The 69,734-nt window shown below is 45.6% G+C and overlaps 5 protein-coding genes and 1 pseudogene across 5 annotated transcripts; 4 read left to right on the forward strand and 2 right to left on the reverse strand.

Annotated features, from left to right (window-relative positions):
• Positions 1 to 695: 695 nt before the first annotated feature.
• Positions 696 to 4,240, reverse strand: LOC137357447 (zona pellucida sperm-binding protein 3-like). The gene is made up of 9 exons (XM_068023791.1): positions 3,839 to 4,240; positions 2,868 to 2,983; positions 2,681 to 2,784; positions 2,412 to 2,589; positions 2,198 to 2,324; positions 2,026 to 2,114; positions 1,841 to 1,949; positions 1,622 to 1,754; positions 696 to 766 (listed from the first exon to the last, which is right to left on the reverse strand). Exons 1-9 carry the CDS (start codon positions 4,238 to 4,240, stop codon positions 696 to 698), a joined length of 1,329 nt encoding a protein of 442 aa, XP_067879892.1.
• A 10,758-nt stretch (positions 4,241 to 14,998) lies between these two features.
• On the forward strand, positions 14,999 to 19,025 carry LOC137357448 (zona pellucida sperm-binding protein 3-like). Its single transcript, XM_068023792.1, has 10 exons — positions 14,999 to 15,034; positions 16,197 to 16,517; positions 17,457 to 17,572; positions 17,659 to 17,762; positions 17,854 to 18,031; positions 18,121 to 18,247; positions 18,328 to 18,416; positions 18,501 to 18,609; positions 18,696 to 18,828; positions 18,907 to 19,025. The coding sequence occupies exons 1-10, from the start codon at positions 14,999 to 15,001 to the stop codon at positions 19,023 to 19,025; spliced, it is 1,332 nt and encodes a 443-aa protein (XP_067879893.1).
• A 5,628-nt stretch (positions 19,026 to 24,653) lies between these two features.
• Positions 24,654 to 31,108, reverse strand: LOC137357449 (zona pellucida sperm-binding protein 3-like). The gene is made up of 11 exons (XM_068023794.1): positions 30,707 to 31,108; positions 29,741 to 29,856; positions 29,549 to 29,652; positions 29,280 to 29,457; positions 29,066 to 29,192; positions 28,894 to 28,982; positions 28,702 to 28,819; positions 28,492 to 28,606; positions 25,622 to 25,729; positions 24,790 to 24,851; positions 24,654 to 24,677 (listed from the first exon to the last, which is right to left on the reverse strand). The coding sequence occupies exons 1-11, from the start codon at positions 31,106 to 31,108 to the stop codon at positions 24,654 to 24,656; spliced, it is 1,443 nt and encodes a 480-aa protein (XP_067879895.1).
• A 1,935-nt stretch (positions 31,109 to 33,043) lies between these two features.
• LOC137357450 (zona pellucida sperm-binding protein 3-like) lies at positions 33,044 to 36,847 on the forward strand. The gene is made up of 9 exons (XM_068023795.1): positions 33,044 to 33,445; positions 34,245 to 34,360; positions 34,434 to 34,537; positions 34,629 to 34,806; positions 34,894 to 35,020; positions 36,151 to 36,239; positions 36,321 to 36,438; positions 36,534 to 36,648; positions 36,729 to 36,847. Exons 1-9 carry the CDS (start codon positions 33,044 to 33,046, stop codon positions 36,845 to 36,847), a joined length of 1,368 nt encoding a protein of 455 aa, XP_067879896.1.
• A 7,797-nt stretch (positions 36,848 to 44,644) lies between these two features.
• LOC137357451 (zona pellucida sperm-binding protein 3-like) lies at positions 44,645 to 48,311 on the forward strand (annotated as a pseudogene).
• A 12,752-nt stretch (positions 48,312 to 61,063) lies between these two features.
• Positions 61,064 to 63,698, forward strand: LOC137357452 (zona pellucida sperm-binding protein 3-like). The gene is made up of 9 exons (XM_068023797.1): positions 61,064 to 61,249; positions 62,134 to 62,249; positions 62,333 to 62,436; positions 62,528 to 62,705; positions 62,793 to 62,919; positions 63,008 to 63,096; positions 63,174 to 63,282; positions 63,369 to 63,501; positions 63,580 to 63,698. Exons 1-9 carry the CDS (start codon positions 61,064 to 61,066, stop codon positions 63,696 to 63,698), a joined length of 1,161 nt encoding a protein of 386 aa, XP_067879898.1.
• The last annotated feature ends 6,036 nt before the right edge of the window (positions 63,699 to 69,734 follow it).

The raw sequence follows: 69,734 nt of genomic DNA on the forward strand, positions 1-69,734 counted from the left end.
TACTTGATTAGTTAAGACTTGGTTTCATAAAATGGTTATTTGTTAAAGAAACCTGGTTGGTGTACCTTACTTTGGGAACAAGGTATCTAACGGACTTGCACTAAGTGGAAAATTTGATATGCTGTGACCTGTGGAGATGTGGGACTGGATTAACAGTCCACTCCTCCCACCTTGGTAACATGACTGACGCAGATGGCATTGCCTTCCATTGAGACCTAAACTCCCACTAGTGCCTGGAGACTCCATTAAAAGGAGCTCACCATGTGAGCAGTCCAAATCCAGGCAAGAGCAGAGGATTCAAGGAGAGAGCAGGAAATGGTATCTTCAGGGGAAGGAGAAACAAAACAAGTTACCAATTATCAGCTCCATCTCTCCAGAAGGAGAATTACAACTAGTTTGCAGTAAAGTTCAGGTCCTACTCTTCACCCAAGGGAAGATGCAGCCAAACGCTGAATTGTGATCGGGCTCTGCATAGTACCAGCTACTGCTCGTTATCAATAACGTTGCAGGGTTAATAAGGGAATATAGAAGCTACAGCAGTATGAAAAAGCAAAGGGTCTCAGTAAGAAATGCTTCAAGTATGCTGTCTGACTCCACACTGCCAACTGAGATACTAAACCCAATGGATCAGTTATAATCCTACTACAAGTAGTCCTGGAAGATGAACTGAAGATCACTGCCAGCTATAACTAGGGTCATTTGTGGTTCAGGTTGCTGTCAAATCCAGCCTGTAATGGGAACAGGTTTATTTCCAGACTGAGTACAGCTGTAAGCATGATTTAGACATGTCATTCCACTAGAATGAGTTACATTTACTGCCCTATTCTCATTAGGATAGCAGCAGGGCATTTGTACACATTAGGGAAAGCAGAGTGCAGTGGATTTGCTTCCTGGTTACCACATTGCACTAAAACAACCTATTACATCAACTCCAACTAGTACAATTCCAACACCCCAATATTCATGGCAGATCCAAGTGAGAATTACTTATCTACTCAAGGTCAGCCTCAGTCTTCAGAGATTAGACAGAGCTCCTCAAACTAGGAATCTTTCTACCCCAATTCTTCACTTTTGGTCAACTAGTCTATGGAATGTGAAAACCTGTCATCACTAGCCATATAAAGCCAATGGAATAGCTTGGAGGAATCAGTTTGCCCTAATTCAGTGAATCAGCATTCACCTAAAAAAAGGTCAGTGAATTGTACTGTGAATGTTGCACAGTTGGCATAGATACATTCATCCCAGTCCTGATGCAAGGCATTGACAGTAATTTTGATACTAGTGACTGGGATCCATTAAACCAACAGGGAACAGAGGGGGGCTGCTGAGAGATACTTATTTAAAAACCCAGTCTGCAGCCACAAAAGATAAAGTGACAAATGAGCTCTTGCACACAAGATACTGCTTTATTGATCATTTCACAATTGATTGAATGGAGTTTGCTTGTGTTTCCTGTACAGGAACAAGGCTATCAATGAAGCAGAGATCAGACAGACAGCTGTCACAGTCAGGGCCACAATCAGGACCACCTCAGACTCCACACCTACAAAGCAATGAGAAACCAATGGTTAGTGAAGGAAACACTGAAGGGAAAATGAAAACTAGCAGTCAGTCAACTCACCACCTGGAGACCTCTCCTGCAGCCTTCGCTCAACCTCATTCAGGGACCCAGTTGCCAGGTCAGTCACCTCAGTATCCAGAATGACCAGGGGTCCAAGTGAGGCCTCACCCTCCCACTTCAATCCAGCTTCACTCTCTGCAATATCAAACATGCCAGTTAGAGGGGGTAAAGGGAGATCTCCCACATCTAGAGGATCAATGTCTTACCAGCTTCAGGTACAAGATCCCTCCTTCCTCTGGAAGGAAATCGGAACTCCCTTGTGGCACCACAGTTACCCACATGGCAACAGGCACAAATGTCATTGTTGGATTCCTCCAATGGGGTCCAGCTAGACAAGAGAAACAGTTGATCAACCAGGTTGTCCATCACCTTTCATACATGCGTGTGAAGAAAAACAAACTTACACATTCTGCATCTTTTGGAAAGTACAAGCTTTGTTCATGGAATCTCTCCGATCCACTGCAGCAACTTTTAGGTGACAGGTGATGAAAATCTGTGGGATAAATTTCAACACAAATTATTTAGTGACTCCCTCCCAACATGAAAAACCCAATGAATGAACCATATTCCTCTTACCAAGGAACGTTCATCTCCAAAGAAGCGGAAAGCATCCAGGTCAAACCGCAGCTTGTCCAGCTCACGCTCGTCTCTTGGCAACACGAAGGTTGAGAAGGAGCCCTCAGCTTTGCTGTCCAGGAGGCAACTGGAGAAAGATTCAAAAAGGGACATGAAGTGAATAAAGTGAAGCCATTGAGATGGGAGCAGCTGGAGAAAGCAGAGAGCTCCTTACCCATTGTAGTCAATGATGCTGTATCTCGGGGTGGAATCCTTGTCTGGGCTCAATGTAGCTACACAGCGGTCAATGTAGAGCTTCAGGGGCATGTGGTTGGTCATTGAAACAGAGGCCTCAATGTGAATGAGGTCACCCAGGTAGTAGACAGTCGAGGTGCGCTCTGTAAGCCAGTCATCTGAAGTACAAGAGGACAAGGGTTGGAGACAGTGGGTACAACTCCCAGTGGGTGAGTACAGGAAATCACTTCCCATCCACCCATCACATACCATTCATTAGGCGCAGTGAGAATGACAGATGCCCTTCTCCAGACTTGGTGGAGCTGAATGGGATCCAGGTGGGCTTGATGGGGTTACTGCTCACATTGCCCTTCCTGGAAGGAGAGGAGAGATATTTTAGGACAACATGATAAAAACCAGCTCTAGATCATATCCACAGTCAAGTAAATATTCTCACCTAAAATAATGACACTCAATGGGAATGACAGCTCCATTTGTTCTCACAATGACAGATCCATGATACTGGGGGGTGTGGTTCAGGTGGGTGGTGTAGACCAGGAAATCTCCAACCATCTGAAAGACAGACATCAGGAAAGAAGAGAATGTTTGGCTAATGAGTTTAGAGGAATGAGGGAGGTTCTCAAACTGAGTTTGCTGGGTAAATACCAAGAGGCTATTCCTTTGACTAGAACAAGGTCAGCTAATCATGCCATCGAATTTTTTGGACTTTCCAATCTCACTGGAAGTTGTGCTCAGTTGAGTACATTCAAAATAGAATAGTTCTTGGGCTAAAGTAAATCAAGCAACATGGGGACTGAGTGGGAAAGTGGAGTTAGTGTAGAATTTCAGCCACAATCTTATTAACTGAGGTCAGTCTCCAAGGCTCTACACACTGTGCTGTAGATTGTCCCACAGTTGGCCATTACCACCACAGATGTTAATGTGAGGAGAACAGGCAAGCATGAAGGACTGACCAAAAGCAAAGTGAATCAATGAAAGGACAGCTTCACTTAACAGCTAAAGGAAACACAAACTGGCAGTAATTTGGAAGTATTAACAGAAGGTTTGCCTTCATTTAATCCAAGCATTCTAATCACCAGGAGGCTCCCTTCAAATCATATTTAATTCTACAGTTTATTCACAAAAAGTCAGTTAGATTGAATTCAATATTCAGATTTTAACATTCATTCAATCTAAAAAAAACCCACAAGACAAAGCATACAGTAGGAAAAGCTTGGAAAAACCAAGTGAAGGATAAGACCAATGGGGTTGATAGTCAACACTGGATTAACCAGGTGACCTGATAAAACAAAGGACAATTGAATCAGGTTTAATGTTTACAAAACAAGCATCTCTTTATCAAGTATTAAAATGAAAAAAGAGGGGAACAATCTACATCAAGTTTATAACACAAGTTAAAGACATTACCTGCAATCTGCTGCCACACTCATGGAGCCCATAGTCAAAGAGGACAGTGTGGTTCTGAGAGTAGATCCTGGTCGGCCGACAACCTGCTGTCCCCAGGGTCAGGTCAGCAGCTTTAATCAGGTGCCTGGTTCCAAATAAATCCATCTGGACCCTGACCAGCAGGTTCTGCTCTCCACACTGCACCGTCACAGTCTGCAGTGGAGACACACTTCGACCCTCAGACACACGGAAATGGGAACCAAAGGGAGACCCAGTTGGAGGGACTCTCTGAGGCACAGGGGTGGCTTTTACTATTGTCCATGGAAACCTCTGGTCTCGAAACTGTTGCCAAGTATCAGAACAACAGACAACTCCAACTAACACCAGCACTGGGAACAAACCCCTCATTACAAAATCCCCCATGATACCAAACAACTCAACCATCCCTTCACCCACCAACCAGCTCCTTTTATACACACAACCTGCAGTCACCTGACACCAATGATCCCAGAAGCAGCAACATTGAGCCAATTAACCAGCCCCAATCTCCACAATTTACACCCAATGACAGAACTCATGGATTTATTGCCAGGAGACTCTTCCACACAGGGGTTTATTAAAGAATTCGCCCTGATCCAATGGGATTGTTGTTCTTGGTGATTGGCTGTCAGAAGTGCTTCACACTCAGAGTGTGGTTCCAAGGGACACTGCACGGATCAGGTGGAGTGGAAATGTCATCGGTCTCCATATAGTTGAAGCAAATTGATCCATCGCTGAACTGGGAAATTTCCTTCTTTTTTCCTGCTGCACAGGACGCAGAGAGGGTTTCCTGTATAGGCCTCTTATACACACTTTCAGACTTCCTCCCCTTTGTCTCCCCTCCCAACACAATCTGCTGTTCTGTCTTGCTACCCTGCGGATACTGGTAGCTCCAGAAGAGGGCTCTTTCTGTGGGACCCGTCCCCTTGCACCATTGGGAATATGGTGTGAACATTACAGGAGTGGTTGCGTGCAACGGGCTTTCAAACATCCTCACAGACCCCCAGGCTGCCTGGGAGAAGTCTGTGGTTCGTGTTTGTTCTGAGTGTGTGAGACTTTCACTGCATTTCAGTCCCAGGTTCCTGAGCATTGGCCACCCTGTGAGGAGGAGAGAAGTGGACATGTCAGAGGATCCCCTTGTGGCGTTGCTCCTGGGCCTGGCCAAGGGGGCCATTAACAGGTCCGTCCAGCGCCCGGTCAAGTGGACCCGTCCCCCCGAGAGCTGCCCTCTTCCACGGCTACGACCATGCCCGAGTGCCCCTGGAGAGGCATGTCGGTACCCCTGAGGCTTTCCGCGACTGCTGGCACTTATAAGTTTCTTGGGGGAAGTGGAGACGATGAATAATTTCAAAAGGAAATTGGGTGGGCACTTTCAGAGCTATGGGGATAGACCAAGGGAATGGGACTGACGGGGTTGCTCTTCAGAGAACAAGCATGCACCCTATGGGCTGAATGGCCTCCTTCAGGGGGAGTTTAGGGAGTCAGGTAGAAAGTTAAAAGACAGGACCTCGAGGGTTGTAATCTCAGGATTACTCCCTGTGCCACGTGCCAGTGAGGCTCCAAATAGGAAGATAGTGCAGCTAAACATGTGGCTGAACAGCTGGTGTAGAAGGGAGGGTTTCAGATATCTGGACCATTGGGACCTCTTCAGGGTACAAGAAGGACGGGTTGCATCTAAACTGGAGGGGCACGAATATCCTGGCTGCGAGGTTTGCTGGCGTTACTCGGGAGGGTTTAAACTAGTGTGGCAGGGGGTTGGGAACCAGAGCAGTAGGACAGCAGGTGAAATAAATGAGGGGGAACTAGTAAATAAGGCCAGTAGGACTAAGAGGAAGAGCAGGCAGGGAGATGTTGCTGAGCACAGCGGGACAGGTGGTCTGAAGTGCATTTGTTTCAATGCGAGAAGTATACAGGTAAGGCAGATGAACTTAGAGCTTGGATAGTACTTGGAACTATGATGTTGTTGCTATTACAGAGACTTGGTTGAGGGAAGGACAGGATTGGCAGCTAAATGTTCCAGGATTTAGAAGCTTCAGGCGGGATAGAGGGGGATGTAAAAGGGGTGGGAGAATATCACAGCTGTACTGCGAGAGGACACCTCGGAGGGGTCATGCAGCGAGGCAATATGGGTGGAGCTCAGGAATAGGAAGGGTGCAGTCACGATGTTGGGGGTTTACTACAGGCCTCCCAACAGCCAGTGGGAAGTAGAGAAGCAGATATGTAGACAGATTTTGGAAAGATGTAAAGGTAACAGGGTTGTAGTGGTGGGTGATTTGAACTTCCCCTATATTGACTGGGACTCACTTAGTGCTAGGGGCTTGGATGGGGCAGAATTTGTAAGGAGCATCCAGGAGGCCTTCTTGAAACAATATGTAGATAGTCCAACTAGGGATGGGGCCATTCTGGACCTGGTATTGGGGAATGAGCCCGGCCAGGTGGTCGAAGTTTCAGTGGGGAAAATTTCGGGAACAGTGATCATAATTCCGTAAGTTTTAAGGTACTTGTGGATAAGGATAAGAGTAGTCCTCGGGTGAAGGTGCTAAATTGGGGGAAGGCTAATTATAACAATATTAGGCAGGAACTGAAGAATTTAGATTGGGGACGGCTGTTTAAGGGTAAATCAACATCTGACATGTGGGAGTCTTTTCAACGCCAATTGATTAGAATCCAGGACCAGCATGTTCCTGTGAGAAAGAAGGATAAGTTTGGCAAGTTTCGGGAACCTTGGATAACGCGGGATATTGTGAGCCTAGTCAAAAAGAAAAAGGAAGCATTCGTAAGGGTTGGAAGGCTGGGAACAGACGAAGCCTTTGAGGAATATAAAGACAGTAAGAAGGAACTTAAGCAAGGAGTTAGGAGGGCTAAAAGGGGTCATGAAAAGTCATTAGCAAACAGAATTAAGGAGAATCCCAAGGCTTTTTATATGTTTCTAAAGAGCAAGAGGGTAACGAGGGAAAGGGTTGGCCCACTCAAGGACAGAGGAGGGAATCTATGTGTGGAGCCAGAGGAAATGGGCGAGGTACTAAATGAGTACTTTGCATCAGTATTCACCAAAGAGAAGGACTTGGTGGATGATGAGTCTGGGGAAGGGAGTGTAGATAGTCTGGGTCATGTCATTATCAAAAAGGAGGAGGTGTTGGGCGTCTTGCAAAGCATTAAGGTAGATAGGTCCCCAGAGCCTGATGGGATCTACCCCAGAATACTGAGGGAGGCAAGGGAAGAAATTGCTGGGTCCTTGACAGAAATCTTGGTATCCTCACTGGCTACAGGTGAGGTCCCAGAGGACTGGAGAATAGCCAATGTTGTTCCTTTGCTTAAGAAGGGTAGCAAGGATAATCCAGGAAATTATAGGCCGGTGAGCCTTACATCAGTGGTAGGGAAATTATTAGAGAGGATTCTTCAGGACAGGATTTACTCCCATTTGGAAACAAATGAACATATTAGCGAGAGGCAGCATGGTTTTGTGAAGGGGAGGTCGTGTCTCACTAATTTGATTGAGTTTTTTGAGGAAGTGACAAAGATGATTGATGAAGGAAGGGCAGTGGATGTTGTCTATATGGACTTCACTACAGCCTTTGACAAGGTCCCTCATGGCAGACTGGTACAAAAGGTGAAGTCACACGGGATAAGAGGTGAGCTGGCAAGATGGATACAGAACTGGCTCAGTCATAGAAGACAGAGGGTAGCAGTGGAAGGGTGTTTTTCTGAATGGAGGGCAGTGACCAGTGGTGTTCCGCAGGGATCAGTGCTGGGACCTTTGCTGTTTGTAGTATATATAAATGATTTGGAGGAAAATGTAGCTGGTCTGATTAGTAAGTTTGCAGACGACACAAAGGTTGGTGGAGTTGCGGATAATGATGAGGATTGTCAGAGGATACAGCAGGATATAGATCAGTTGGAGACTTGGGCGGAGAAATGGCAGATGGAGTTTAATCCGGACAAATGTGAGGTAATGTATTTTGGAAGATCTAATGCAGGTGGGAAGTATACAGTAAATGGCAGAACCCTTAGGAGTATTGACAGGCAGAGAGATCTGGGCGTACAGGTCCACAGGTCACTGAAAGTGGCAACGCAGGTGGATAAGGTAGTCAAGAAGGCATACGGCATGCTTGCCTTCATCGGTCGGGGCATAGAGTATAAAAATTAGCAAGTCATGCTGCAGCTGTACAGGACTTTAGTTAGGCCACACTTAGAATATTACGTGCAATTCTGGTCACCACACTACCAGAAGGACGTGGAGGCTTTAGAGAGGGTACAGAGGAGGTTTACCAGGATGTTGCCTGGTCTGGAGGGCATTAGCTATGAGGAGAGGTTGGATAAACTCGGATTGTTTTCACTGGAACGACGGAGGTGGAGGGTGACATGATAGAGGTTTATAAAGTTATGAGTGGCATGGACAGAGTGGATAGTCAGAAGCTTTTTCCCCAGGGTGGAAGAGTCAGTTACGAGGGGACATAGGTTTTAGGTGCGAGGGGCAAAGTTTACACAGAGGGTGGTGAGTGCCTGGAACTTGGTGCCGGGGGAGGTGGTGGAAGCAGGTACGATAGCGACATTTAAGAGGCATCTTGACAAATACATGAATAGGAAGGGAATAGAGGGATACGGTCCCCGGAAGTGCAGAAGGTTTCAGTTTAGACAGGCAGGCTTGGAGGGCCGAATGGCCTGTTCCTGTGCTGTACTGTTCTTTGTTCTTTGTTCTTCTGTACTTCTCGAGAGACAATGGGTAAGCGCCTGGAGGTGGTCAGTGGTTTGTGAAGCAGTGCCTGGAGTGGCTCTCAAGGCCAATTCTAGAGTGACAGACTCTTCCACAGGTGCTGCAGATAAAATTGGTTGTCGGGGCTGTTACACAGTTGGCTCTCTCCTTGCGCTTCTGTCTTTTTTCCTGCCAACTCTAAGTCTCTTCGACTCGCCACGCTTTAGCCCCGCCTTTATGGTTGCCCGCTAGCTCTGGCGATCGCTGGCAACTGACTCCCACGACTTGTGATCAATGTCACAGGACTTCATGTCGTGTTTGCAGACGTCTTTAAAGCAGAGACATGGACGGCCGGTGGGTCTGATACCAGTGATGAGCTCGCTGTACAATGTGTCCTTGGGGATCCTGCCATCTTCCATGCGGCTCACATGGCCAAGCCATCTCAAGCGCCGCTGGCTCAGTAGGGTGTATATGCTGGGGATGTTGGCCGCCTCGAGGACTTCTGTGTTGGAGATACGGTCCTGCCACCTGATGCCAAAGATTCTCCGGAGGCAGTGAAGATGGAATGAATTGAGACGTCGCTCTTGGCTGACATACGTTGTCCAGGCCTCACTGCCATAGAGCAAGGTACTGAGGACACAGGCTTGATACACTCGGACTTTTGTGTTCCGTGTCAGTGCGCCATTTTCCCACACTTTCTCGGCCAGTCTGGACATAGCAGTGGAAGCCTTTCCCATGCGCTTGTTGATTTCTGCATCGAGAGACAGGTTACTGGTGATAGTTGAGCCTAGGTAGGTGAACTGTTGAACCACTTCCAGAGCGTGGTCGCCGATATTGATGGATGGAGCCTTTCTGACATCCTGTCCCATAATGTTCGTTTTCTTGAGGCTGATGGTTAGGCCAAATTCGGTGCAGGCAGCCGCAAACCTGTCGATGAGTTTCTGCAGACACTCTTCAATGTGAGATGTTAATGCAGCATCGTCAGCAAAGAGGAGTTCCCTGATGAGGACTTTCCGTACTTTGGTCTTCGCTTTTAGACGGGCAAGGTTGAACAACCTGCCACCTGATCTTGTGTGGAGGAAAATTCCTTCTTCTGAAGACTTGAACGCATGTGAGAGCAGCAGGGAGAAGAAGATCCCAAACAGTGTAGGTGCGAGAACACAGCCCTATTTCACAACACTCAGGATAGGAAAGGGGTCTGATGAGGCGCCGCTATGCTGAATTGTGCCTTTCATATTGTCATGGAATGAGGTGATGATACTTAGTAGCTTTGGTGGACATCCGATCTTTTCTAGTAGTCTGAAGAGACCACGTCTGCTGACGAGGTCAAAGGCTTTGGTGAGATCAATGAAAGCCATGTAGAGGGGCATCTGTTGTTCGCGGCATTTCTCCTGTAGCTGTCGAAGGGAGAACAGCATGTCAATGGTGGATCTCTCTGCTTGAAAGCCACACTGTGCCTCAGGGTAGACACACTCAGCCAGCTTCTGGAGCCTGTTTTAAGCGACTCGAGCGAAGACTTTCCCCACTATGCTGAGCAGGGAGATTCCACGGTAGTTGTTGCAGTTCTTCAATGTGAGATTGAAACCAGTCTGCATTCCACTTCACACGTTTGCCATAGGTGGTCATTGTTGAGTCGTAGATGGCGTCTCTGATGTGGGCCCACTTGGTCTCTGCATCCCCTGTGGGAGTGTTTTGAAGGGCTTTTTCAAGTGAATTTCGAAACTTATGTAACAGCTGTGGATGAGAAATTCTGCTAGTGTTGATGCACAGGCGGCCCTTCTGCTTGGTGTAATGCAGTTTCTTTGGTTTGAGGCTAACCTTGCTGCACACGAGGGAGTGGTCAGTGTTGCAGTCCGCACTGTGGAAGCTGCGTGTGATTTGAACACTGTTTAAGGAGGCTCACCTTGTGACGATGAGGTCCAGCTGGTGCCAACGGCGTGATCTTGGGTGCCTCCAAGAAACCTGGTTGACAGGGTTTAGTGTGAAAGAACAAGTTGGTGATGCAGAGGTTATGATAGGTACACAACTCAAGCAGTCTCTGTCCATTCTCATTCATCCTTCCAATGCCATAGCGCCCAAGGCAGGAGGGCCATGAGTCATGGTCGGCCCCAACCCTGGCATTAAAGTCCCCCAGCAGGAATAGGTGTTCGGTATTGGGGATGCTACTAATGATATTATGGAGTTCCTCGTCTTTAGCTTCAGGTGGAGAGCAGAGTGTTGGAGCAGAGATGCTGAGTAGGTGTACTGGACCAGAGGCGGTGAGCAGTCGGATGGACAGTATGCGTTCCGAGCCATTTGAAGGTGGCTCTATCATGCTGAGCAAAGAGTTTCTGATGGCGAAGCCCACTCCATGCTGTCTTGGTTCTTCAGGATCCCTGCCCTGCCAGAAGAAGGCGTAGTCTTGCTCTCTTAGAGATCCGCTCACAGGGAGGCGAGTCTCCTGAAGTGCTGCAATGTCCACATTGAGTCTACTGAGCTCGTTGTTAATGATGGTGGTCTTCCGAGAATCATTGATTTGTGCAAGGTCTTCCGACAGGCCAGGACACATAGTTCTGACGTTCCAGCTTGCAAAACAAAGGGCTGGCACCTTCTTTCCTTTTTTTGCCGTACTGTTTGGTGTGGTGTTTACAGTCCACTCGTCGGGCAATGACCCTGAGCTCCAAGCACCCAAAGAAGCAGGTGGACTGTGGCGGGACAGAACCTTACTGACCGGGGGCTGCCCGGTTTGAGGCGGGCGGTACCTGTCCAGTGAGATGCGATGACCTCTCCCACCGACAAAGGAAACCCATGGCTCCCAATCTCTACGCCAATTGAGCTGGACTTATAACCCGTAAATGCTGCCTTCCGTGTTGTTTTGGTCGCTGTGAGGTGACTATGGAGTGACCTCTCCATGGTGCATGCCTGGGCGGATGTATGGGATTTGTGACTTGCCCAAGCGTCAAAACCCCCCTCTCGGCCTTCCTGGTGGGGTCCAAAGGAGTGCAGAGCACGACGTTTGGCACCGGTATGGCTGCAGGAACTGCCGGAAACATGCCAAAGGTGACACATGACCACCTTCGGGATTCCCCTCCGGATCTTCTGTTAGGGTTTACTCCCTTAGCCTTGATCTCTCCGTGGAAGCCCACAAGGCAGTTTTTAGGGTCCCTGCTCAGGGGTAGGTGGATGCCGGTGGGAGGGGTGCAGTGGGAAGGGGTGGAGGGAAGGGGGTGCGAGGGGGAGCTGAGAAGGCAGTTTCAGGGGTAAGGAGAGGGGGTGCAGGGAATAAAACATTTCATCGGCTCCCACCATTGGGAATTCTGCTCCCAGTACATGATGCTATTTGATAATCTCACTCCTGATATTATTGGCAAAGCCTCTGTAACCAAAAGAGTGATCGAGATGGTCAGACAAAACCAACTAATTGTATTCACACTGAAGATCATCATCACAAATTGACTCTATTCAGATCTGAAGAACATAAACCTTCACAAGACAAGTGTTGGGCACAACCCAGAATGTTTCTTCAAAGTATATCCTGCGGGGAGGGGGGGGGATATAAAAGTTTCTGACTTGATGTGAGTGCAGGTGCATTGATGAATAAACCGTTGCTGTTCTGTGTAATGGTTTTCCAGGGTGGCAGGGCTGAACTGGTGTAACAGTGTCAGCAGAGAATAGGGAAATGGACCCAAAAAGGAGCTCTCCGATTCCACTCAAGCTGTGCTGGACCTCGCTTGGAGATGTTTGATTCTGTCCTGGGAAACAAAGAGCAAATACATATTAGTGATAAATGTGTTGGAGGAGTCATTAAAACAAGTCCACTCAGAGTGAGAGTTTACTGAAACTTATTAGTATAAATTTTATTCACATTGAGGTGAAGGACCACAGTGCTGGAGAATGGGATATGTTCCATGAAACTGGAGTGTCAGAATGAACCACTCCCAGGACAGGTACAGCACGGGGTTAGATACAGAGTAAAGCTCCCTCTACACTGTCCACATCAAACACTCCCAGGACAGGTACAGCACGGGGTTAGATACAGAGTAAAGCTCCCTCTGCACTGTCCCCCATCAAACACGCCCCAGGATAGGTACAGCACGGGGGTTAGAGACAGAGTAAAGCTCCCTCTGCACTGTCCCCATCATAAATGTCTCCTTACTGCAGCAGTGAATGGTCCTGTATCTCAGAGCAGCCAGCTTCATGCTTTCTCTGCGTTCGCTTGTCGATTAGTATATCCTACTAAAGAGGAGTTTTATGCTGTGGATCTGTTGCAGTGAGATTTTCCCAAACTCACTTTACATTGTACCACAACAGCCAACACGGGGGAGAGTTTTATTCCATTATTCTGGAGCTGCACTCAGACCCAGGGTGACAGGATGGCCCTTGAACCATTTCACCGTCATTTCATGAAGAACCAGGTTCTGGGAGATTCTAGACGATGCTAAAAAAAAAAAAACGGGGTTAGATACAGAGTAAAGCTCCCTCTACACTGTCCACATCAAACACTCCCAGGACAGGTACAGCACGGGGTTAGATACAGAGTAAAGCTTCCTCAAAAACAAAGAAAAATACTAGTTAGATATCGACTGTAAATGCTACATTGTGTGAAGCTTCGGTGATCTGTGGGAAATCTGGGGCATATCCAATTGGAATGATCAAGTTGCATCCCGTATATTACTCTTTCAGGGAACTGTTCCTGAACTTTGGCTCAGCTCCAGGCCCAGGCTCCTGATTTTCGGCCTTTCGGTACAGAGAGGGGTTAGACAAACTGGCAGAACGTCTCGTGACTCTGCTCTGGCGGTGCAAAAGCAGCGATCCACATTCTCAGGGACAGCTGGGGTTGGGAAGGGGTTGGTGTCGCTCGGGCTCGTTGGCTCTCCTTTGCGGTCCTGGCTGTGCTTTGGTGTCCCATAGAGAGGGGCAATGCGGTGCCCACCCATACACTCGAGGCCTCCTGCCACCAGTGAACTCCTCAGGGAATGGAGAGTCTAATTGACACTCGTCATACTTATATAATTTAATTTGATGAGTTTCTTTTGTTCAATGTACATTCTGTGTTTGAGTTCCATTATTTGTTAGAAATCAAAGAATTCTTAAGGCACAGAAAGAGGTCACTTGGCCCATCGCGTCTATGCCAGCCAGAAAACGATCCACCCATTCCAATCCCACCTTCCAGCATTTGCTCCGTAGCCCTGCAGCTTACGGCACTTGAGGTGCCTATCCAGACTCCTTTTGAATGAGTTGAGGGTCTCTGCCTCAATTACCCTTTCAGGCAGTGAGTTCCAGACACCCACCACTCTCTGGGTAAAAAAGATTTTCCTCATCTCCCCTCTAATTTTTCTCCCAATCACTTTAAATCTATGCTGCTTTGTCACTGACCTCTCTGCTAAGGTGAATCGGCCCTTCAACCCAGCCCCCCATTCTACCCAGGCCCCTCACAATTTTCTACATTTCAATCAGATCTCCCCTCAGACTTCTCTGTCCCAGGGAGATCAACCCCAGCCTATCCAATCTTTCCTCATAGCTGCATTTTTCCAGTCCTGGCATCATCCTCGTAAATCTCCTCTGTACCTTCTCTAGTGCAATTTCATCCTTTCTGTAATGAGGTGACCAGAACTGCTCACTACAAAAGCAGCGATCCACATTCTCAGGGACAGCTCGGGTTGGGAAGGGGTTGGTGTCGCTCGAGCTCGTTGCCTCTCCTTTGCTGTCCTGGCTGTGCTTTGGTGTCCCATAGAGAGGGGCATTGCAGTGCCCACTTGTACAGTTGAGGCCTCCTGCCACCAGTGAACTCCTCAGGGAATGGAGAGTCTCACTGACACTAGTAATACTGATATACCATCACAGTACTCATGTTGTGGCCTAATCAATGAGTTATACAGTTCCAGCATAACCTCCCTGCTCTTATATTCTATACATCGGCTAATAAAGGAAAGGATTCCATATGCCTTTTTCATCACCTTATCGACCTGTCCTGCTACATTCAGGGATCTGTGGACATTCACTCAAAGGTCCCACATTTCCTCTACACTCCTCAGTATTTTCCCACTATTCGTGTGTTCCTTTGACTTGTTTGACCTCCTCAAATGCATCACCTCACACTTCTCCAAGTTGAATTCCATTTGCCGCTTTTCTGCCCATCTGACCAGACCATCAATATCTTCCTGCAGCCTAAGCTATCCTCCTCGCTATCTAACACATGGCCAATCTTTGTGTCATCTGCAAACTTCTTCATCATGCCCCCTCGAGGCCTGCTACCCGACCCGAAACCGACGGGACCCGGCGACACGTGTCGGATTCTGGTCCGGGTCCATCTTCAAGTCAAGTCCGGGTTGGGTCGTGTCGGGCTGGACACACACGGTAAGTGCTCTGCCCATCAGTATTGAAATTAAAAAAACTTACCTGAGCTGAGAGTCCGGGACAAAGCTGAGTCTGCGTAGTGAGCGAGTGATGTCACAATGACGTCATCGCGCATGCGCTGCAGCTTCGCGGAGATTCCAAGTCTGAAGGTGAGTAAAAGGATAGTCGGGTCGAGTCGAGTCAGGGTGGGTTTGGGTCGGGTCGGGTCGGGCTCGGGGCAAAATCGGAGGGACTTTGGCCAGGTCGGGCTCGAGTCCGCGGTGGTTCGGTCAGGTTCGGGTCGGGTTCTTTTCTCCCAACCTCAGCAGGCCTCTAATACCCCCTACATTTACGTCCAAATCGTTAATATATGCCACAAAAAACAGGGGACCCAGTACTGAGCCCTGCAGAACGCCACAACCCTCCAGTCGCAAAAATACCTGTCAACAATTAACCTTTGTTTCCTGCCACTGAGCCAATTTTGGATCTATCTTGTTATGTTTCGCTCGATCCCAGGGGATTTTATTTTTGTAACCAGTCTGCCATATGGGACCTTGTCAAAAACCTTGCTAAAATCCATGTAGACCACATCAACTGCACGACCCTCATCTATCTTCCTTGTTGCTTCTTCATAAAATTCAAGTAATCTATGCTGACTATCCTTGATTATTCTGTGCCTTTCTAAGTGACAGTTTATCTTGTCTCTCTAAATAGATTCCAATAGTTTTCCCACTACTGAGGTTAGACTGACTGGCCTGTAATTATTCAGTCTGTCCCTCGCTCCCTTTTTAAACAGAGGTACAGTGTAAGAAATTCTCCCATTCTCCGGCACCACACCTGTATCCAGTGAGCACTGGAAAATGTTAGCTGTGTCCTTTGAAGAGGGGGGCAGGTGTACATTCGTTCCTCTGTTGATAAAACTGGGGATAACCCCTGTCATCCTCATAGATCAATGAACAAAGCATATTATAGTATTGTATTAATGGTTCCCTTCAACATGAGCAAGTTTGGAGCTGACATCTGTCAGGTGACACTGGACCAACTCAGAGCCACTCCTATTGGTCCAAATAAAATAGGCCCTCCTGGCAATAAATCCATGAGTTCTGTCATTGGGTGTAAATTGTGGAGATTGGGGCTGGTTAATTGGCTCAATGTTGCTGCTTCTGGGATCATTGGTGTCAGGTGACTGCAGGTTGTGTGTATAAAAGGAGCTGGTTGGTGGGTGAAGGGATGGTTGAGTTGTTTGGTATCATGGGGGATTTTGTAATGAGGGGTTTGTTCCCAGTGCTGGTGTTAGTTGGAGTTGTCTGTTGCTCTGATACTTGGCAACAGTTTCGAGACCAGAGGTTTCCATGGAGAAGAGTAAAAGCCACCCCTGTGCCTCAGAGAGTCCCTCCAACTGGGCCTCCCTTTGGTTCCCATTTCCGTGTGTCTGTGGGTCGAAGTGTGTCTCCACTGCAGACTGTGACGGTGCAGTGTGGAGAGCAGAACCTGCTGGTCAGGGTCCAGATGGATTTATTTGGAACCAGGCACCTGATTAAAGCTGTTGACCTGACCCTGGGGACAGCAGGTTGTTGGCCGACCAGGATCTACTCTCAGAACCACACTGTCCTCTTTGACTATGGGCTCCATGAGTGTGGCAGTAGTTTGCAGGTAATGTTGACTCCTGTTCTAAGCTTGGTGTTGCTTGTTCCTCATTCTTCATTCCAATACTTGTTGAAATCTGTTCAATGCCATTTTCCTACTTTATAAAACCTCAAGCTAGTTTTCAATTCTACACTGGACCTTGCTTCATCTGGTGTTTCCTGCACTCCCCAATGTTGATTGTTAACACTGTTGGTCTTTAACTTTAATTGGTATTCCTCCTGACCTATCTTTCTGTAAACTGTAAATGTTCAGCTTTATTACTCATTTGGGTCATTGAGATTGCATTTTGAGTTTGAAGTTTCAGTTTTACCTAATGAAGTTGGGTTTAAAATGAAATGGGACTAAAAATTGAGCTGTAGTATATGAAAGGGAAACTCTACATTTCCTACTTCCCCTGTGATTGGAACATATGGGGTTGTGGATTAAATGAAATCTGTCTGGCCAAATTACTACCAGCTTGTGGCTTTTTGTTATTGGTTAAATTGTCACATCTCGCTTTCTTGCTGACAATTGCTTTTCTTTCATGAGACTAGACATAAGCCCATGAATGGAGATCTCTGGCCACTGGGGCCTGTTTGGCTGTTCAGTGACACCATGGCTAAATTTCTACAGTTTACTGTCCTTTCTACCCAATCCCTTGTGTTGATTCCTCTTGTACCCAAAATCTTGCCTGTCTTGAATATATCAAGTAGAATATCCCACTTGGTTGGAGAAACACCATTTGTTTACAATGCTGAAGACATTTCTTTGCTCTGACTTAAATGGCTGTCCCTTTGCCTGACTGTGATCCTAAAATCTAGACTCTCCCGCTGCAGGAAATGGTTTCCCAGCATCTAGCTTTTCATTCCCAGTAGAAATGCAATCTCAAAATTCCTTACTGAACTCTTAGCATAATGGTCTCCATTTCAGACCAGCTTGTCATTCCTTTTAGCTGATGTCTTTCAGATGGTTGGAGATTTCCTGGTCTACACCACCCACCTGAACCACACCCCCCAGTATCATGGATCTGTCATTGTGAGAACAAATGGAGCTGTCATTCCCATTGAGTGTCATTATTTTAGGTGAGAATATTTACCTGATTGTAGATATGATCTAGAGCTGTATTTTTTTCTCAATTTGTCCCAAAATGACTCCCCTGTCCTTCCAGGAAGGGCAATGTGAGCAGTAACCCCATCAAGCCCACCTGGATCCCATTCAGCTCCACCAAGTCTGGAGAAGGGCATCTGTCATTCTCACTGCGCCTAATGAATGGTATGTGATGGGTGGATGGGGAGTGATTTCCTGTACTCACCCACTGGGAGTTGTACCCACTGTCTCTAACCCTTGTCCTCTTGTACTTCAGACGACTGGCTTACAGAGCGCACCTCGACTGTCTACTACCTGGGTGACCTCATTCACATTGAGGCCTCTGTTTCAATGACCAACCACATGCCCCTGAAGCTCTACATTGACCGCTGTGTAGCTACATTGAGCCCAGACAAGGATTCCACCCCGAGATACAGCATCATTGACTACAATGGGTAAGGAGCTCTCTGCTTTCTCCAGCTGCTCCCATCTCAATGGCTTCACTTGATTCACTTCATGTCCCTTTTTTAAAATCTTTCTCCAGTTGCCTCCTGGACAGCAAAGCTGAGGACTCCTTTTCAACCTTCGTGTTGCCAAGAGACGAGCGTGAGCTGGACAAGCTCCGGTTTGACCTGGATGCTTTCCGCTTCTTTGGAGATGACCGTTCCTTGGTAAGAGGAAGTTGATCATTGGGGTCTCCATGTTGGGAGGGAGTCACTAAATTGTGTTGCAATGTCTCTCTCTCTCCCAGATTTTCATCACCTGTCACCTGAAAGTTGCTCCAGTGGATCGGAGAGATTCCATGAACAAAGCTTGTACTTTCCAGAAGATGCAGAATGTGTAAGTTCCCTTTCCCTCCTTCAGGGGTGTGTTGTATGGGAATGTGATGGACAACCTGGTTGATCAACTGTTTCTCTTGTTTAGCTGGACCCCATTGGAGGAATCCAACAATGACATTTGTGCCTGTTGCCATGTGGGTAACTGTGGTGCCACAAGGGAGTTCCGATTTCCTTCCAGAGGAAGGAGGGATCTTGTACCTGAAGCTGGTAGGACTTTGATCCTCTAGATGTGGGAGGTCTCCCTTTACCCCCTCTAACTGGCATGTTTGATATTGCAGAGAGTGAAGCTGGATTGAAGTGGGAGGGTGAGGCCTCACTTGGACCCCTGGTCATTCTGGATACTGAGGTAACTGACCTGGCAACGGAGTCCTTGAATGAGGTTGAGCGAAGGCTGCAGGAGAGGTCTCCAGGTGGTGAGTTGGCTGACTGCTAGTTTCCATTTTCCCCTCAGTGTTTCCTTCACTAACCATTGGTTTTTCATTGCTTTGTAGGTGTGGAGTCTGAGGTGGTCCTGATTGTGGCCCTGACTGTGACAGCTGTCTGTCTGATCTCTGCTTCATTGATCGCCTGTTTCCTGTACAGGAAACACAAGCAAACTCTGATCAACTAGTTATCAAATCATCAATAAACAGATTACTTGTATCTTGTCTATGTTAATTCATTGGCCACTGGAGCCTGTTAGTTAAATGGGTCCATAGATCTAATGACTACAATTAACCTAAGCCCAGAACTACACCTCGTGAATCACCTACTGGCAGAGTTTTAAAAAAGTTAACTTGTGTTTGAAGGGGTTGTTCTTCAATTGCTAACTGCATTTCAATGCCAGACTCCTTTATTCCTCCTCCTGTCGAGGAGGGATGTGAACAGGTCTGAATCTTCTTGTGGAACTGCTATTAGATTTGGCCAGTTGGGGTTTACTCTAGTTGCTGCTTTCTGTTCAATGTCTATGCTCACCCCCCTGGAGAGCGCACATTCTTCTTTTGGGTCTTTAAGGTTTGCTGCAACCAATGGGCAGTAGAGGATCTGTCATTATACATATTTGATTTATGTAGGCATACTTTTTAATGTGACTTCATTACCAATTTTCATTTGGCCAGTTAACTAAGTGAAGGTTATTGTGGGAGCAACAAATTTCAGTTTTAATAGCTGTGGGAGCCATCTTGGCTGAAGTATATGGGACTAAACTCTGAACTTTGAGCTCACAAATGCCATTTCTAACGATATGGCCTTCCAGTGGACAGTCTATCTTCAAATAGAGGGTGGGTGGGAGTCACAAGCATATCACCTGACTGGCAGAATCTAATCTGGTGCCTGAGCTTCTGTCTTGTTTGCTAGTTTGCAGGTAGAAGCAGGAAGCTACAAAGGCCCATTGAGGTAATGAACAAAACTATGGCAGATGATCCATGCAGGAAGTGACAGACTTTAGACACAGGCAGGAGCCGAGACAAAAACAAGTAGTTCGTTCTAGTAAAGGAGCAAAGACTTTAGTGATCCGAGATAATGGAATGTTGGTCCCTCTGGGAGGGATGGTAAAGGCCTTCAGTTTTGAAGAATATTGGTCAACTGGATTTGAATTTTTGAGCATGGAACATTAAGTGTAAATTTGATTTGAGGTTCAATCTGATTTAACCACACTGGGGCTTAAATTAAAGTCACATGTCCTCAATGGAGGTTTGAGGGGTAATCTGCTCAAGGTGTTTCATGTCAGAAGGATTTGAACAAAGAAAATTACAGCACAGGAACAGGCCCTTTGGCCCTCCAAGCCTGCACCGATCCATATCCTCTATCTAAACATGTCGCCTATTTTCTAAGGGTCTGTATCTCTTTACTTCCTGCCCATTCATGTATCTGTCTAGATACATCTTAAAAGACGCTATCGTGCCCGCATCTACCACCTCCACTGGCAATGTATTCCAGGCACCTACCACCCTCTGCGTAAAGAACTTTCCACGCATATCCCCCCTAAACCTTTCCCCTCTCACTTTGAAATCGTGACCCCTAGTAACTGAATTCCCCCCACTCCGGGGGGAAAAAGCTTCTTGCTATCCACCCTGTCTATACCTCTCATGATTTTGTACACCTCAATCAGGTTCCCCCCTCAACCTCCGTCTTTCTAATGAAAATAATCCTAATCTCGACCTCTCTGCATAGCTAGCGCCCTCCATACCAGGCAACATCCTGGTGAGCCTCCTCTGCACCCTCTCCAAAGCATCTACATCCTTTTGGTAATGTGGCGACCAGAACTGCATGCAGTATTCCAAATGTGGCCGAACCAAAGTCTTATACAACTGTAACATGACCTGCCAACCCTTGTACTCAATACCCTGTCCGATGAAGGAAAGCATGCCGTATGCCTTCTTGACCACTCTATTGACCTGCGTTGCCACCTTCAGGGAACAATGGACCTGAACACCCAAATCTCTCTGTACATCAATTTTCCCCAGGACATTTCCATTTACTGTGTAATTCACTCTTGAATTGGATCTTCCAAAATGCATCACCTCGCATTTGCCTGGATTGAACTCCATCTGCCATTTCTCTGCCCAACTCTCCAATCTATCTATATTCTGCTGTATTCTCTGACCGTCCCCTTCACTATCTGCTACTCCACCAACCTTAGTGTCGTCTGCAAACTTGCTAATCAGACCACCTATACTTTCCTCCAAATCATTTATGTATATCACAAACAACAGTGGTCCCAGCACGGATCCCTGTGGAACACCACTGGTCACACGTCTCCGTTTTGAGAAACTCCCTTCCACTGCTGCTCTCTGTCTCCTGTTGCCCAGCCAGTTCTTTATCCATCTAGCTAGTACACCCTGGATAAGGGTAGGTATAGGGAATTGAGAACAAGGGGGCCTGAACTTAATTTGAGTGATTCCAGTGAGGGGAGTCTGGAACAGTTAGTCCCAAGGTAGGACAAATCTCAGTCTCTTAACGTATGAGTTAAGAGCAGGAGTAGGTTCCCCTCCAGCCATTCAATACAATCATAACTGATTTGAGTGTAATCTCAATTTCACATGCCTGTCTTTTCCCCCTCGAAAACCGTATGGGTTTTCTGGGATATGAAATTGGGACGCTTAACCTGTTCTTCCTGCTTTGCAACCTTCCCCAGGGTGTTAACTACATGGTGTTAATACTTTTATCACATTGAGTACCATTACCATATCTAACAGATGGCATTAAGGTGCAGATCGTTGCTTGTTGAACTGAATAGGCCGATCGGAGGAGCCGACTCTGGTTCCCAAGTTACTCCATGTGGCCATTGAGTCCCAAAAGGTTTTAGTTGAACTTTCCAGTTGGGGGACAATTGATCAAAAACTAATGGGGTTAAAATTGGGTGGACTTGACAGAAGTTCTCTGACTCTGGTCTGAAGACACTTTGTACAAGGAAGAAATCAATGTTTTCTAGTAGATTTCATTGTAAGTGAAGTTCAGCCTCAGTTGCCAGGGAGCGAGATGGAGTCGTTGTCTAGGTAATGGAGTTTGGGGCCGGGACTGACAATGGCATTGGTTCCTCTGATATTTAGTTGGGGGAACTATCTACTCATGCAGCCCTGTGTGTCAGATAAGCAGTCGGATAATTTAGAGATAGCGGAGGGGCTGAGTGGTAATGAGGTAGAGCTGGGTGTATTCAGCATATGTGTGGAAACGGACTGTTTTCAGATGTCACCAGGGGAGCATACAGATAAGAAATAAAAGGGGCCAAGGATAGATTCTGAGGACACACTAGAGGTAATGGTTCTGGACTGGGGAGAGAAGCTACTGCAGGTGATTCTTGGGCTTGGACTTGATAGATAATAGAATCAGGGAAGATACAGATACAAGTTCAGGGTAAGGGACAAGTGCAGGGATAGATGGTATATCAGTATTACTAGTGTCAGCGAGACTCTCCATTCCCTGAGGAGTTCACTGGTGGCAGGAGGCCTCGAGTGTACGAGTGGGCACCGCATTGTCCCTCTCAATGGGACACCAAAGCACAGCCAGGACCGCAAAGGAGAGGCAACGAGCCCGAGCGACACCACATTCCCAACCCTAGCTGTCCCTGCCCATCCTGAGAATGTGGATCGCTGCTTTTGCATGGCCCAGAGCAGAGTCACGAGACGTTCTGCTGGTTTGTCTGATCCCGCTCTGTACCGAAAGGCCGAAAATCAGGAGCCTGGGCCTGGAGCTGAGCCAAAGTTGAGGAACAGTTCCCTTAAAGAGTAATATACGGGATGCAACTTGATCATTCCAATTGGATATGCCCCAGATTTCCCACAGATCACCGAAGCTTCACACAGTGTAGTATTTACAGTCCATATCTAACCTATGTCGCGCCACCCAAGTACCAGGCAATGAGCATCTCCAACAAGAGAGAATCTAACCATCTCCCCTTGACATTCAATGGCATTACCATCGCTGAATCCCCCACTATCAACATCCTAGGAACTACCATTGACCAGAAACTGAACTAGAGGAGCCATATAAATACCATAGCTACAAGAGCAGGTCAGAGGCATGGAATCCTGAGGCGAGTAACTCACCTCCTGACTCCCCAAAGCCTGTCTACCATCTGCAAGGCACAAGTCAGGAGTGTGATGGAATACTCTCCACTTGCCTGGATGGGTGCAGCTCCAACAACACTCAAGACACCATCCAGGCCAAAGCAGCCCGCTTGACTTTCACCCCATCTACAAGCATTCACTCTCTCCACCACCGACGCACACTGGCAGCAGTGTGTACCATCTACAAGATGCACTGCAGCAATGCACCAAGGCTCCTTCGACAGCACCTTCCAAACCCGCGACCTCTACCAACTAGAAGGACAAGGGCAGAAAATGCATGGGAACTCCACCACCTGCAAGTTCCCCTCCAAGTCACACACCATCCTAACTTGGAACTATATCACCGTTCCCTCACTGTCGCTGGGTCAAAATCCTGGAACTCCCTTCCTAACAACATTGTGGGTATACCTCCCCCACATGGACTGCAGCGGTTCAAGAAGGCAGCTCACCACCGCCTTCTCAAGGGCAATTACGGATGGGCAATAAATGCTGGCCTGGCCAGTGAAGCCCACGTCCCATGAATGAATAAAAAAAAACCTGTATTTGTCTTTGTTTTTGAGGGAGCTTTACTCTGTATCTAACCCCCGTTTTTTCTTTTTCTTTTAGGTGGCCTTTGTTGAATCTAACCTCCATGCTGTAACTGTCCTGGAAGTGTTTGATGGGGACAGTGTAGAGGGAGCTTTACTCTGTATCTAACCCCCGTACTGTACCTGTCCTGGGAGTGTTTGATGGGGACAGCGTAGAGGCAGCTTTACTCTGTATCTAACCCCCTTTATTTTTGTTTGTTTTTTAACTCTGTATCTAACCCCCATTTTTTATTCTTTTAGGTGGCCTTTATTGTACCTAACCCCTGTGCTGTACCTGTCCTGGGAGTGTTTGATGGGGACAGTGTAGAGGGAGCTTTACTCTGTATCTAACCCCCGTTTTTTTTTTGCTGGACCTGTCCTGGGAGTGTTTGATGGGATAGTGTAGAGAGAGTTTTACTCTGTATCTAACACCATTTTTTTCTTTTCTTTTTCTTTTTTTTTGTCGTGGGAGATGGGGAGAGTGAGGGTGGCAGAGATAGATTGACATTTGCTCTGTATCTAATCCCCGTGTCATCCCTGTCCTGGGAGTGTTTGATGGGGACAGTGTAGAGGGAGCTTTACTCTGTATCTAACCCCCGTTTTTGTTTTTTTTTTGTTTTTTTTTGTTTTTTTTGTTTTTTTTTTTGTTTTTTTTTTTAGGGAGCTTTACTCTGTATCTCACCCCGTGCTGTACCTGTCCTGGGAGTGTTTGATGGGGACAGTGTAGAGGGAGCTTTACTCTGTATCTAACCCCCGTACTGTACCTGTCCTGGGAGTGTTTGATGGGGGACAGTGCAGAGGGAGCTTTACTCTGTATCTAACCCTGTGCTGTCCCTGTCCTGGGAGTGGTTCATTCTGACACTCCAGTTTCAAGGAACATATCCCATTCTCCAGCACTGTGGTCCCTCACCTCAATGTGAATAAAATTTATACTAATAAGCTTAAGTAAACTCTCACTCTGAGTGGACATGTTTTAATGACTCCTCCAACACATTTATCACTAATATGTATTTGCTCTTTGTTTCCCAGGACAGAATCAAACATCTCCAAGCGAGGTCCAGCACAGCTTGAGTGGAATCAGAGAGCTCCTTTTTGGGTCCATTTCCCTATTCTCTGCTGACACTGTTACACCAGTTCAGCCCTGCCACCCTGGAAAACCATTACACAGAACAGCAACGGTTTATTCATCAATGCACCTGCACTCACATCAAGTCGGAAACTTTTATTTCTCTCCCCCCTTCCCCCTCCCCTCAGGATATACTTTGAAGAAACATTCTGGGTTGTGCCCAACACTTGTCTTGTGAAGGTTTATGTTCTTCAGATCTGAATAGAGTCAATTTGTGATGATGATCTTCAGTGTGAATACAATTAGTTGGTTTTGTCTGACCATCTCGATCACTCTTTTGGTTACAGAGGCTGTGCCAATAATATCAGGAGTGACATTAGGAGGGTGATAAGTTTTATTTAATTTAAACATTTATATCGAATTTCATTCCACTGCACTGTTGTAACGTACACTAGGACCTCTCGTGAATATTGGGGCCTAGGAATTGTCTGTAACTTGGAGTTGATGACATTATAATGGACGGTTGCTTTTGGGCAATGCAGTAACTAGGGAGACAGCCCATAATGGAGCAATTAATACCCAGAGCAGTGGGAGAAGCAACAAGAGTCTATTAAATGACAACCCTCAGACTGGGATCACTCAGAGAAACAGTTCAAACTTACTTCAACATAACAAATTAGCCTCGCAGCTCAGACCATCGTACAGCTGGAGTCAGGGACAGATGTGATAGGGAGAGTTTGTTCAGTGCTTGGAAAATGCTCTGTCGTCGAACATCACGGGAGGTTTTATCATGGTAACCTATACTCTAGTTACTGTGGAAGCTGGGTTTATTTAGTGGAGCCAGAAAATGACCAGGTTTTGTTTTAGTTATATTTTCATTTGACCATTTCTGGCAGTTATTGCTGCAGCTTGAAAATTAGATTTCCAGATGGCAAACGGCATCTTATCAGGAGACAAAATAAACAGCATTCAGGATGGGCACAGATCACCTGGAGGGGGTTAGGAGGAGGGGTGTGAATCAACCCACCTGCAGGACCCATATCCAGCCAGTGAGCTTCCAACATCACTACTGTCACCAAATATTCATGTTCTTGAGTGATAAGTGCACTGGTGAGGGAGGAACTAAGTTTTAAACCTGGAACATAGTCATTTCAACCCCTATCTTCATACTTAGGGTCTCTAAGGGCTATTTTTAGTCAGTACAAGATTTCCTTTGGAAGTAATGCTTCCGTTGTTTTTTTGCTACTGTTACAAGGATGTTTTTTTGTATTAAAACTTAGGATTCTATGTTTTTAAAAACTGTAAAGGATTTCACTGGACATAGAGACATCTGGAAATATTAAACAAGTCCAACAGAAGCAGAACTTGTAACAAGGACTGGAATGCAGTTAGTTTTAAAGGAAACCATCAGGGGATTTGTCCTCCGCTATCCTTTCAGAAGACAGAATTTCAGACTAGGTCTGTGACTTGCTTCTGGAAAGTTTTTTTTTTGAACGCCAGTGATTTTGGTCAAAAGCAAGCTTTTTGGAATTTGATTTTAACCCGCCTGGAGATCAGAAGATGACCCAGAAAAGTATTATCTATATTAAACAATCCTTGCTATTGTAAAAGAAAAGCTTATATGAAGTGGCACTGTTGCCTCCTGCATTTTTCAAAGGAACCCTGAATGGCCAGAAATATTGCTTTTTTTTTTCAAATAAACACATCAGTGGGTGCCACAGTGGTTAGCACCACAGCCTCACAGTTCTGGGGACCCAGGTTCAATTCTGGGTACTGCCTGTGAGGAGTTTGCAAGTTCTCCCTGTGACTGCATGGGTTCCCTCCCACAGCCAAAGACTTGTGGGTGATAGGTAAATTGGCTGTTGTAAATTGCCCCTAGTGTCGGTAGGTGGTAGGGAATATGGGATTACTCTAGGGTTAGTATAAATGGGTGGTTGTTGGTTGGCACAGACTTGGTGGGCCGAAAGGGCCTGTTTCAATGCTGTATCTCTAAATAAATAAATATGTTACTGCAGTCCTGATACTAGGCCTCTGAAGCCTTCTCCCATTGAAGGCATTTGAACACCTACCCATCAGGCAGTTTTTCAACCTCACCTGCAAAGACTTGAGTGGCATCTAACTATTTGAGTTTGGGAGTCCTTACCAAACCAAAGAACCTCCTTCCAGATCATGACAGTTGAACTTCTTAAATTCCTTTCATATGAAACAAAAATCCTGGTTCACTGCTCTTTGAATGTATGTGCATGAGGATGAGGGAAATAGAGCTTTCACTTCTCAGATTTACTTGATTAGTAAAGACTTGGTTTCAGAATAAAATGCTTATTTGTTAAAGAAACCTGGTCGGTGTGCCATTTTCTGGGGCCGAAGAGTATCTAATTGTCTTGCACTAAGTGGGAAATTTGTTATGTTATGACCGGTGGAACTGGATTTATAGTTCACTCTTCCCCCGTGGGTCATAGTACAACTGACCCAGGTGGCATTGCCTTCCATTGAGGCCTAAACACCCACTAGTGCCTGGAGACTCCATTAAAGGAGGTCACCTTGTGCTCAGTCCAAAACCAGGCAAGAACAGAGGATTCAAGGAGAGAGCAGGAAATGGTATCTTCAGGGGAAGGGGAAACAAAACAAGTCACCAATTATCAGCTCCATCTCTTCCTCTCTCCAGCAGAGAACTGCAACCAGTTTGCAGTAAAGTTTAGGCCCTACTCTCCACCCAAGGGAAGATGCAGCCAAACACTGAATTGTATTAGGGCTCTGCATAGTACCAGCTACCACTAGTCATCAGTAACATTGCAGGGTTAATAAGGCAATATAGAATCTACAGCAGTATGAAAAAGCAAAGGGTCTCAGTAAGAAATGCTTCAAGTATGCTGTCTGACTCCACACTGCCAACTGAGATACTAAACCCAATGGATCAGTTATAATCCTACTACAAGTAGTCCTGGAAGATGAACTGAAGATCACTGCCAGCTATAACTAGGGTCATTTGTGGTTCAGATTGCTGTCAAATCCAGCCTGTAATGGGAACAGGTTTATTTCCAGACTGAGTACAGCTGTAAGCATGATTTAGACATGTCATTCCACTAGAATGAGTTACATTTACTGCCCTATTCTCATTAGGATAGCAGCAGGGCATTTGTACACATGAGGGAAAGCAGAGTGCAGTGGACTGGCTTCCTGGTTACGACGTTGCATTAAAGCAACCTATTACATCAACTCCAACTTGTACAATTCCAAAGCCCCAACATTCATGGCAGATCCGAGTGAAAATTACTTGTCTACTTAAGGTCAACCTCAGTCTTCAGAGGTTAGACAGAGCTCCTCAAACTAGGAATCTTTTAACCCCAATTTTTCACTTTTGGTCAACTAGTCTATGGAATGTGAAAACCTGTCATCACTAGCCATATAAAGCCAATGGAATAGCTTGGAGGAACCAGTTTGCCCTAATTCAGTGAATCAGCATTCACCTAAAAAAGGTCAGTGAGTTGTACTGTGAATGTTGCACAGTTGCCATAGATACATTCATCCCAGTCCTGATGTAAGGCATTGACAGTAATTTTGATACTAGTTACAGGGACCAACAGGGAACAGAGGGGGGCTGCTGAGAGATACTTATTTAAAAACCCAGTCTGCAGCCACAAAAGATAAAGTGACAAATGAGCTCTTGCACACAAGATACTGCTTTATTGATCATTTCACAATTGATTGAATGGAGTTTGCTTGTGTTTCCTGTACAGGAACAAGGCTATCAATGAAGCAGAGATCAGACAGACAGCTGTCACAGTCAGGGCCACAATCAGGACCACCTCAGACTCCACACCTACAAAGCAATGAGAAACCAATGGTTAGTGAAGGAAACACTGAGGGAAAATGGAAACTAGCAGTCAGCCAACTCACCACCTGGAGACCTCTCCTGCAGCCTTCGCTCAACCTCATTCAAGGACTCAGTTGCTAGGTCAGTTACCTCAGTATCCAGAATGACCAGGGGTCCAAGTGAGGCCTCACCCTCCCACTTCAATCCAGCTTCACTCTCTGCAATATCAAACATGCCAGTTAGAGGGGGTAAAGGGAGACCTCCCACATCTAGAGGATCAATGTCCTACCAGCTTCAGGTACAAGATCCCTCCTTCCTCTGGAAGGAAATCGGAACTCCCTTGTGGCACCACAGTTACCCACATGACAACAGGCACAAATGTCATTGTTGGATTCATCCAATGGGGTCCAGCTAAATAAGAAACAGTTGATCAACCAGGTTGTCCATCACCTTTCATACATGCGTGTGAAGTAAAACAAACCTACACATTCTGCATCTTTTGGAAAGTACAAGCTTTGTTCATGGAATCTCTCCGATCCACTGGAGCAACTTTCAGGTGACATGTGATGAAAGTCTGTGGGATAAATTTCAACACAAGTTATTTAGTGACTCCCTCCCAACATGAAAAACCTAATGAATGAACCATATTCCTCTTACCAAGGAACGTTCATCTCCAAAGAAGCGGAAAGCATCCAGGTCAAACCGGATCTTGTCCAGCTCACGCTCGTCTCTTGGCAATACGAAGGTTGAAAAGGAGTCGTCAGCTTTGCTGTCCAGGAGGCAACTGGAGAAAGATTCAAAAAGGGACATGAAGTGAATCAAGTGAAGCCATTGAGATGGGAGCAGCTGGAGAAAGCAGAGAGCTCCTTACCCATTGTAGTCAATGATGCTGTATCTCGGGGTGGAATCCTTGTCTGGGCTCAATGTAGCTACACAGCGGTCAATGTAGAGCTTCAGGGGCATGTGGTTGGTCATTGAAACAGAGGCCTCAATGTGAATGAGGTCACCCAGGTAGTAGACAGTCGAAGTACGCTCTGTAAGCCAGTCATCTGAAGTACAAGAGGACAAGGGTTAGAGACAGTGGGTACAACTCCCAGTGGGTGAGTACAGGAAATCACTCCCCATCCACCCATCACATACCATTCATTAGGCGCAGTGAGAATGACAGATGCCCTTCTCCAGACTTGGTGGAGCTGAATGGGATCCAGGTGGGCTTGATGGGGTTACTGCTCACATTGCCCTTCCTGGAAGGATAGGAGAGTCATTTTAGGACAAGTTCAGAGAACTTGCATTGGACTGAAAATTCATTAATAAAAATCACTCATCTATTACCTAAAATAATGACACTCAATGGGAATGACAGCTCCATTTGTTCTCACAATGACAGATCCATGATACTGGGGGGTGTGGTTCAGGTGGGTGGTGTAGACCAGGAAATCTCCAGCAATCTGAAAGACAAATATCAGGAATGAAGAGAAACTTTGGCTAATGAGTTTAGAGGAATGAGGGAGGTTCTCAAACTGAGTTTGCTGGGTAAATACTGAGGGGCTATTCCTTTGACTAGAACAAGGTCGGCTAATCATGCCATAGATTTTTTTTTGGACTTTCCAATCTCACTGGAAGTTGTGCTCAGTTGAGTACATTCAAAATAGAATAGTTCTTGGGCTAAAGTAAATCAAGAAACATGGGGACTGAGTGGGAAAGTGGAGTTAGTGTAGAATTTCAGCCACAATCTTATTAACAGAGGTCAGTCTCCAAGGCTCTACACACTCTGCTGTAGATTGTCCAACAGTTGGCCATTACCACCACAGAAGTTAATGTGAGGAGAACAGGCAAGCATGAAGGACTGACCAAAAGCAAAGTGAATCAATGAAGGGACAGCTTCACTTAACAGCTCAAGGAAACACAAACTGGCAGTAATTTGAAAGTATTAACAAAAGATTTGCCTTCATTTAATCCAAGCATTCTAATCACCAGGAGGCTCCCTTCAAATCACATTTAATTCTACAACTTATCCACAAAAAGTCAGTTAGATTGAATTCAATATTCAGATTTTAACATTCAATCTAAAAACCCACAAGACAAAGCATACAGTAGGAAAAGCTTGGAAAAACCACGTGAAGGATAAGACCAATGGGGTTGATAGTCAACACTGGATTAACCAGGTGACCTGATAAAACAAAGGACAATTGAATCAGGTTTAATGTTTACAAAACAGGCATCTCTTTAAAAAGTATTAAAGTGAAAAAGCAGGGAAACAATCTACACCAAGTTGATAACACAAGTTAAAGACATTACCTGCAATCTGCTGCCACACTCATGGAGCCCATAGTCAAAGAGGACAGTGTGGTTCTGAGAGTAGATCCTGGTCGGCCGACAACCTGCTGTCCCCAGGGTCAGGTCAGCAGCTTTAATCAGGTGCCTGGTTCCAAATAAATCCATCTGGACCCTGACCAGCAGGTTCTGCTCTCCACACTGCACCGTCACAGTCTGCAGTGGAGACACACTTCGACCCTCAGACACACGGAAATGGGAACCAAAGGGAGGCCCAGTTGGAGGGACTCTCTGAGGCACAGGGGTGGCTTTTACTCTTCTCCATGGAAACCTCTGGTCTCGAAACTGTTGCCAAGTATCAGAGCAACAGACAACTCCAACTAACACCAGCACTGGGAACAAACCCCTCATTACAAAATCCCCCATGATACCAAACAACTCAACCATCCCTTCACCCACCAACCAGCTCCTTTTATACACACAACCTGCAGTCACCTGACACCAATGATCCCAGAAGCAGCAACATTGAACCAATTAACCAGCTCCAATCTCCACAATTTACACCCAATGACAGAACCCATGGATTTATTGGCAGGAGGCTCTTCCACACAGGGGTTTATTAAAGAATTCGCCCTGATCCAATGGGATTGTTGTTCTTGGTGATTGGCTGTGGGAAGTGCTTCACACTCAGAATGTGGTTCCAAGGGACACTGCACGGATCAGGTGGAGTGGAAATGTCATCGGTCTCCATATAGTTGAAGCAAATTGATCCATCGCTGAACTGGGAAATTTCCTTCTTTCTTCCTGCTGCACAGGACGCAGAGAGGGTTTCCTGTGTAGGCCTCTTATACACACTTTCAGACTTCCTCCCCCTTGTCTCCCCTCCCAACACAATCTGCTGTTCTGTCTTGCTACCCTGCGGATACTGGTAGCCCCAGAAGAGGGCTCTTTCTGTGGGACCCGTCCCCTTGCACCATTGGGAATCTGGTGTGAACATTACAGGAGTGGTTGTGTGCAACGGGCTTTCAAACATCCTCACAGACTCCCAGGCTGCCTGGGAGAAGTCTGTGGTTCGTGTTTATTCTGAGTGTGAGATTGCTACTCCTGCACTGTCTCAATTTTTCGCTGCATTTCAGTCCCAGGTTCCTGAGCCTTGGCCACCCTGTGAGGAGGAGAGAAGTGGATATGTCAGAGGATCCCCTTGTGGCGTTGCTCCTGGGCCTGGCCAAGGGGGCCATTAACAGGTCCGTCCAGCGCCCGGTCAAGTGGACCCGTCCCCCAGAGAGCTGCCCTCTTCCACGGTTACGGCCATGCCCGAGTGCCCCTGGAGAGGCATGTCGGTACCCCTGAGGCCTTCCGCGACTGCTGGCACTTATAACTTGGCAGGTTTCTTGGGTGAAGTGGAGACGATGAATAATTTCAAAAGGAAATTGGATGGGCACTTTCAGAGCTATCGGGATAGCCCAGGGAATGGGACTGGGTTGCTCTACAGAGAGCCAGCATGCACCCTATGGGCTGAATGGCCCCCTTCTGTGCCATTATGACTCTTAAAAGTACTTCAACAATGAGTACCAGATTATAAAGGGGTACATGTGATTTCAGTGATTCTGATTGGTGATATCATCCTCTAAAAATTAGTAAAAAGCAGTAGCAGTTGCAACCCCTGAAAAGGGGGGCTCCTTAACATTTAGCTACATTTTAACCCCACTCTGCTAATCTTTCGATGCCTGGATGAGAGGGGTGGGGGTTTGCAAGTTGAAGGATCTTCTTGTCTGCCCTAAAACAGCAATTTGTAGATCCAGGACTGGTGGGCCCCATGGGGGCTAGGCGGGAGAGGGGAGGGAGTCTCCCTGCCTGCCTCTGTTCTGCAGTTTTACCTGTGCTTGGATGTCCCTGGAGAGGGGGAATGCCTCCAATGACTGGTGGGCACTGCAAGGTGTGGAGTGTCTTGCAGACATCAAGAATAACATTCTGATTAAGGTGAGAGGAAATCCTTATGATTTTGCTCAAATGTGATGCTTATTTTGGCAAATTTTCAGTCTGATTGAACCATCTCATATTTGTGCCCGGTGAGGTATACTTGTTGTGATGACCATAGAGTAACCATATAACCAAGAAAATGCCCATTCAGATAATAATCCCATTGGATCAGGGCAAATTCTTTAATGAGTCCCTGTGTGGAGAGGACCCACCCAGCAATAAATCCATGAGTTCTGTCATTGGGTGGAAATTGTGGAGATTGGGGCTGGTTAATTGGCTCAATGTTGCTGCTTCTGGGATCATTGGTGTCAGGTGACTGCAGGTTGTGTGTATAAAAGGAGCTGGTTGGTGGGTGAAGGGATGGTTGAGTTGTTTGGTATCATGGGGGATTTTGTAATGAGGGGTTTGTTCCCAGTGCTGGTGTTAGTTGGAGTTGTCTGTTGCTCTGATACTTGGCAACAGTTTCGAGACCAGAGGTTTCCATGGAGAAGAGTAAAAGCCACCCCTGTGCCTCAGAGAGTCTCTCCAACTGGGTCTCCCTTTGGTTCCCACTTCCGTGTGTCTGAGGGCCGAAGTGTGTCTCCACTGCAGACTGTGACGGTGCAGTGTGGAGAGCAGAACCTGCTGGTCAGGGTCCAGATGGATTTATTTGGAACCAGGCACCTGATTAAAGCTGCTGACCTGACCCTGGGGACAGCAGGTTGTCGGCTGACCAGGATCTACTCTCAGAACCACACTGTCCTCTTTGACTATGGGCTCCATGAGTGTGGCAGCAGATTGCAGGTAATGAGTCCTTGACTCTTGTTCTAAGTCTGGTGTGTAAGTTTTCCACTCTCTCCTTTTCAATACTTAGTGAAATGTTATTATTAAATCTGGTCTTGTCCCTTTATAAAACCTCAAACTTTATTTCAATTAATATATTGTGTATTGATGTAGGTATTGTAACCTTGATATTGGTTTGGTACCTTTTTTTTCCCTGGTTCCTTCAAGCTTTTCATTGTGTATTGTTTTGTGGCTTCTCAACTTGAATTCAAGTTTTAAGTAAGTTAATCTGACTCTTTTATTTGAGCAAAAATTTGGATTAAATGAGATGTGGTGCTCTTGAAGGGAGCTCCATGCTTAATTTCCCTATGATCATACTTGGATTAAATGAAGTGCAAAACTAGCCTGTTCATTGTTCCTAATTTTGAACAAGAGATTTCTTCCTTTATTTAAAGTGAAGCCATTCTTTCATTCAGTCACACTTCTACTCATTATGCTCTCCAGGTTAACTGCTGAAGTAGCACAATTTGGATTTATGAAATCAGTCTGTTAAACTACTGCAGTGTGATTGGCCATTCAATAACATTGTTTGTTCTTTGCGTAAAAATCTCTCGCTTTCATATGCCCAAATAAGCATAATCATCTCCAGTGTAAGATTTTCAACTGAATGAATCTATTTCCTTGGTCCTAAATAGCTGACCCTAGTTCTACATTTTCTAGCCAGATGAAGTTTCTTTTCAACTTACTGTCAAGTCCTGTAAGTTTTTCTCCAACAATCTGAATCATCTGAATGTTAATTTCTTAACTTGATTTCTTTCAGATGGCTGGAGATTTCCTGGTCTACACCACCCACCTCCACCACACCCCCCAGTATCATGGATCTGTCATTGTGAGAACAAATGGAGCTGTCATTCCCATTGAGTGTCATTATTTTAGGTAAGTTGAGTGAATTTAGTTTTCAATCTAATTCAAGTTCTGATATCCTAGCATAACTCTCCTATCCTTCCAGGAAGGGCAATGTGAGCAGTAACCCCATCAAGCCCACCTGGATCCCATTCAGCTCCACCAAGTCTGGAGAAGGGCATCTGTCATTCTCACTGCGCCTAATGAATGGTATGTGATGGGTGGATGGGGAGTGATTTCCTGTACTCACCCACTGGGAGTTGTACCCACTGTCTCCAACCCTTGTCCTCTTGTATTTCAGATGACTGGCTTACAGAGCGCACCTCGACTGTCTACTACCTGGGTGACCTCATTCACATTGAGGCCTCTGTTTCAATGACCAACCACATGCCCCTGAAGCTCTACATTGACCGCTGTGTAGCTACATTGAGCCCAGACAAGGATTCCACCCCGAGATACAGCATCATTGACTACAATGGGTAAGGAGCTCTCTGCTTTCTCCAGCTGCTCCCATCTCCATGGCTTCACTTGATTCCCTTCATGTCCCTCTTTGAATCTTTCTCCAGTTGCCTCCTGGACAGCAAAGCTGAGGACTCCTTTTCAACCTTCGTGTTGCCAAGAGACGAGCGTGAGCTGGACAAGATCCAGTTTGACCTGGATGCTTTCCGCTTCTTTGGAGATGACCGTTCCTTGGTAAGAGGAAGCTGATCATTACGCAGTACTGCACATTCAGGTCAACTTGTCCATGCTGACTACATGTCTCTCAAACTGCCCTCCTCTCTCCTAACATGAGCTCCTATTCCTTCCTTCAAGTGGTTCTTTAGATTCCCTTAAGTAGCATCTGTGATTTTTCCTTAACTACTTTGTGGCATTGAGTTCCACTCTATATAAGGATAAAGCTTTCCTGAATTTGTGATTTGGTATTTAGTGACTTATTAATGACCCCTAGTTCTGGTCTCCAAATGCAGCATCTTGTCTACATCTACCCTTTTTCATTGAAGACTTCTTGGGTCACTGTAGCCTTTTGAGTCCCAGTCTGTTAATTCTTTCCTAATGGATGTAAGCTTGGTTTTGGTCTGATCCTAAGTGGGGTTTTTGGCACTGTCCAGTTCTTCACCCTTTCCCTAATTCAGAACCTGAACTGTTCCTCGTATTCCCTCTATTAAGAAAATGAAGGTTAATGTTGGACAGAGAACAACCCTTCTCTGTAGAGGTGATGTAACAGTCATATTGTAATGTGCTTCAGAAGAAACTAGCAGCACCAAGAATGCTAGCTCGAGAGGCTTGTGTTTAGTTGACCTTATCCAGACACTCAATCTTGATAACCTAACTATGCCACTACAACAATACACAACACTTCATAGTTTAACAAAAGGTTCTAGACCACTTCTTTGCTTACCAATTCTAACTCTTTGACTTTTTTTTTTAATTGGCCTTATTAACTTCCACTAAGTGGTCTGTTCCCAGTCCCTCAGCCACTTGTAACCTGGGAAGATTGGCCTCAGGATAAAATGTATGTCCTTGTGCTTAATGATACTGGAGCAATTGCACATCCATTTTGCAAGTTTTTCATCTTGTACGTTGTTATATTCTCCTCCAACTATAACATAAATTTGTCTGCAAATTTTACAAATGCAGTCTATTCGAAGTTCCAGTCACTTGTACAAAGTCCCAGCATCAGTCCTTGAACCTGCTTTCCTTCATATTTCAATTTAATTTTTTAATTTTGTCCATTCTGCTTAACAAATTAACAGGTTAACAAATTGGCTACTTGCCGCAATGTTGGGAGGGAGTCAATAAATTTGTGTTGAATGTGTCCTCAGATTTTCATCACCTGTCACCTGAAAGTTGCTCCAGTGGATCGGAGAGATTCCATGAACAAAGCTTGTACTTTCCAGAAGATGCAGAATGTGTAAGTTGACTTTCTGACTCCTTCAGGGTGTTGTATGGAGAAGTGATTAACAACCTGGTTGATCAATTGTTTCTTGTTTAGCTGGACCCCATTGGAGCAATCCAACAATGACATTTGTGCCTGTTGCCATGTGGGTAACTGTGGTGCCACAAGGGAGTTCCGATTTCCTTCCAAAGGAAGGAGGGATCTTGTACCTGAAGCTGGTAGGACATTGATCCTCTAGATGTGGGAGGTCTCCCTTTACCCCCTCTAACTGGCATGTTTGATATTGCAGAGAGTGAAGCTGGATTGAAGTGGGAGGGTGAGGCCTCACTTGGACCCCTGGTCATTCTGGATAATGAGGTGACTGACATGGCAACGGAGTCCTTGAATGAGGTTGAGCGAAGGCTGCAGGCGAGGTCTCCAGGTGGTGAGTTGGCTGACTGCTAGTTTCCATTTTTCCCCTCAGTGTTTCCTTCACTAACCATTGGTTTCTCATTGCTTTTGTAGGTGTGGAGTCTGAGGTGGTCCTAATTGTGGCCCTGACTGTGACAGCTCTCTGTCTGATCTCTGCTTCATTGATCGCCTTGTTCCTGTACAGGAAACACAAGCAAACTCTGATCAACTAGTTATCAAATGATCAATAAAGCAGTAATTGTATCCTGTGCCTAGTAACTGATTTGTCACTTTATATTCTGTGGGCTGGACAGTGTAAAATACTGTTTCGCACTTGGTAATGTTCCGTCAGTCATACAACACAGAAACAGGCCCTTTGGCCCATCCTGTCTGTGCCAGCCATCAAGAACTGACCTATCAAGGAAACTAGTGGAAAAATGGCTGCTAATAGTTTACCTAGGAGATGTTTGGATGGTGTCTATGGCAACTGCACAGGCCTCACATGCAGTTCAGTGAAGTCTAGTTGTGTGCAGTTCTCCTGAATTAGTGCAGACTGGATCCAAACTATTCTTTTTAGTTTTGTGTAGCTGCTATACTCGTACTAGAAATTCCCAAACTTCTAGTTTGGGGTCAACTGTTAAAAGCAACTTCTATGACACTCAAATGACCCCAGGTTATCGCAGGAAGTGACTTTCAGCTGACTTTCCAGGAATGCTTCCAATGGAATCCCATCCCCCCCCCCCCCCCCCCCCCCCCTTCAACAGGTAGGATCATTGATTCACTAGGTCTAGTATCTTGGAGCTGGCTGCATGGACTAGGGTAGGAGTGAGCTTGTAGCATTTCACCTGCAGGGTAACTGGGAGCTCAGTGCTTGGATCTCAATTCCCTAGGGTGAAGGGTACAGCTGAACCCTTGTGAATCAAATGATGGCAGAACATAGGATTTGAACTGGTTGGATTCTTAGAGGGAGGAGGAAGGAAAGGAGCTGCTAACTCAGTGCTTTGCAGCCTCCAAGGGAGGGGAAAAATATAGTTTTACCTCCTGCACAGAGTTCTTTACAGCCCTTGCTCGTCTGTCTGGGTTTGGACTCAGAACAAGGTGAGCTTTTAATGGACCCCCTCCCAATCCCACCAGTCCCGAGTGGGGCCTCTATGCTTGGTGGGAGAACAGAAGGATATCTGCATTCTTGTACTGACTAAAATGGCTGAGACCCCCCATAATGAATGAAGACAAAGAATATAATTTGGGATGGGATTTGCAACTTTTTTTCCCCCTCACTCCAGCACACGGTGGTTGAAGCTCAGACAATGTGGCCTACAGGTGGGCTGACTTTTTCTCTCTGGCTTCCTCTTACCCAGTCTGACCACTGTTTACTTTGATACTTTTTTTTTATTATTTTTGATGTTTACAGCTGGCCTCAGTTATACTTTCCAAAGAAAGTAACTTGGAAAGTATGACCTTTTAAAATCTGAAATAAGACTTCCTTTTCTAGGTCCAGTTTAAAAAATAACCCAGATCCATATTACTTTGTACAGCAGTCTTGCTGAAATAAACAGTGATGTCTAACAGCTGTGTTTTCACCCCAAGCACAGAACCAATTGTCTCCTTGTCACATTATTCCTGACTCCATAGTCTCAGCTGAGACTGTCATTTTTAGTAATTTTTAACTGTTTCCCTGTGCCTCCAGTCTGAGGGTTTTCATCAAATGGACTCTTGTTGCTCCTAGCACTGCTCCAGGTGTGAACTGTTCTATTATGGGCTGTTTACTGCATCATGCTAAAGCAATCTCCCAGTGCATGTCACCAACTCCAAGTCACAGGCCATAACTAGGCCCCAAAGTACACATGTAACTTGCACTGGGATCACAATAGCAGACTGGTGTAAAATTGTAAATATTGAATCTCCTGTTTAAATTAAATAAAACCAATCGACACACACCTGGTTTGAGTCATGACTTCACGGAAGGTTACTTTGCCCATGCTGGTTCTCAATCGGATCAGTCTCATTTCTCCACCCTAGCCCTGCGTTTGTTTTCCCTCAAATGCCCAACCGGTTTCATTTTGGAATCATTACTGTTCTCTGCTTCCACTACCTTTTGGCTACATGTTGCAGCTCACTCCAACTCTGTTATCAGAAGAAAGTCTTACTCACAGCCCCTGCATCTCCTGCCAAAAGCCTTTAAATCTGTGACTCCTAGTCCTTCTACCATCAGCTTTTCTTTGTTTACCTTATCTAATCCTGTCATCATCAGCTTGTACACCTCTATCAAATTTCCCTCAACCTCCTTTGCTCTGAGAACAACCCTAGCTTCTCTAACCTAATCTTGTAGCTAAAATTCCTCATTCTTGGAACCATTTTGGTAAATCTCCTTTGTACCCCTCAAGATTCCCTCTCATCTTTCCTAAAGTGTGGTGACCAGACATGAATGCAGTATTCTAGTTGTGGCTTAACCAGAGCTTTATAAAGGCTCAGCATAACTTCCCTGATTTTTGTACTCAATGCCCTGTTAGACAGGTGGTGTGGGTGCCTGCCACTTTCACCATCAACCAATGGCAGTATTTTTAGAAAAGTGTTTAGGATCAAAAACAGACAGATGACAGGTTTTCTTGTAGGTTTTAAAGCAATGTTATCTATTTAACAATACCCAAAAATGTTCACAACCTCACCCACTTGCACATTCACACACAGGCGTGCACACACCAGAAGTTGAGTGGGATGTAATTAAAGTCCAATTATTGTAAAGAGAGTTCACTTTTAAGCCTTGAATTTTCCAGGTGGAATATTTAACAACATTGCAGACCTGGAAATTACTCATCTTGAAATTGAAGAAATGCCGGAGACTCCTTTGGTTAAAATTCAGTCTGAAGTTCATGGTGGAAGTCCTGGTTCAATTTCTCAGATGGGGAGTTTTTAAGGTTACTTTGCAATCTCTTTGCCTCAGTAACTGAAAGATGGTGCTGGCAGGACTCCTTGTTTAGCAAGCTTGACCTTGCAGCAGCACTGGCTGGAATGGCTTTCTGTCTCCTCTCAGAAGTTACTTTTGTAACCTTAAAATAAGTATCAGGTTTTGGTTTCAGTCAGGTGATTCAAGATGGTCTCCCCTGGGGTGTTCATGCAATGTCCCAGGATGTGGGGACCATTGTTACATAATATGTGATCCAATAGGTGTTATTTCACACCTATTATCTTGGCCTTGGCTTTGGAGTCAGTCTGTCTGCAAAAGTCTTTGCTCGCCCAATTTTTGACATTAGGAATCATTAATGTGGAATGGGCTGTTTTACATATCGATGTGCCTCCTCAAGGCGATTCCAGACGTTAATAGTGGTGCCACCTTCAACAGATAAACATGTTTATTGACAGTACAGGAGGGGATCACGTGACTCCTCCCTCCATGTTGCCAGGTAGTAGTGTCCATTTTCCTGTAGCTTAGTTCAACAGTTTACATTTATTTCATTATTCCTCCAGTTCATTTCATATTTCATCACCATTCCCTCTGTGACCATGGCATGTATTAATGAAGCCCAAGCTCCCATACGTTTTGCTAATTATTCACTCAATATGTCCTGCCACCTTCAAAGATCTATACAAATGAAACCCCAGATCCCTCTATCTTTTGAACTCTGCCATTTAGACCATATTATCTCTCTATCGCTTCTGCCAAAATGCATCACCTCACACTTCTCTATCATATTCTATCTGCCACTTATCTGACCATTCCACTAGCCTATCTATGTCCTGTAGCAATCGATTGGCATCGTCCCTCACTGCACCATACCGCCAAGTTTGCTATCATCGGCAAACTTTGAAATTTTACTCTGTATTGTAATCTGAGTCACGTCAACATATATCAAAAATGCAGTGATCCTCACACTGAATGTTAGGGAACACCACTGTCCACCATCCTCCAGTCCGAAAAACAACCGTGTGACTCAACTTGCTGTTTTCTGTTCTAAAGCCAATTTTTATTCAAGCTGACACTAACCCTCCTATGCCATGTTAATCAGCCTTTTATGTGGTACTTTATCAAATGCTTTCTTAAAATCCATCTCGACAACATTCATTGCATTCCCTTCATCAACCTTCTCATTAACCAGTGATCGAGATGGTCAGAAAAGCCAACTAATTGCATTCACACCAACGATTATCTTTCTCTTCGCAAAGTGGCTGCATCCGAGCGGAAGATAACAAACCTTCAGAAGACAACAGTTGGGCAAAACCCAAAAAGTTTCCTCAAATTGTAGAGTGGTGATGGGGAGGGGGGTACTTGGGGGAGTGGGAGCTGGGACAGTGGTGGGGGCAGGATAAACATTTCCGACTTGCTGACTTAATGTGCGTGCAAGAGCATCGATAAATAAAATCAATCGTGTCTGTGTAATGGTTTTCTAGGGTGCACAGCTGAACTGGTGTAACACCGTCGGCAGAGAAAGGGACGTGGACCCAGAAAGAAGGAGCTCTTGGATTCTTTCCCCCCGCACCCCACCTCCCAAGCAGTGCTGGACCTCACTTGGAGATGTGTGGTTCTCTCCTCGGAAATATGGGGCAATTCCCAAATACATATTAGTGATAAATATCTTGCATTATTCATTAAAACATGTCCACTCAGAGCGAGAGTTTATTCATCCTTCTTAATATAAATTTTATTCTTGTCGGCGTGAGGGACCTCAGTGTTGGAGAATGGCACACATTCCAATTGGAGCTGGAGTGTCAAAATGAACCACTCCCAGGACAGGTACAGCACGGGGTTAGATACAGAGTAAAACTCCCTCTACACTGTCCCCCATCAAACACTCCCCAGGACGGGTACAGCGCGGGGGGTTAGATACAGAGTAAAGCTCCCTCTACACTGTTCCACATGAAACACTCCCAGGACAGGTACAGTACGGGGGGTTAGATACAGAGTAAAGCTCCCTCTACACTGTCCCCCATCAAACACTCCCAGGACAGGTACAGTACGGGGGGTTAGATACAGAGTAAAGCTCCCTCTACACTGTCCCACATCAAACACTCCCAGAACAGGTACAGCACGGGGTTAGATACAGAGTAAAGTTCCCTCTACACTGTCCCCATCAAACACTCCCACAACAGGTACAGCACGGGGTTAGATACAGAGTAAAGCTCTCTCTACACTGTCCCCGTCAAACACTAAAAAAAAAACGGGGTTAGATACAGAGTAAAGCTCCCTCTACATTGTCCCCATCAAACACTCCCAAGACAGATACAGCACAGGTTTGACAGAGAGTGTAATTTTTTTTATATTCATTCATGGGATGTGTGTGTCGCTGGCCAGGCCAGCATTTACTGCCCATTCCTAATTGCCCTTGAGAAGGTGGTGGTGAGCTGCCTTCTTGAACCGCTGCAGTCCATGTGAGGTAGGTACACCCACAGTGCTGTTAGGAAGGGAGTTCCAGGATTTTGACCCAACAACAGTGAAGGAACGGCGATATAGTTCCAAGTCAGGATGGTGTGTGGCTTGGAGGGGAACTTGCAGATGCTGGTGTTCCCATCCATATGCTGCCCTTGTCCTTCTCGGTGGTAGAGGTCACGAGTTTGGAAGGTGCTAGTGAAAGAGCCTTAGCAAGTTGCTGCATCTTGTAGATGGTACACACTGCTGTCACTGTCTATCAGTGATGGAGGAATTGCATGTTTATGGTGAGGGATTGGGTGCTGATCAAATGGGCTGCTTTGTCCTGGATGGTGTTGAGTGTTGTTTCAAATGCACTCATCCAGGCAAGTGGAGAGTATTCCATCACACTCCTGACTTATGTCTTGTAGGTGATGGACAGGGTTTGCGGAGTCAGGAGGTGAGCTACTTGCCGCAGAATTCCCAGCCTCTGACCGTCTTTGGTTTCCACAGTATTTATGTGGCTGGTCCAGTTCAGTTTCTGGTCAATGGCGAGCCCCAGGATGTTGATTGTGGGGGATTCAGCAATGGCAATGCCATTGAACATCGAGGGGAGATGGTTAGATTCTCTCTTGTTGAGATGATCATTGTCTGGCACTTGTGTGGCATGGATATTACTTGCCACTTAGCAGCCTAAGCCTGAATGTTGTCCAGTTCTTTCTCCAAGTGGGCACGGACTCTTTCAGTATCAGAGAAGTTATGAATGGGACTGAACACTAAACAATCATCAGCAAACACCCTTACTTCTGACCTTATGTTGGAGGGTAGGTCATTGATGAAGCAGCTGAAGATGGTTGGGCCTAGGACACTACCCTGAGGAACACCTGCAGTGATGTCCTGGGGCTGAGACGATTGGCCTCCAATAAACACAACCATCTTCCTTTCTGCCTGGTGTGACTTTAACCAGTGGAAATTTTTCTTCCTGATTCCCATTGACTTCCATTTTGCTAGGGCCCCTTGATGCCACATACAAATGCTGCCTTGATGTCAAGGGCAGTTATTCTCACCTCACCTCTGGAATTCAGCTCTTTTGTCCATCTCTGGACCAAGGCTTCATTGAGGTCTGGAACTGAATGGCCCTAACTCAGCATCGGTGTGTATGTTGCTGCTGAGTAAGTGCCGCTTAATAGCACTGTCGATGACACCTTCTATCGCTTTGCTGATGGTTGAGAGCAGACCGATGGGGTGGTAATTGGCCGGATTGGATTTGTCCTGCTTTTTGTGAACAGGACATACCTGGACAATTTTCTGCAGTGTCAGGGCCGAATGGCCTACTCCTGCTCCTATTTCTTCTGGTCTCATGATCTATAATGCACTGCCTGAGAGTGAGGTGGAGACAAATTCAATCATGGCTTTCAAAAGGGATTGGATAATTATCTAAATAGAACAAAACTGCAGGGCTACAGCTAACAGGTGGGAGAGTGGACTTGCTGAGTGCTCTTGCAGAGAGCTGGCATTGAGACGATGGGCCAAATGGCCTCCTTCTGTGCTGTAACCATTCTATGGGTAGGCTCCTGTGTTGTAGCTGTACTGGAAGAGCTTGGCTAAGGGTTGTGGCTAGTTCTGGAGCACAAATCTTCAGCACTGCAGCTGGGATGTTGTCAGGGCCCATAGCTTTTGCTGTATCCAGTGCCTTCAGCCATTTCTCGAGATCACGCGGAGGGAATCGATTTTTCTGAAGACTGGCATCTGTGACATCAGGAGGAGGCCGAGATGGATCCTCCACTCTGCATTGCTGGCTGAAGATGGTTGCAAATGCTTTAGACTTTTCTTTTGCATTGGTGTGCTGGGCTCCGCCATCATTGAGGATGGAGATGTTTTTGGAGCCTTCTCCTCCTCTTAGTTGTTTAATTCTCCACCACCATTCACGATTGGATGTGGCAAGGCTGCAGAGCTTAGATCTGATCCGTTGGTTGCGGGATTGCTTCGCTCACTCTGTAGCATGCTGCTTCTGCTGTTTAGCATGTACGTAGCCCTGTGTTGTAGCTTGACCAGGTTGGCACCTCATTTTTAGGTATGTCTGGTGCTGCTCCAACCATCCTAGTTGGTCCCCCAACTAGATGGTAATGTTAGAGTGGGGGATATGCCGGCCCATGAGTTTACAGATTGTGGTTGAATAAAATTCTGCTGCTGATGATGGTCCACAGTATCTCATGGATGCCCAGTTTTGAGGTGCAAGGTCTGTTCTAAATCTATCCCATTTAGCACTGTGGTACTTCCACACAACACGATGGAGGGTATCCTCAGTGTGAAGACAGGACTTCATCTCCACAAGGACTGTGCGGTGGTCACTCCTACCAATACAATCATGGACAGATGCATCTGCAATAGATAGATTGGTGAGGACAAGGTCAAGTAGGTTTTTCCCTCTTATTGCTTCTCACCACCTGCTGCGGGCTTAATCTGGCAGATATGTCCTTCAGGACTCGGCCAGCTTGCTCAGTAGTGATGTTACTGAGCCACTCTTGGTGATGGACAGTGATGTCTCTCGCCCTGAGTATATTCAGTGCTTTTTCCAAGTGGTGTCCAACATGGAGGAGTAGTGATTCATCAGCTGAGGGGAGGGCAGTAGGTGGTAATAAGCAGGACATTTCCTTGCCCATGTTTGGCCTGATGCCATGGACACTTCATGGGGTTTGGTGTCAATGCTGAGGACACCCAAGGTAGGATTCAAAGTCATGTCATAAGGATTAGTCCGGATCTCTGGATTACTAGTTCAGTGATATCAGCACTCTGTTACCATTACCTTACACTGCGTGAAGCTTCGGTGACCTGTGGGGAACCTGAGGAAACCCCTATATTACTCTTTAAGGGAGATGCTCCTCGCCTGTGGCTCGACACCAGGCCCACACCCCTGACCTTTGGCCTCTCGGTACAAAGCAGCGTCAGGCAAGCTCGCAGAACATCTCATAACTCTGCTCCTGGGCCAAACGTAACCATCGATTGACTGTCTCAGGGTTGGTGTTTCTTTGGCTCACTGACTCTCCTCGAGAGGCTAATCGACACCAGTAATAATATTATAATTTAGCATTTTGAGTTTTCTTCTGTCTTGTTTGCGTTCCTTTAAAGAGGGGACCAGATGGAAATTTGTTCCTCTATTGATGACACTGGGGAACTAAGTTATGTCACCTTCATGAATCAATTAACAAAGCCACGTTAGAATTATTAATTGTTCCCTTAAAATGAGAAGTTGTGGAGCTAACATCTGTCAGGTGACACTGGAGAAACTCAGAGTCACTCCTATTGGTCCAAATAAAATAGGCCCTCCAACCAATACATCCATGAGTTCTGTCATTGGGTGTAAATTGTGGAGATTGGGGCTGGTTAATTGGCTCAATGTTGCTGCTTCTGGGATCATTGGTGTCAGGTGACTGCAGGTTGTGTGTATAAAAGGAGCTGGTTGGTGGGTGAAGGGATGGTTGAGTTGTTGGGTATCATGGGGGATTTTGTAATGAGGGGATTGTTCCCAGTGCTGGTGTTAGTTGGAGTTGTCTGTTGCTCTGATACTTGGCAACAGTTTCGAGACCAGAGGTTTCCATGGAGAAGAGTAAAAGCCACCCCTGTGCCTCAGAGAGTCCCTCCAACTGGGCCTCCCTTTGGTTCCCATTTCCGTGTGTCTGAGGGTCGAAGTGTGTCTCCACTGCAGACTGTGACGGTGCAGTGTGGAGAGCAGAACCTGCTGGTCAGGGTCCAGATGGATTTATTTGGAACCAGGCACCTGATTAAAGCTGCTGACCTGACCCTGGGGACAGCAGGTTGTCTGCCGACCAGGATCTACTCTCAGAACCACACTGTCCTCTTTGACTATGGGCTCCATGAGTGTGGCAGCAGATTGCAGGTAATGTTGACTCTTGTTCTAAGCTTGGTGGGGAACAATCTACCCACCCTTTCCAACACTTGGTGAAATGTTATTGATGGAGAGGTGATGTCTGTCTCCTGCTTTTTAAATCCTTAATCTTAATTTCAACTGTGCAGTGTACCTTTGCTTTTTCTGGTATCTTTTCTCTACCAACTTTATTCAAGATGAATGGGGTTGTTTCTACTTGCTATCTCAATGTTTTTCTTTTGTATATGTCTTGTGGATTTTGTTATTGCCCCTCATCTGGTTTATTCAACTTTTGTTAGCATATTCAATTCTAATAGCTGTGTTAAAGATGGGAAATGGAATAAGATTTGAGTTAGTGCATGAAAGGGACACTCTACATTTCCTAATTTCCCTGTCAAAATACAGATGCTTGGATTAAATTATATGAAACTGATTTGTTCATTGTATCAATTGATTTTGACTTAAAATAAAACTGTTCTTTCATCTGAGTCACTCTTAATTTTTGTTTGTAATCTCTTTACTTAAACTGTAAAGACTGTAAGCAGATTGGGGGGAGTTGGTGCTAGGCCCCTGGAGCACGCTTGGCCATTCAATAACATCTGAGCTAATTTTTTGACATTAACTATGCTTTTCCACCCAATCTCCATGTCCCTTGATTCCTTTTGCCCCAAAACCTGCCTGTCTTTAATACATACAACAGTTGAGCATAAAATTCCACAGGGTTGGAAAGATGCCAGAAGTTTTCAACCTGCTGAAGAAATTTCTTTGACCCCTTGCCTGACATTGACTTAGTCTTGACACTCCAACTAGGGAAAATGGAACCCCCAGCATCTACCCTGACATTCCCTGTAGGACTTATTTCCTTTCACTGAGCAGAATGATCTTCAATTCCTTTCCCTGATGTCTTTCAGATGGCTGGAGATTTCCTGGTCTACACTACCCACCTGAACCACACCCCCCAGTATCATGGATCTGTCATTGTGAGAACGAATGGAGCTGTCATTCCCATTGAGTGTCATTATTTTAGGTAAGTTGAGTGAATTTAGTTTTCAATCTAATTCAAGTTCTGATGTTATCCTAGCATAACTCTCCTATCCTTCCAGGAAGGGCAATGTGAGCAGTAATCCCATCAAGCCCACCTGGATCCCATTCAGCTCCACCAAGTCTGGAGAAGGGCATCTGTCATTCTCACTGCGCCTAATGAATGGTATGTGATGGGTGGATGGGGAGTGATTTCCTGTACTCACCCACTGGGAGTTGTACCCACTGTCTCTAACCCTTGTCCTCTTGTACTTCAGATGACTGGCTTACAGAGCGCACCTCGACTGTCTACTACCTGGGTGACCTCATTCACATTGAGGCCTCTGTTTTAACGACCAACCACATGCCCCTGAAGCTCTACGTTGACCGCTGTGTAGCTACATTGAGCCCAGACAAGGATTCCACCCCGAGATACAGCATCATTGACTACAATGGGTAAGGAGCTCTCTGCTTTCTCCAGCTGCTCCCATCTCAGTGGCTTCACTTGATTCACTTCATGTCCCTTTTTTGAATCTTTCTCCAGTTGCCTCCTGGACAGCAAAGCTGAGGACTCCTTTTCAACCTTCGTGTTGCCTAGAGACGAGCGTGAGCTGGACAAGCTCCGGTTTGACCTGGATGCTTTCCGCTTCTTTGGAGATGACCTTTCCTTGGTAAGAGGAAGCTGATCATTGGGGTCTCTACATTGGGAGGGAGTCACTAAATTAATGACTTGTGTTGAATTTATCTGTCAGATTTTCATCACCTGTCACCTGAAAGTTGCTCCAGTGGATCGGAGAGATTCCATGAACAAAGCTTGTACTTTCCAGAAGATGCAGAATGTGTAAGTTCCCACACTAGAATTTTCTAGTGAGGAGAAAAGATGATTCACAACCTGGTTGATCAGCTGTTTCTCTCTCGTTTAGTTGGACCCCATTGGAGCAATCCAACAATGACATTTGTGCCTGTTGCCATGTGGGTAACTGTGGTGCCACAAGGGAGTTCTGATTTTCTTCCAGAGGCAGGAGGGATCTCTTACCTGAAGCTGGTAGGACATTGATCCTCTAGATGTGGGAGATCTCCCTTTATCCCCACTAACTGGCATGTTTGATATTGCAGGGAGTGAAGCTGGATTGAAGTGGGAGGGTGAGGCCTCACTTGGACCCCTGGTCATTCTAGATACTGAGGTGACTGACCTGGCAATGGAGTCCCTGAATGAGGTTGATCGAAGGCTGCAGGAGAGGTCTCCAGGTGGTGAGTTGGCTGACTGCTAGTTTCCATTTTCCCCCTCAGTGTTTCCTTCACTAACCATTGGTTTCTCATTGCTTTTGTAGGTGTGGAGTCTGAGGTGGTCCTGATTGTGGCCCTGACTGTGACAGCTGTCTGTCTGATCTCTGCTTCATTGATCGCCTTGTTTCTGTACAGGAAACACAAGCAAACTCTGATCAACTAGTTATCAAATGATCAATAAAAGTGATTACTTGTATCTTGGAGCTGATTTGTCTGTCTTCCATCTGGAATAGCTCTATATAAGTACAGAACTCTGCTTCCTGAATCTTAGTGGCAGTTGGTCTAATTCACCAGATGTTGCCTGGGCTGGAGCATTTCAGCTATGAAGAGACTGAGGCTAGGGTTGTTTCTCTTGGAGTAGAGAAGGATGAAGGGGACCATGATTGAGGTCTACAACATTGAGGGGCATTGATAGGTTAGATAGGAGGGAACTTATTTTCCCTTGGTGGAGGGGTCAATAACCAGGGGGCCTAGATTTAAGATGAGGGCATTTGAGGTACTATATTTTCAGAGGGTGGTTAGAATCTGGAATACACTGCCTGAAGGGATGGTCGAGGCAGAAACCCTCAACATTGAACTATTTAGATGAGCACTGGAAATGCCATAGCCTACAAGGTGATGGGCCAAGTAATGGAAAATGGGACTAGAATAGTTAGGTGCCTGATGGCTGGCTCAGACATGATGGGCTGAAGGGCCTGTTTCTGTGCTGTATGGCTCTAATTGTAGTGAAATTAACACTCCTTGAAGTGGCAGCTCCTGCAATTCAGTCTTGATCTCCAGTGTGCAGGAGGTGTATTTGTAGATGTAGGGACTTTCTTCTTCGGCTGGATGGAGCTAGTGTTTTTATTTGGGCTGCTTCCTTCATGGTTTTTTTTTTTTGCACCCCAGCCTCCCTGGAGAGGGGGCAAACTGTCTATTGATAAATTTTAAAGTTTGCTGCAACCATTGGGCACAAGTGTAGCCCACAGTGAACATGATTTTAATTTGGTCAGTATAATTTGCCCTTAAATGTTTTAATCACCAATTCTGAGCATCCAGTAACAAAGCTGTCTATTGTGGGGACTAGTATAGTTCCAACTAAGTGATCTGGGAGCTAGTGAGAGGTATCCAAAAAAGATTGACTGTTTAGTCACTAAGGCTGTCTAGATCTCCCATTGATTTTGAGGGCTTTCAATAATTTGTCTTGACTTTATTGGGGGGAATGAGCAGTGGGGATCAAGAGTAGATCATCCAGTTGGCAGAATGTGGCCTGTTCTGGTCCTTGGGAATCTGATTCTGGTGCCTGAATTTCTTTGCCTTGGATAGACAACTCTCTTGCACAAGTTTACAGATGAGAGCAGAAAGTTGCCTCGTGCATAAATTGTTTGAGGAGTGGGCAAAACAGTCATCAATACAGGAATTTGGACTCTTGCAAGAAAAAAATATTGTCTAGAAGAACTAAGATCTGAGTCAACAGCAATCTAGGATATGATGCCTCCTCTCAATGGGAGGAATGTGACATTTCAGTTTTCCAGACTCTCATCTGGATTTCTGTAGAGTTTTGAACATCAAAGGATCAACTGGTTCTGAGGGGATTAACCAGACTGAATAGTGGAGCTTGAAGCAAGTTCTTGTGTAGAAGACTGAGGGATGATCTGATTGAGGTGCTTTAGTGTTGGTAGAGTAGGTGTCAGGAAGCTGATTCCAAGGGGAATTGAGAATAAGGGAACCTGAACTTGAGTCAGGCCATTGAGGAGTGAAATTGGAACATTTAATCACACAAGGTAGGACAAATCTTAATCTCCTTCCTCCTGCTTTGCAACCTCTTGGAGATTAAGTACATGTCCATTGTCATCTCAGTACCATTAACATCAGTTTCAATCTGCAGGTCATGGGTCTATCTGACCTAGTGGGGCTGAATGGCCTCCTCCATTTCCCAAGTTACTCCCATGGTGCTGTGGTCATTGAGTCCCAAAAGGCTCCAATTTCAGTCAATCTTTCCCATTGGGAGCCAATTGCCCTAAAACTAAATGGGGTTGAAATTGGGTGGAGTTACAAACTTGATCCGAAAGGGAATTTCTCAAACTGGTCTGAAGACTCTAGTACCGGGAAGAAATAAATTTTTCTTAGTAGATTGTATTGTAAGTCTAGTTCAGCCTCAGCTGCCAGTGAGCAGGGTGGAGTTGCTGGTTCATGAATGGAATTTGAGGCAGGGACTGGTGGCAATGGAATTGGTTTCTCCCACTTTTAATTGGAGGAAATTTCAGCTCATCTGGTATTAGATATCATAAGCATTTGTCAAATTTATATAGTTGAAGGGTGGTGGTGAGGTAGAGCTGGATATTGTCCACATAGATGTGGAACTAGACTTTTGGACAATCCTGGCGAGGCAAGGTGGGGAGGAGGGGTGTTGCTGAGGATAAATCCTTGGCATACACCAGAAGTAATGGTGCTGAGGCAGGTAGAGAATCCATTGCAGGTGATTGTCTAGCTATACCTGAATAGATAGGAATGGACTCTTCTTGCCTGGGTCCAATCAGTAGGATAATGGAGAGATGTTGGGTGTGGTCATCCATGGCAAAGGCTGTGCATGAGTAAAGGAGGATAAGGAATAGATTCCTAGAATTGCAACATTCCGTTGACTTTGATTTAAAAGCTGTTTTAGTGCAGTGGTCAGGATAGAAACCTGTTTGGAGACATTCAAACATGGAGTTCTAGGAAAGATGGGCACATGTGGGGAGGTGACATGGTTGAGGATGTTGGAGAGAAAAGGGAGGTTAGTAATGGAGGTAGATTACAAGAACCAAGAGGTCAGGCTTTTTTAGGGGGTGGGGTGATGATTTCAGATCTGAAAGGGAGGGGACTGTACTGGAGAAGGCAGTATTATCTGTTAACATGGGGGGGTGGGGGGGAGAAAGGACAGGAGGCTGGGTGGTCAGTATAGAGGGGGTAGGGTTGAGGAACAGAGGTGGGTGGCATAGATGAGTAGTTGGGGGTGGGTCTGTGTGGCAGGGTGATTAATAAATCAGCATAAGATGCAACTTCCAGGTGTGTATATATTTGGTTCTGAATTAGTAACATCAAAGGTTACAAGGACACAAATTTATATACACACAATCTCCCAAACCCCATATCCACATTTGCAAATTCATTTAACTTTTGCGCCTTAACATAGCATAAGTGAGCCTCTTCCATCCAGGATGGGATATTTCCATTGCCTTGATAGATAATATAAAACTTGTCATCAAATGTCAAATACCATTTCAGATCAATTTCCACTGACTCTGTAGCCCCATACTGCCACCTATGGATCCCAAGCTTGTATCAAATGATCCCCTTAAGTTCCGATGCATTTTCAAAACAAAAGTGGTTACTTGATGAATTAAAGAGAGTTAATGTGCTACCAGCAGTCACGAAACATAGTTGCTTGCGGCAAGAGTTATTTTCTTTGGTGTTTGCATTCATCATTTTTTGACAATCTATCAATGTTGGCCTATGTCATAACTTCGCAGGGCTTTTAAGTAAACTTTAAAAACATCACATTGTGGAAGAACTCTGTTGTACAATCCGACTACACTGTCTTCAGACTGCTGTCACACTCATATGTTCACATACTAGGGGTGGAGGGATGTTTTAGTGGTATTGTCACTGGATTAGTAACCCAGAGACCCAGTGTATTTCTCCAGGGACAGGGGTTCGAATCCCTCACAGCAGACGGTGACATTTGAATTGAATTAATATATATGGAATTAAAAGCTAGTCTAATGATGGCCATGAAACCATTGTCGATTGTTGTAAAAACCCATCTGGTTCACTCATGTCCTTTAGGGAAAGAATTCTGCCGTCCTTACCTCGTCTGGCCTACATGTGACTCCAGACCCACAGCAATGTGGTTGACTCTTACATGCCCTCTGAAATGGCCTAGCAGGCCACTCCGTTGTACCTAACCGCTACGAAGTCAATGAAAAAGACCTGTCCCACCAGCAGGACAGACCCAGCAGAGGTGGGAGTCACCCTGGGAGTCCACAACATCAACTCCGGACCCCATGAAGTCTCATGGCATTAGGTCAAACATGGGCAAGGAAACCTCCTGCTGATTACCACCTACTGCCCTCCCTCAGCTGATGAGTCAGTACTCCTCCATGTTGAACACCACTTGGAAGAAGCACTGAGAGTGGCGAGGGTGCAGAATGTACTCTGGGTGGCAGACTTCACAGTCCATCACCAAGAGTGGCTCGGTAGCACTACTACTGACCGAGCTGGCCGAATCCTAAAGGACATAGCTACCAGACTGCATCTGCAGCAGTTGGAGAGGGAAAAACATACTTGACCTCGTCCTCACCAATCTGCCTGCTGCAGATGCATCTGTTAATGACAGTATGGGTAGGAGTGACCACCGCACAGTCCTTGTGGAGACGAAGTCCCGCCTTCACGTCGAGGATACCCTCCATCGTGTTGTGTGGCACTATCACCGCGCTGAATGGGAAAGATTTCGAATAGATCTAGCAATGCAAAACTGGGCATCCATGAGGCGCTGTGGGCCATCAGCAGCAGCAGAATTGTACTCAACCACAATCTGTAGCCTCATGGCCCGGCATATCCCCCACTCTACCATTACCATCAAGCCGGGAGACCAACCCTGGTTCAATGAAGAGTGCAGGAGGGCATGCCAGGAGCAGCACCAGGCATACCTCAAAATGAGGTGTCAACCTGGTGAAGCTACAACAGAGGACTATCTGTGTGCCAAACTGCATAAGCAACATGCGATAGACAGAGCTAAGCAATCCCATAACCAATGGATCAGATCTAAGCTCTGCAGTAAAGCCTGGCTACCCGACCCGAATCCGACTAGACCCGACAACATGTGTCGGGTTCGGGTTGGGTCTCTGTTCCGAGTCCAACATTCGGGGTCGGGTTGGGCTTGACACTGCTGCCTCCGGGAAGTAATCTTCAATATAACATTACGGTCAAGGCAGGAAACGTGTAGTCCAGACTCCGCACGCTGTAGTGAGCGTCTCTATGATGTCATCGCGCTCATGCTGTAGATTCCATACAGCCACAGCTGATTCTACACTACAGTGCTCTGCAGATGTAAAATGAATGCTGTCTCCTGGAAATGTTTAGCAGTGGAAAGTCCTGTAGCTGGAAAAGATAAATCTTCTGTTTGGAAACTTTTCAATGCTGTTGTTTTCCGCAATAGTAAAAATTCAAGTGGATTTGTACAATGCAAATCTTGCAAACGGCTACTAAAATATGTCACCTTTGCAGCAGCACATTGAAAAAGGTTGCACTCGACCCGCAGCAGGGCCAACTCAGTCGTACCTAACCTCGTTTGCACAAAAGAGTGAAATAAACATAGCCGCTCACAAGAAATCAGAAATGACAGACACATGCGTGAGTCTCTGTTGCAAGGACATTCGACCTTTCCAACACTCGACCCGAACCCGACACATGTCTCTGGTGAAGGGTTTGTTCAGCTAGCACAAGAGCTTATCAACGTGAGTGTTACATACGGTCGAGTATCAGCATCAAGTGTGTTACCAAATCCAAGTACAGTTTCAAGAAGGTGTCGTGATGTGGCTGAAGAAAATAGAAAACAATTAATTTCTCAGATTACTAAAGGATGTGAATGTGGGAATGACAACTGACCTGTGGACGGATGACTACCTTAAAATCCATTATCTGTCGATAACTTGTCATTGTGTCACAGTAGATTTTAAACTTAATGTTTAACAACAGTAATGTTTTCATTGAAAGACGCCAAAACTGGCCAAAACATCAGGCGTGAGATTTTAAAGCTGCTCGTGAATACTTTTGGACTCAACCCAGAAAATTTAAATAAATTAATCTGGGTGATAGATCAATGCGCTAACATAGTGCTTGCTCTTAGACCACATCAACATCTGGATTGTCACGACCACATATATGACCCGCTCCTTCCACATTCACATGATCCAAAGGAATTAGCTTCCGAAGCTCCGGATGTCGCAGAAACTATAGATCATACCAAAGCCTTGGTGACAAACGTTAAACAGTCTGGTCTTGCTACACAGTTGTCTAAAACTTTAAATCCAATGGGAGAAAGGAGGTACAGTACTGTGTAACTGACACTGAATTCAATTCAGGATATTTATCATGAGCTGCACAAGAAACTGGAACAGCGTGGGGAAAACTCCAGGCTGGAAAACATCGCCCCCGGTGTCTTGCAGTTTTTGGTTGATTTCCTCTGACTATTTTATGAAGCTCAGAGGGAACTCGAGGGAGACCCGTATCCTACATTGGACCTGGTCATTCCCTGGTTTGAGAAACTTAACTGACTCTGTATGCCACTTTCTTCAGATATTTCAATGCAAGCAGTTGTCAGGCAACGGCACAGAGAGTGGCTTCTGACGAAAGTTTAAGTAAATGATGTGCACAAGATAGCAACATTTCTCAGCCCTAAATTTAATCAGCTGCTAATGTTGTCCAGCCATGATAGGGACGAAGTTCATTCTGAAGTGTACAGACTTATCAACAACTTTAAAAGAGAAGACCCTGTGAAGGAAACAAAAGTAATTGACAATAAACCTACAGCTGCCGAGAAAGCACGGACTGAATTTGCCGAATGGGAGAATGTTCATGAAGAAGTGGACACAAATGATGAAGTGCAGCAGTACACAGCACAGAGGCCCGCTGTGTTGGCGATGGCAAGCGAGTGTAATATGTTGGGTTGGTGAAAGGAACACAGTGTTGCATACTCTAAATTGGCCAGGCTGGCTAGAAGTATACTTTGCATTCCAGCGAGCAGTGGCAGCTGTGAGAGGAACTTCAGCATAGCTGGAAGGACAATCGACCAGCGGAGGACTGCACTTGCCTTCCACTGTTCACTCTATTCTTTTTATACATGACAATTTATAACACCTTTTGTTCTTTTCTTATTTTTTGCCATGTCTGTAACTGAGACTACTTACTTGCTATGTCTGTAACTGAGACTACTAAATTAAATGTTCACCTAACTGCCTATTGGGTGCTTCGTTGAGAGTCGGCTATTTGTTTTCTTTTTAATCTACGGTTTGACGCGATTTCTTTCGGTTTTATCTGGTTATTATCACGGTGCTGTTTGTGGGAGATTGCTGTGGGCAATGGCTGCTGCGTTTCCGACTTTACAACAGTGAGTACAATTCACAAAGACCTTCACTGGGTGGAAAGTGGTTTGGGACGTTCTGAGGTTGTGAAAGGTGCTGGAGAAGAGCAAGTCTTTCTTTGTAGAGAGAAAATGGAGAATCTCATAAAGATTGCTAATAAATCATGAAGGAGTCAAGACGTTGTTTGAAAGTCCCAGAAGAGACAGGCTGATATTTCTGACAGAAAAGAGAAATACCGTGTGTATTTGAAAGTTAGTTCAGCTCCTACAGGTGGGATCTTTAACTTTATATCCTCAAGAAGTCGGGAGAAAGATATTTAAAAAATACATAACTGTACTTGATCGCTGTTAGATTATTTGTTTTGCATTTTAATACTTCAAATACTTCTGGGAAGCTTTATCTCTTCTAAGACTGAACTGTAATCTTACAAGGGAACAAGACAGTCCAGTGTGTAAAAGCAATTAACAAGCAGCACTTGCTGATTGTTTATCTGGCAGTGCTACAAAAACTTACAAAGATCTCAAAGGACAGGTGGACACTGAAAGCTTTGGAGGGTTGAGATTCACCCATGGCATCAAATAATCTAGGGTCAGAATTTTTTTTTTTTAAGTGATATTAACCTTTATGCAAAATTGTATTAAATGTCAATGCTAGAGATTGTTCAACATACTTTGTCAACATTAACATATCTGTTTTATTTTTTGCTTTGTAGGCTAGTCGAGGTACTGGCCATTACGTGCAAGCTGATCAACCAGAAGTCTTCAATCAAACAGTACTGCAGATCTGCAGTGCTGTAGACTAATGATCAGACAGCACTGGGAATCTACAAGACTGTACATTAACAATCAAACAGCACTGGGAAAGCCTGCTCTCTGATCTGCCATTTTCCCAATCAATCAATCTTTCCTTTCACTGAAATTTAGCTTCCAGTCCAATCTCTCTGTATTGAATTCACTGAGCTTAGGAGTAACAGTAAGAAAATAATTGGCCTCTGTGTTGCTCATGTTTAAATCTTCATAGCCTTGCACACCCACCCACCCAACTCCAAATCTCTACATCCCTACAACCCTCCGAAAACTGCATTGACTACAAAAGGGAGGGGGTAAGAAAATCACTCCGTCTGTACCCCATGATCACTACCCAAGGAACTCGGCCACAAAGTGCTCGTGTGTGAAAGTTGGGGTTGAGGCGTTGATTCCTGGTCACAGGATCAGGATAAGATTCCCCACAACTCCATTTGCAGGATAGCCTGCTGCCGGAACGGATTAACCGGATCACAACATCTGGACAAGGTAGAGCACAATAACCTGTTTGATATCATTAACTTTATTCCTTGACAGAACTCTTTGCATCCTCATTGGTTACAGGTGAGCTCCCAGAGGACTGGAGAATATCCAATGTTGTTCCTTTGTTTAAGAAGGGTGGCAAGGATAATCCAGGAAATTATATGCTGGTGAGCCTTACGTCAGTGGTAGGGAAACTATTAGAGAAGATTTTTCGGGACAGGATTTACTCCCATTTGGAAACAAACAAACTTATTAGCGAGAGACAGCATGGTTTTGTGAAGGGGAGGTCGTGTCTTACTAATTTGATTGAGTTTTTTGAGGAAGTGACGAAGATGATTGATGAAGGAAGGGCAGCGGATGTTATCTATATGGACTTTAGTAAAGCCTTTGACAAGGTCCCGCATGGTAGACTGGTACAAAAGGTGAAGTCACACGGGATCAGAGGTGAGCTGAACTGGCTCGGTCATAGAAGACAGAGAGTATCAGTGGATGGGTGTTTTTCTGAATGGAGGGATGTGACTAGTGGTGTTCCGCAGGGATCAGTGCTGGGACCTTTGCTGTTTGTAGTATATATAAATGATTTGGAGGAAAATGTAGCTGGTCTGATTAGTAAGTTTGCGGACGACACAAAGGTTGGTGGAGTTGTGGATAATGATGAGGATTGTCAGATGATACAGCAGGATACAGATTGGTTGGAGACTTGGGCGGAGAAATGGCAGATGGAGGTTAATCCGGACAAATGTGAGGTAATGCATTTTGGAAGGTCTAATGCAGGTGGGAGGTATACAGTAAATGGCAGAACCCTTAGGAGTATTGACAGGCAGAGAGATCTGGGCGTACAGGTCCACAGGTCACTGAAGGTGGCAATGCAGGTGGATGAGGTAGTCAAGAAGGCATACGGCATGCTTGCCTTCATCGGTCGGGGCATAGAGTATAAAAATTGGCAAGTCATGTTGCAGCTGTACAGAACCTTAGTTAGCCAACACTTAGAATATTGCGTGCAATTCTGCTCACCACACTACCAGAAGGACGTGGAGGCATTGGAGAGGGTACAGAGGAGGTTTACCAGGATGTTGCCTGGTCTGGAGGGCATTAGCTATGAGGAGAGGTTGGAAAAACTCAGATTGTTTTCACTGGAACGACGGAGATGGAGGGCGACATGATAGAGGTTTACAAAGTTATGAGCGGCATGGACAGAGTGGATAGTCAGAAGCTTATTCCCAGGGTGGAAGAGTCAGTTACTAGGGGACATAGGTTTAAGGTGCGAGGGGCAAAGTTTAGAGGGGATGTGCGAGGCAAGTTTTTTACACAGAGGGTGGTGAGTGCCTGGAACTTGCTGCCAGGGGAGGTGGTGGAAGCAGATACGATAGCAACGTTTAAGAGGCATCTTGACAAATACATGAATAGGATGGGAATAGAGGGATATGGGCCCCGGAAGTGCAGAAGGTTTTAGTTTAGGCAGGCATCAAGATCGGCGCAGGCTTGGAGGGCCGAATGGCCTGTTCCTGTGCTGTACTGTTCTTTGTTCTTATTCTTTGTTTTGATAGTCGGGTCGGGTCGGGTCAGGCACGAAAAAGAATTAAAGGACTCAGGCCCGGGTCGGGTTCGGGTTGGGTGTGGTCAGATCAGGTCGGGTTTCAATTTTATACCCGAGCAGTCCTTTAAATACGACAGTGATTTTCGACAGCAGAGCATTTTCAAAGCACTGAACAAATTCTCCCTATCACATCTGTCCCTGACTCCAGCTGTACGATGGTCTGAGCTGCGAGGTTAATTTGCTATGTTGAAGTAAGTTTGAACTGTTTCTCTGAGTCAGCCCAGTCTGAGGGTTGTCATTTAATAGACTCTTGTTGCTTCTCCCACTGCTCTGGGTATTAATTGCTCCATTATGGGCTGTCTCCCTAGTTACTGCATTGCCCTAAAGCAACCGTCCATTATAATGTCATCAACTCCAAGTTACAGACAATTCCTAGGCCCCAATATTCACGAGAGGTCCTAGTGTACGTTACAACAGTGCAGTGGAATGAAATTCGATATAAATGTTTAAATTAAATAAAACTTATCACCCTCCTAATGTCACTCCTGATATTATTGGCAAAGCCTCTGTAACCAAAAGAGTGATCGAGATGGTCAGACAAAACCAACTAATTGTATTCACACTGAAGATCATCATCACAAATTGACTCTATTCAGATCTGAAGAACATAAATCTTCACAAGACAAGTGTTGGGCACAACCCAGAATGTTTCTTCCAAGTATATCCTGAGGGGAGGGGGAAGGGGGGGGGGGGGGAAATAAAAGTTTCCGACTTGATGTGAGTGCAGGTGCATTGATGAATAAACCGTTGCTGTTCTGTGTAATGGTTTTCCAGGGTGGCAGGGCTGAACTGGTGTAACAGTGTCAGCAGAGAATAGGGAAATGGACCCAAAAAGGAGCTCTCCGATTCCACTCAAGCTGTGCTGGACGTCACATTAGAAAGTTTAAGGCACAGAAAGAGGCCACTTGGCCCATCGTGTCTGTGCTGGCCAGAAAACGATCCACCCATTCTAATCCCACCTTCCAGCATTTGGTCCGTAGCCCTGCAGATTACGGCACTTGAGATTCCTTTTGAATGAGTTGAGGGTTTCTGCCTCTACTACCCTTTCAGGCAGTGAGTTCCAGACACCCAGCACCCTCTGGGTGAAAAAGTTTTTCCTCATCTCCCCTCTAATTTTTCTACCAATCACTTTATATCTATGCTCCGTCACTGACCTCTCTGCTAAGGTGAATAGACCCTTCACCTCCACTCTATCCAGGCCTCTCACAATTTTGTACATTTCAATCAGATCTCCCCTCAGCCTTCTCTGTTTCAAGGAGAACAACCCCAGCCTATCCAATCTTTCCTCATAGCTGCATTTTTCCAGTCCTGGCAACATCCTTGTAAATCTCCTCTGTACCTTCTCTAGTGCAATTACATCCTTTCTGTAATGAGGTGACCAGAACTGCACACAGTACTCAAGTTGTGCCCTAACCAATGAGTTATACAGTTCCAGCATAACCTCCCTGCTCTTATATTCTAGACATTAGCTAATAAAGGAAAGAATTCCATATGCCTTTTTCATCACCTTATCGACCTGTGCTGCTACATTCAGGGATCTGTGGACATTCACTCCAAGGTCCCACATTTCCTCTACACTCCTCAGTATTTTCCCACTATTCGTGTGTTCCTTCGACTTGTTTGACCTCCTCAAATGCATCACCTCACACTTCTCCAAGTTGAATTCCATTTGCCGCTTTTCTGCCCATCTGACCAGACCATCAATATCTTCCTGCAGCCTAAGCTATCCTCCTCGCTATCTAACACACGGCCAATCTCTGTGTCGTCTGCAAACTTCTTGATCATGCCCCCTACATTTACGTCCAAATTGTTAACATATATCACAAAATGCAGGGGACCCAGTACTGAGCCCTGCGGAATGCCACTGGAAGCAACCCTCCTGTCGTGAAAATAGCCGTCAACAATTACCCTTTGTTTCCTGCCACTGAGACAATTTTGTATCCACCTTGCTGCATTTCCCTGGATCCCATGGCATTTTATTTTTTTAACCAGTCTGCCATGTGGGACCTTGTCAAAAACCTTGCTAAAATCCATGTAGACCACATCAACTCCACTTCTTCTTCAAAAAATTTGATCCAGTTGATCAAACAAGATCTTCCCTTAACAAATCTATACTGATTATCTTTGATTAATCTGTGCCTTTCTAAGTGACAGTTTATCTTGTCTCTCAGAATAGATTCCAATAGTTTGCCCACTACTGAGGTTAGACTGACTGGCCTGTAATTATTCAGTCTGTCCCTCACTCCCTTTTTAAACAGAGGTACAACGTTAGAAATTCTCCCGTCCTCTGGCACCACACCTGGATCCAGTAAGGACTGGAAAATGTTAGCTGTGTCCTTTAAAGAGGGGGGCAGGTGTAATTTCATTCCTCTGTTGATAAAACTGGGGATAACCCCTGTCATCCTCATAGATCAATGAACAAAGCATATTATAGTATTGTATTAATGGTTCCCTTCAACATGAGCAAGTTTGGAGCTGACATCTGTCAGGTGACACTGGGCCAATTCAGAGTCACTCCTATTGGTCCAAATAAAATAGGCCCTCCTGCCAATAAATCCATGAGTTCTGTCATTGGGTGTAAATTGTGGAGATTGGGGCTGGTTAATTGGTTCAATGTTGCTGCTTCTGGGATCATTGGTGTCAGGTGACTGCAGGTTGTGTGTATAAAAGGAGCTGGTTGGTGGGTGAAGGGATGGTTGAGTTGTTTGGTATCATGGGGGATTTTGTAATGAGGGGTTTGTTCCCAGTGCTGGTGTTAGTTGGAGTTGTCTGTTGTTCTGATACTTGGCAACAGTTTCGACACCAGAGGTTTCCATGGAGAAGAGTAAAAGCCACCCCTGTGCCTCAGAGAGTCCCTCCAACTGGGTCTCCCTTTGGTTCCCATTTCCGTGTGTCTGAGGGCCGAAGTGTGTCTCCACTGCAGACTGTGATGGTGCAGTGTGGAGAGCAGAACCTGCTGGTCAGGGTCCAGATGGATTTATTTGGAACCAGGCACCTGATTAAAGCTGCTGACCTGACCCTGGGGACAGCAGGTTGTCGGCCAACCAGGATCTACTCTCAGAACCACACTGTCCTCTTTGACTATGGGCTCCATGAGTGTGGCAGCAGATTGCAGGTAACGTTGACTCTTGTTCTAACCTTGGTGATTGTTCCCCACTGTTCATTCTGACACTTGGTGAATCCCATTGATGCTTGTTTCCTACTTTATAAAACCACAAGCAGCATTCAATTATCCAGTGGGCCTTGCTTAATCTTGTAGCTCCTATTCTCCCCAACTTTGATTATCTACCCCATTGGCCTTGAACGTTTATTGGTATTCCTCCATCTTGATTTGTGAATTTTCACCTTTATTGCCCTTCATTTGGGTCACAGATTGAATGTTAAGCTTGAAGCTTCAATTTTATCTAATCTATTTGCTATTATAAGTTAGCACTAAGAATTGAGCTGTAGTATACTAAGGGGGACCCCACATTTCCTTTCCCTGTGAACAGAACACATGGGTGCAAATTACAGTCCATTTATGGCTCCTTTCATTGTTAAAATATCAACTTTTTTGCTTGTTGCAATCTCTTCACACTATCTACTGAGACTTGACACTAGCCCATGAACAAAAGTCTAGTTCAACCACTGGAGTCTGCTTGACCATTCAGGGATTTTGGGGATTAACTTCTACGTTTACTCTGTTTACTACCCTTGTGTGCCTCGATTCCTCTCGTGCCCCAAATCTTGCCTGTCTTGAATATCATTAAGTAGATCTGACTTAGTTGGAATAATCCAAATGCTTTATAATTCTCTAGACATTTCTTTGCTCTGACCTAAATGCCTGACCCTTTGCCTAAAAGTGGCCCTAGGTCTGGATACTCCAGCTGGGGGAAATGGTATCCCAGCATCTAGCTTTTCATTCCCTGTGGAAATGCAATCTCTCCAAATTTTATTTTGAACTGAGCATAATCTCCATTTCAGACCAGATTGTCATTCCTTTTACCTGATTTCTTTCAGATGGCTGGAGATTTCTTGGTCTACACCACCCACCTGAACCACACCCCCCAGTATCATGGATCTGTCATTGTGAGAACAAATGGAGCTGTCATTCCCATTGAGTGTCATTATTTTAGGTGAGAATATTTACCTGATTGTAGATATGATCTGGAGATGGGTTTTCTCAATTTGTCCTAAAATGACTCTCCCTCCTTTCCAGGAAGGGCAATGTGAGCAGTAACCCCATCAAGCCCACCTGGATCCCATTCAGCTCCACCAAGTCTGGAGAAGGGCATCTGTCATTCTCACTGCGCCTAATGAATGGTATGTGATGGGTGGATGGGGAGTGATTTCCTGTACTCACCCACTGGGAGTTGTACCCACTGTCTCCAACCCTTGTCCTCTTGTACTTCAGATGACTGGCTTACAGAGCGCACCTCGACTGTCTACTACCTGGGTGACCTCATTCACATTGAGGCCTCTGTTTCAATGACCAACCACATGCCCCTGAAGCTCTACATTGACCGCTGTGTAGCTACATTGAGCCCGGACAAGGATTCCACCCCGAGATACAGCATCATTGACTACAATGGGTAAGGAGGTCTCTACTTTCTCCAGCTGCTCCCATCTCAATGGCTTCACTTTATTCACTTCATGTCCCTTTTTGAATCTTTCTCCAGTTGCCTCCTGGACAGCAAAGCTGAGGACTCCTTTTCAACTTTCATGTTGCCAAGAGACGAGCGTGAGCTGGACAAGCTCCGGTTTGACCTGGATGCTTTCCGCTTCTTTGGAGATGACCGTTCCTTGGTAAGTGTAATCTGATCATTGGGGTTTCCATGTTGGGGGGAGGGGGGTTTGGAAGTCACTAAATAATTTGTTGAAATGTGTTGTGTAGATTTTCATCACCTGTCACCTGAAAGTTGCTCCAGTGGATCGGAGAGATTCCATGAACAAAGCTTGTACTTTCCAGAAGATGCAGAATGTGTAAGTTCCCTTTCTCTTGGTGTGTTGTATAGACATGTGATGGACAACCTGGTTGATCAACTGTTTCTCTTGTTTAGCTGGACCCCATTGGATGAATCCAACAATGACATTTGTGCCTGTTGCCATGTGGGTAACTGTGGTGTGACAAGGGAGTTCCGATTTCCTTCCAGAGGAAGGAGGGATCTTGTACCTGAAGCTGGTAGGACATTGATCCTCTAGATGTGGGAGATCTCCCTTTATCCCCTCTAACTGGCATGTTTGATATTGCAGAGAGTGAAGCTGGATTGAAGTGGGAGGGTGAGGCCTCACTTGGACCCCTGGTCATTCTGGATACTGAGGTAACTGACCTGGCAACTGAGTCCTTGAATGAGATTGAGCGAAGGCTGCAGGAGAGGTCTCCAGGTGGTGAGTTGGCTGACTGCTAGTTTCCATTTTCCCTTCAGTGTTTCCTTCACTAACCATTGGTTTCTCATTGCTTTGTAGGTGTGGAGTCTGAGGTGGTCCTGATTGTGGCCCTGACTGTGACAGCTGTCTGTCTGATCTCTGCTTCATTGATTGCCTTGTTCCTGTACAGGAAACACAAGCAAACTCTGATCAACTAGTTATCAAATGATCAATAAAAGTGATTACTTGTCTCTTGTGTGGTAATTCATTGACCACTGGAGCCTGTTAGTTAAATGGGTCCATATATCTAATGACTGGGATTAACCTAAGCACAGAACTTGACCTCTGGAATCACTCCTGGCAGAGGGAGTTTCACTTGAGTAGGTTGAACAAGAAATACAGTGAAGCTTCTCTATTTATTTGAAGAAGTTGCTGCTGAATTGCTTCCTGCATTTCAATCCCAGGCTCCTTTATTGTGTCTCCTGCAGAGGAGAGATGTGAACAGGTCTATTCCTCCTGTGGAACTGCTCCTCAATTTGGCCAGTTGGGGTTTACTCTGGCTGCTTCCTTCTAATTGGCTATGCTCCTCCCAGAGAGGGAGCACAACCAATGGGTGTATCAGACATTATACATTAATTTATTTAGCTGCATTTTGTTAAATTGATTTGATTAAATTTTCACTTCACAGCCTGTTGACCATTGTGGAAATAGCAAATTTCAGTTCAAATTGCTGATCTCCAGGCCAATTTGGGTTAGGTAGATGGGACTAAACTGTCAATTGGCCTTGCAAATCATATTTTTGATTCCATTGTCTAACTGAATATGCAAATCAGGGGCCCAAACCGCCAACTCTGGTTCCCAAGTTACTCCATCGTGCTGAGTGGCCACTGAGTCCCAAAAGGCTTCAGGTTAAACTTCCCAGTTGGGAGACCATTGTCCAAAAACTAATGGAGTTAAAGTTGGGTGAACTTGATGGAAGTTGTCTTACTGACTGACTGGTCTGAACACTTTGTACAAGGAAGTAATAATTGTTTTCTAGTAGATTGTATTGTAAGTCAAGTTCAGCCACTGTTGCCAGCGAGTAAGATGGAGTTGTTGTCTAGGCCAGGACTGATGATGGTGTTACTACTTGTATTAAATGGGAGGAAATGTCTACTCGTGCAGCCCTGTGTGTCAGCTAAGCCGTCTAATAATTTAGAGATAGTGGAGGGGCTGAGTGGTAGTGAGGTAGAACTGGCTGATGTCAGTGTATGTGAAACTGACTGTTTTCAGATGATGTCACCAAGGGAAGCATGCAGGTAAGAAATAAAAGGCCCCAAGTATAGATTCTTGGGGCAAACTAGAGGTAATGGTTCTGGACTAGGAAGAGAAGCTACTGCAGCTACTCTGGCTGGGACTGGATAGATAGTAAAATCAGGCAAGATACAGGTACAAGTTCAGGGCTAAGGGAAAGTGCAGCTGGTGGAGGGGGGGAAATTTTCACAAGTTAGGTGTGGACTAGAGGGGAAGTAATTGGCAGATGTGGCTGAATGCGATTGAAACCATCGAGTGACTTATTTTCTTTTTGCACTTAGATGTAAAGTTCTCTCTACACTTTTTTTTTTTTTTCCCCTGCCCCCAATATCGAATACTCCCTGGACAGGTACAACACTGGGTTAGATAGCAGAGTAAAGCTCCATCTACACTGTCCCCATCAAACACTCCAGGACAAGTACAGCACAGGGTTGAAGTGTCGACATCATGTGGCCTATGTACCTGCATTGAGAAAGATTTCAGCTTCTGGCTCCAACTCCTGATTTTTGGTGTCTGCTACCAAGCAGGGGTTGGGGGAATCTCCTGTGGCATTGCTCCAGGGATGAGTAACAGCACCATCCTCAGTCCCAGGCTGGGCAGAGTGTCGGGTGGGGTGGAATGCAGACAGGAAGTTGGGGCTTTTCTGCACCTGCTGTCTTTGTCTAATTTGCTTTGTTACTTTAGACATGCGTACACAGGCATTAGTTTAAATGAAGAATAAGGTCTTTAGTGATACATCACACTATGATTCCAAAATGTGGACATAAATCTTTAATGAGCTCCTATTCAATATGTGAACTCAAGTAACATCGCAATCTAGAATCCATCATAATCTTATACTAAATCAAGGAACTGCCATTCCTATGTCCACCAGCGTCTTCTCTCTGTTCTTATTTGGTGAATATTTGTGCAGTCAATTCTGCCTGTTGAACAGGTTTGCCCAGTGTAGTCCTTATTTACAAACATGCCACCCATAGTGAATCAAAATTACCAACAGTATAAGAACTGGGTGGATCATTGTGTCTGTCGCCCCAGTAGCTGTCGGGCTCCATCTGCGCAGTGACTCCCAACAGCTCCCATGTCCAATCTGATCCAACACTGTGAACGTTCACAATTTCAACCGTGTGATGCTTCTTGTCCACAACGAGTTGCTAAAACCTTACACTTTTCTGCATCTCCTTCCTCCAAATAGCAACACGATGAGGGTTGATGTTGGGTGGCTGCAGACTCGGGTTCTTAGGGTGCAATTTTAAAGTATGTTGGTCTGTGATCACTTTGTATTGACTGAATTGTAAATAACCACACTCCACAATTAGAGATTGATGAGAATAAGATGCACCTTACAGCTGTAGGGATATCTGGATACAGTATTAATAACACAAAGGTTACAAGGATGCAAATTGTGTACATAATCTCAAACTCCATATACACAATTCCAAAATGCCAATTATTTCTCTGACAATCTCACGTCCCAAAATTAGAGACTCTCACGCAATTCACAGCAACCAGAATTTCACCGTGGCAGCAATGAAAGACCGGTTTTCACAACTTAATATGTTAATCAAACTGAACGTGTGCTCCTCAGTGTCTCAGGAGCTGAAGAGACATCTGACTGCTTCTCCTCCGTACATAATGTCACCACTCATAGGGGAGACGGTGGAGGAGGTGGTTAATGTCATTGGGGAAGGAAATCCGCCATCCTTACCCGGTCTGGCCTACATGTGACTCCAGACACACAGCAATGCGGTCAACTCTTAAACTGCCCTCTGAAATGGCCTAGCAAGACACTCAGTTCATGGGCAATAAATGCTGGCCTTGTCAGTGATGCCCACATCCCATGAAAGAATGAAAAAACTTGAACCGTGCGGATTTGGGACTCCAAAGTTAGAGATGATAAAGTGGGATGTGGAAAGTGGCAGTGACCTCACTCCGTGTCCCAAAGCCCCCTTGTCAACTTTTGGAGCTGTAGTTTCTGCTCTCATGGACTTACAATCTCACCTCACTTTATTTTAGATGAGAATTGAGGATGAAACACAATTCCCACAACATTGAGAAATAATAAAAAGGGGAAGAGAGTTTCAATCTGGCAGTGGTAATTAGAGTAACCAAAGTGGGTTTTAAAACCTGATGATTGTCAGAGGACAGAACGACTCTGGGAGATAAGGAGTCTCCGAGCTTTGAGATTATGGGGTCAAATCTGTCAATGCCACCATTGTCTAGATTCCAAAATATTGGGGAAAGAGGGAAAGTCAGTCAGGGTCTATGTTTGATCTGATTATAATCTTGCCATAATTTGGGACAGATCCCCCTCTGCTATAAACTCATCTTTCCAATATTGTTTCCCTTTCTGAAGCCCCAGTTGCTTGGTACAGAATTCCCACATCTGGGGGGACAGCGATGCATTTACAGACAGTAGGCAGATTACATTGCCTTGTAAAGGAGGCAGGTTTTGCAGCTGAGAGAGGAAGACACTTTTCACAGCTGATAAATCTTTCCCAAATATGTCTATGTTGAAAACATAGTTTCCCATTGGATCTCTGTAGGGAGCTGTGCCCAAACTCACAGCACGTGTGTTCTCCTTTCTATCTGCTATCCAGCTGATATCCCGCTTCAGTAAAATATCCAGGTTGCTCTCCAGTGGTTTGAATACGCCTCCTCTGTGAACGATTCTCCTGCCCGGCAGCACTGTGTCAATTACGGTTCTGTTCAGGAATACCGACCTCACTTCATCTGGTTGCAGGGAGATCGGTTCCCAATATTCAGCCCCACTTTTCTTCATGTTACTGATCAGCTCACTCTTCAAAGTGGGAACATTTATTGATGGAAATCGAAGAGAAATCAAGGACTGGAAACAAAAGATATCGGGGAAAGGATTAGTGATGAAATGTGAGATGAGGATTAAATATTAAATACATGAAATTTGATGCAAAGTGATACATTTTGGTCAGGAGCACGAGGAGAGGCAATACAAAATAAAGGGTACAATTCTAAAGGGGCTTCAGGAACAGAGGGACCAGGGGGCTATGTGTACACAAATCATTGAAAGTGGGTAATAAGGCACACGGGATCCTGGGCTTTATAAATAGAAGCATTGAGTCGAAAGACAAGGAAGTTATGAAGGATCTTTATAAAAATATTAGTTTGGCCTCAACTGGAGTATTGTGTCCAAGTCTTTCTTTTTCTTTTGGGCCTCCTTATCTCGAGAGACAATGGATACGCGCCTGGAGGTGGTCCGTTCTTTGTGAAGCAGCGCCTGGAGTGGCTATAAAGGCCAATTCTAGAGTGACAGACTCTTCCACAGAGAAATTTGTTTGTCGGGGCTGTTGCACAGTTGGCTCTCCCCTTGCGCTTCTGTCTTTTTTCCTGCCAACTACTAAGTCTCTTCGACTCGCCACATTTTAGCCCCGTCTTTATGGCTGCCCGCCAGCTCTGGCGAACGCTGGCAAATGATTCCCACGACTTGTGATCAATGTCACAGGATTTCATGTCGCATTTGCAGACGTCTTTATAGCGGAGACATGGACGGCCGGTGGGTCTGATACCAGTGGCGAGCTCGCTGTACAATGTGTCTTTGGGGATCCTGCCATCTTCCATGCAGCTCACATGGCCAAGCCATCTCAAGCGCCGCTGGCTTAATAGTGTGTACAAGCTGGGGATGTTGGCCGCCTCAAGGACTTCTGTGTTGGAGATGCGGTCCTGCCACCTGATGCCAAGGATTCTCCAGAGGCAGCGAAGATGGAATGAATTGAGACGTCGCTCTTGGCTGACATACGTTGTCCAGGCCTCGCTGCCATAGAGCAAGGTACGGAGGACACAGGCCTGATACACTCGGACTTTTGTGTTCCGTGTCAGTGCACCATTTTCCCACACTTTCTTGGCCAGTCTGGACACAGCAGTGGAAGCCTTTCCCATGCGCTTGTTGATTTCTGCATCTAGAGACAGGTTACTGGTGATAGTTGAGCCTAGGTAGGTAAACTGTTGAACCACTTCCAGAGCGTGCTCGCCAATATTGATGGATGGAGCATTTCTGACATCCTGCCCCATGATGTTTGTTTTCTTGAGGCTGATGGTTAGGCCAAATTCATTGCAGGCAGCCGCAAACCAGTCGATGAGACTCTGCAGGCACTCTTCAGTGTGAGATGTTAAAGCAGCATCGTCAGCAAAGAGGAGTTCCCTGATGAGGACTTTCCGTACTTTGGTCTTCGCTCTTAGACGGGCAAGGTTGAACAACCTGCCACCTGATCTTGTGTGGAGGAAAATTCCTTCTTCAGAGGACTTGAACGCATGTGAAAGCAGCAGGGAGAAGAAAATCCCAAAAAGTGTGGGTGCGAGAACACAGCCCTGTTTCACGCCACTCGTGAATAGGATAGGATAGGAAAGGGCTCTGAGGAGGAGCCACCATGCTGAATTGTGCCTTTCATATTGTCATGGAATGAGGTGATGATACTTAGTAGCTTTGGTGGGCATCCAATCTTTTCTAGTTGTCTGAAGAGACCACGTCTGCTGACGAGGTCAAAGGCTTTGGTGAGATCAATGAATGCAATGTAGAGGGGCATCTGTTGTTCACGGCATTTCTCCTGTATCTGACGAAGGGAGAACAGCATGTCAACGGTCGATCTCTCTGCATGAAAGCCACACTGTGCCTCAGGGTAGACGCGCTCGGCCAGCTTCTGGAGCCTGTTCAGAGCGACTCGAGCAAAGACTTTCCCCACTATGCTGAGCAGGGAGATTCCACAGTAGTTGTTGCAGTCACCACGGTCACCTTTGTTTTTATAGAGGGTGATGATATTGGCATCGCGCATGTCCTGTGGTACTGCTCCCTCGTCCCAGCACAGGCAAAGCAGTTCATGTAGTGCTGAGAGTATAGCAGGCTTGGCACTCTTGATTATTTCAGGGGTAATGCTGTCCTTCCCAGGGGCTTTTCCGCTGGCTGGAGAATCAATGGCATCACTGAGTTCTGA

Source organism: Heterodontus francisci, chromosome 48, assembly GCF_036365525.1.
Source record: "Heterodontus francisci isolate sHetFra1 chromosome 48, sHetFra1.hap1, whole genome shotgun sequence".
NCBI lineage: Eukaryota > Metazoa > Chordata > Chondrichthyes > Heterodontiformes > Heterodontidae > Heterodontus > Heterodontus francisci.

Excerpts from the sequence above, each read along its gene's own strand:
- LOC137357450 (XM_068023795.1), top strand. The coding sequence starts at position 33,044 with ATGGGGGATTTTGTAATGAGGGGTTTGTTCCCAGTGCTGGTGTTAGTT. Across the intron at positions 34,361-34,433 it reads ATTGAGTGTCATTATTTTAG|GAAGGGCAATGTGAGCAGTA; the intron begins GTAAGTTGAGTG and ends CTATCCTTCCAG. Across the intron at positions 36,439-36,533 it reads GGAGGGATCTTGTACCTGAA|TGGGAGGGTGAGGCCTCACT; the intron begins GCTGGTAGGACA and ends GCTGGATTGAAG.
- LOC137357447 (XM_068023791.1), bottom strand. The coding sequence starts at position 4,240 with ATGGGGGATTTTGTAATGAGGGGTTTGTTCCCAGTGCTGGTGTTAGTT. Across the intron at positions 2,590-2,680 it reads CTCACTGCGCCTAATGAATG|ATGACTGGCTTACAGAGCGC; the intron begins GTATGTGATGGG and ends CTTGTACTTCAG. Across the intron at positions 767-1,621 it reads GCAGGAGAGGTCTCCAGGTG|CTGTACTCAGTCTGGAAATA; the intron begins GTGAGTTGACTG and ends TCATGCTTACAG.
- LOC137357448 (XM_068023792.1), top strand. The coding sequence starts at position 14,999 with ATGCGCTGCAGCTTCGCGGAGATTCCAAGTCTGAAG. Across the intron at positions 18,417-18,500 it reads TTCCAGAAGATGCAGAATGT|CTGGACCCCATTGGAGGAAT; the intron begins GTAAGTTCCCTT and ends TCTCTTGTTTAG. Across the intron at positions 18,829-18,906 it reads GCAGGAGAGGTCTCCAGGTG|GTGTGGAGTCTGAGGTGGTC; the intron begins GTGAGTTGGCTG and ends ATTGCTTTGTAG.
- LOC137357449 (XM_068023794.1), bottom strand. The coding sequence starts at position 31,108 with ATGGGGGATTTTGTAATGAGGGGTTTGTTCCCAGTGCTGGTGTTAGTT. Across the intron at positions 29,857-30,706 it reads AGTGTGGCAGCAGATTGCAG|ATTGCTGGAGATTTCCTGGT; the intron begins GTAATGTCTTTA and ends TTTGTCTTTCAG. Across the intron at positions 29,458-29,548 it reads CTCACTGCGCCTAATGAATG|ATGACTGGCTTACAGAGCGT; the intron begins GTATGTGATGGG and ends CTTGTACTTCAG.
- LOC137357452 (XM_068023797.1), top strand. The coding sequence starts at position 61,064 with ATGGTGCAGTGTGGAGAGCAGAACCTGCTGGTCAGGGTCCAGATGGAT. Across the intron at positions 61,250-62,133 it reads AGTGTGGCAGCAGATTGCAG|ATGGCTGGAGATTTCTTGGT; the intron begins GTAACGTTGACT and ends GATTTCTTTCAG. Across the intron at positions 62,920-63,007 it reads TTGGAGATGACCGTTCCTTG|ATTTTCATCACCTGTCACCT; the intron begins GTAAGTGTAATC and ends TGTGTTGTGTAG.